Genomic DNA, 72,089 nt, shown 5'->3' on the forward strand with positions numbered 1-72,089 from the left:
CTCCGGCTAATGTTCTGTTAAAAGATAAACTGACTCTGAGAAACAAACTGAAGGTTTTGGAGCCGAGGAGTGTAGGGGGTTGGGTGAGCCTGGTGGTGGGTATTAGGGAGGGCACGTATTGCACGGAGCACTGGGTGTGGTGCATAAACAATGAATTTTGGAACACTGGAAAAATAAAATTACATTAAAAAAAGATAAACTGAGGCATATTAAACATGCGAAGGATTTATCTGAGCAAAACTGGCTTCCAATCAGGCAGCAGCAATCTAGAAGTGGTTGGGAGTTCCCCACCACCAGGAGACCAGGCAGACAAAGAGAGGAGGCAGCAGCATGATCGGGAGATTATTGATTGGTTAGAGTTTAGAGCCTCACTGGCTGTGTGGGATTGGTTATCTTAGTGTTTCAATTTCATAACCTTGAAGCATTTACAGGCTTAGATTTGGGTTTCCTCAGGTAGACCACTTGGCATGAGAGCGACATCCACCTAATGGCCTCCTTGATTAATTAATCTAACAGGTCCTGAGCACAAGAAGGCTGTGATGTGCCTTGTGTAGAAAATATGTGTGTTCGTTTCGCTTCCTTCAGGCATGAGTTACAGGGCTGCTGGCCTCAAGTTCAATGTTGATGAATTGACAGTTATCTACTGAACAGCAGAGTCCTGGAGAAACTGTCAGCAGGCTGCTGAGTTTCTCCCTTTTTCAACTATGTATCTGTGTGGCACTCATTCCTCTTCACGTATTTAAAGTGAAATAGTTTATTGCAACAGATTGATTCCAAAAACAGTTATAAGAATCTGTCTTGTATTAAACCATTAAAAAGGCATTAAAAAAGATTCATAAAAATGTAAACCAGTTCCATCTTCACCAAGTTATATTTGTTTGTTTGTTTGTTTGTTTGGGTAAACACAGATAATTTTGTTAAAATTGTGCATATGTTTCAGTTTATTTGTTATATGATTCATGTTAACATCCACTGGACTGTTATATTTAAATGTTATAAGAATTGTTCCCCTACACTGAACATTGATAAATATAACCAATGGTATGCTAGCAATCTGGTTCACTGGAAAAAACAAACAAACAAACAAACAAACAAAATGAGGAGATGCTGATTGAGGTTTGCCAATTTCCTCGTGGTAAATACTCCAGTGCTATGATGGTAAACATCTAGTAACTATTTCTCTGAGAGAAGGTCCATCATAAATATCTACATTTATGAGTGAAATGACAAATCCCTGAATTGGAACTTCAGTCCTTCTTAAGAAAGTCTTTTAAGCTGAATAATATCTTATTAATATTAGAAGATTATTTCCTCAACTTTTTTACACAGACTGGATACACAAAAACTTAATCTTCTTTATGAATACGTTCTTAAGTCAACAAAGCAACAAACCAAGCCTTCCTTTGTAGCATTCACCAATTGCTGTGGTATAAATATTCCTGCCTCAGCCAATTTCAAGTGACCTAGCATTGCCCAATAAGGAGTCATGAAGAGGTGCCTAATAGAGCACAACAGGACATAATATTTCTACTTTACAGAGAGCCTAGACATAACCTCAAAAGAATAGGTAATAGAAAAATGTAGTGAAATTTATTAATTTTGTTTGTCATGTAAATGATTTATAAGTTTATGGATTTTAATTTTTAATCATGAATTTTTTGAAAACTGGCTTGCAATTTTTTTTGAAAATTTATCTAATGTTCTGGCCAGCTGGCTCTACAGCATTACTGAAAGTCTCCCTCTATGGGCATTTTCAAGCCACTGAGGGAGCTTATCAAATGCAAAGTTGGGAGCAAATGTTCAAAATTAGTTCTGGAGGGTCTTCTGTCAGTTCCAGCACATCACTGGACATGACCCTCCTACACAGCAACTCTTTGAGGGTCTCCCATATTTTTAAGAGGGTTAGAGGTTCCGAGAACAAACTTTGAGAACTGTGGAGTTAGTGCTTAGTGGTTTTGAGGCCTGGAGCCAGTGTGAGGATTGATAATGATCCTGGAGAGAGTCTCAGGGTTTCAGAATGTGATTTCATTAAACACCGACGTCATACTTCTAGGATAACAGGCACAGCAGTATTTGACAGAGGAGGTGAGAACTCAAGGAAAAAAGTGATGAGACGTTGAAATAAAAGGTTCTGAGTGAGAACAGGAGTAGAACTAAGTTTGTTAAAAAAAGAAGAGATGAGTTCTATTAATCTCAGTAATGTTACTCTAGTCCTTCATTTCTATACGGAAATGTTTGCTTCTTAGAATGACTTTAACTTGTGTGGAAGACAAATACAAATGCAGCGTATAATCTATAATTGCAATGTGTAATTACAACCGCGTTCTAACATCTTGTTACAAGAGAGGGGTTTTGATCTGCTAAACATTTTGAGAAGATTGAAAGGCAAAAAGGTCTAAACTAAACCCAAAGACTAGAGGGACCCAAGTTCGTCTGCATAATAGACATTGGAGTTCTGAGGGTCATATCCAGTAGGAAGAGCCTCAAAGAAGAAAGGCGGGAGGGCAGAGGAGAGGGGCTCCGGAGGACTTGGGTCTGCGTGAAATGAGGCATAAGGTTAGGACATGTTCAGTATGAAGTCGCCTTGTTCATGTCCCCATCCGCTGCTCCCATCTCACTCCACAGCGCTTGCGCGCTGGTGTGCGTGTGTGCGCGTGCGCCTGTCCTCTCACGTGCAGGTGTATGTGTAGGGTTGAGTGTAGAGACGCTGCAGGAAGCTGCATTGCCCGAGGCTGGTAACTCAGATAACGGCAGGGAGATGACTCGTAATTGAAACAAGTCCACAGAGGCAAGAATTTGGGATAAGCAAAAAAAAAAAAAAAAAAAAAAAGGAAAAAAGAAGGAATTTGGAACAAGCTTCTAAAGAACTCACACAAGTTTTAGGAAGAGCTTCGAACTTCCAGTGAATATGAAATGGATTTTTGGAGGGAATTCATTTTTTGATTTCCAGAAGCAGAGCGACTCTCGTTTAAATCAAACTTTTGACATCTCTTATGTCTTAATCTGTTGAGGCTGCTACGTACAATACCATAGACTGGCTTATACACAATACACATTTATTTCTCACAGTTCTAGAAACTGCAAGTCCAGGATCCGGGTGCTGGAATGTTCTATGTCCAGTGAGGGCTTTGGGATTTTTAGATGGTGCCTTCCCACTGTGTCTTCACAGGGCACCAGGGGCTAGGGAGCTCTGTAGGGTCTCTTCTTTAAAGCACTAACCCCACTGGTGAGGCCTCACCTCTGAATGCCATCAGGGGGCATTAGCATTTCAACGTATGAACTGAGTGGGGACACTAATATTCAGGCCATAGCACTTCTATTTAGGGGCATTTTCTGTTCATCTATCCGGGCTTATAAAAATATGCAAATATTAATGCTTCATTAAATTGGTCTGGTTTGGTGAAATTAACCATTCAATAGATTCTTTTTAATTTAATTGTGAAAATTTGATCTGCGCCTATTGTACTTTTAGATTTGCCTTTTTGTAATGTAAATCCGGATTTACTCAATTGTAATTTAAAATATGGGTTCCCTGTACCTGTTTATTACTTTCTAAAGCCACATATAGGAACGTGTATGTTCCTGTAGATATGGGTCTATGTATGTTCCTAAATCTGTGCACTTGTAAGAATGCTGATTTTAATGTGAGTTTTCCCTAAATATTAAGACAATGGGATGACTTCCGCGATTTGTGCACCATTTGCCAAAATAGAAAAGGAATTCTAAGTTCAATGTCCTAGAAGCAACTTGCTTTCAATTTCCTGTAGTTTAAAACTAGCAACTGCCAGCAGGTATCGCCAAGCGCATTTCAACTGTCAGACAGTATCAGAGAGATAAATAAAATCACTAAGGTAACCAGCTCCTAAAAACCCTGTGACTCATGAAGGCTTTTTCTCATAATGTCAAACCTAAATTATGCTTGGAAGACTGAAATCTTAAACTGCTTCCTTAAAAGTAGGATTCATTTTCCACTATTGTCTGTGTCCAAAGGTTCTAAACACGCATTCAGCGTTTGTGCTATATTGGTTTCTTTTAAAACTCAAAATAAAAGCAAAACAAAATAGATATTTTTTTTTTTGTTTCCTCCTTATTTTTGTATCAAACCTAGTGAGAGAGAGGTACCTTAACACGTGAGTCAAATTAGGTCACGTGCATTCCTGCCACGTTAATAAAACAAGTGATACACTGAGAAATTGTGATGAAATGGGAAATTTGGACCCAGGCGGAACCAACATTGTACCCAATCTCCAATGTTTTCTTTTTCTGACTACAGCGTCGTATTCCTAAGCCTGAGATGTACTCCATTCCCCCTCTGCAACCATTTCTCAATTATATTTGGCCTCTGCATCTCCTACATTGCCGGCTTCTCTCCTAGCCAGGCTACTTACACACAATATCAATCCTCACCTCTCAGACCCATACACTCAATTTATCTGATACATAGCTGGCTTCAGATAGCTGTCATCTGTTGTCAATGAAGTCCCAGACGTGTGCACTGCTGACTACTCCCTAAAGGGTAGTAGCGGACACATAAAACAAGTAAGGCACTTGTAGGTACAGTGCTGTGAGGGACTTCTGCTTGTAATCGGTTATCACAGGCCATATCCCCGACGATTGTGTAACCTGACAATGGTCCTGTGTCTCAGCACCGCAGACCGCCTGCCAAAGTTTGCAAAAATACTGCTAAGACACCTTTTATTTTCCCCAAACTGACATACAATGCTAGTTCATATGGGCCTCCAGAACATTGTAAGATTAATGTCTATGTACTTTTTAAGCGTTTGCGCGAATGCACAAGTTAACTGTTGCATGGACAGAGGGGACATTATGAATTATACTTGCCATCTCCGACTGACAGAAAAGGAGGTTCCTTTTTAATGTTTTTATCTGTCACGGACTGCTGAGAGGTAATACACACAATGGTGGCGGTCTGATCGTTTTCTGCAGCTTTCTGAAACTTGCCAATTGCAAAATTACTCCTGATGCAAGTTAATAAATAATGTATGCACTGTTAATAGATCCGAAGTCTTAAGTTCCTGTTAGAGAGAGAAATTGTGCCAAATCATCAGAGAAGTGCTCTATTAAATTGGAGCGGGAAGGAAGCAGAGAGAGAAAGAGAGAGAGAGAGAGAAACAAAACCAAAGATGTGTTTACATCATGAATGCTACTTTCACTTTAAGAATTAAAAGTAATAAATTTTAAGTTATCAGAAAATTTTGTTCCAAGCCTTGAATATTTTTGTATAATATTGCCTTTTATTTCCCTTCTGGTTTGAAAATTAACTTTCCATATTCTCCGTAACTTTATGAAGGTTAATTTCAAATATCGGGGGTTTGGCTCTCTTTGTTTGTTTCCTGGGAGTGACTTCTACTTTACTGTATTTTTAACCACCATTATATATATATGTTACAATTAATTTATATCGTGTATATACATATATCTCTAAGTGTCTTTCATCTCAATAGCACTTACACATCTCGCAATGCTATCTGCAATAACTATTTTATTTTTTAAGCTCTCACAGGATCGACCTTCATGTATGCATACATTTCTACATAAAGGGATCAGCAAACATCTCCTATAAAGGACTCAGTAGTAAATATTCCAGGCTTTGTAGTCTTATTGCCTCTGTCACAACACTCAACTTGGCTGCCATGATAAAATCCGAGCGCGATTCACAAATGGATCAGGGCAACTGTGTTTGGGTCTCTGGGTCGTAGTCCGCCATCTCCTATCCTTAGGAAAACTTAATCCAAAACAAGCATATTCCAATGTTTTCCTATAATTCCCCAGGCCATTGTAACAATTTTTTTTAAGGCGTTGGGAATTCTCCTTTGGCTGAAAAAGGGTGTAACATGTTATACTGTAGAGGTATGAAGACAGCCCCGTTTTCTTCATGGATTCAGGTGGATTGCTCATGTACCAGGAGACCAGATGGAGTCCCTTATCCACCTGCACCGGTGGTCGAACTCCACGGTAGACATTTATCCGAGTCCAGGAGGGGACCGAGCCACCCACCATCTAACCTCTTTAAGGCAGGAAGGGCAAGCAGAAGGGCAGCTGGATGCGTGTGCCCAAAGCCTTTCTTGCTTCTGGAGAGCAATAGTTCTGTGAGGTCCTGCCAGTGAGCAGCATATAGAACAGCAAACAATGGGAGCCAGGTAGAATACGCACCCTTCTCTGCCCGTTTCCTGTTCAATGAGCTCCTTCCTGAGTTCAGAGTGAAGAGTTGACACTATTATCTCCGTGGAGAAAAGGATCAAAATGATAGATATTTGATCAATGAGTCTATAAAAAATTAACAAATGTCAGTGAGGAGCATGCCTTTGACCGGCCACAAAATGAAGTGCTTTGTATCTTTCTTTTAAACACTTTTCAATGCACTTTGTTTGATTTCAGCAACCCCAAGGGACTGCATTTCAAAATGGCTTTTTATCTCCTGTACCATATGAAACGCCCTTTGAAAGTCTAAACAAAATAATGTCACCTGTGTCTGTGTCACCTAGCTTTGCATTATCCTCGGAAAAGTCAAATGGATCTACTCCCATTGGATGCCATTTTGATTCCAGGCTGGTGGCCAGTAATAAAAGGCGTTTTCTCCAAATCACTTTTCTAACACACACCCAACCCCACATTGATCAACACGTTTTATCTACTTATCTTTCATGTTATCCTCTGCTGTGATCACCAACGAATGATTTGCTTATTTGAATATTCAATGGAATTATGTTTTATATTAAAATGAAAGCAAACCATAAACACATGAACACTATCAAATCCAAAACGTCATCCCCCGGATCTGTGGTCTGAGCAAGTCTCTCTCTGTTTCTCCAACTTGTCGAATGCTCATTTCACCCAGGGCCATCAGGCTGCAGGGAAATCACTCTTTTAAGCTGTGAAGAATGGACTTGCAAACGGCCAAGAGCATTGGTTATTGTCTTATGGCAGATTGTGTTGCAGATTAGACAAAATGTCTGCTGCATAGCCGTGTGGACACCCAGCGCCATCACATCAAAGACAATCACCTTTGCCAGCTCAGGGGGTACGGGTGCGCTATGTTGTGACACATTGCTTCGGACCGTGCTTTCTATATTTTTTTTAAATTTCTGATGATGTTTTCAAACTTCATATGTATATACAAAAACATGAGAAAATATTTATAAGGTTACCTATCAACTGAATTCTGATTCCAGAGTACCCCCTGGTTTTCACATCTGTTCTTTGTCCCAGTGCATGCCTCTCCTCTCCCGACCCTCCAGATGGCTCTCTGGTCCCAATGTAGGAGTAGGAAAGCGGTATCATGGGCTGTTCGTGTAAGAGGGGCAGAATCTTCCCACGTTCTTCCTTAAAAACATGTGTGAATTTGGAAAGGGCTCAAGGTCACCCTCAGGTTCAATGATTCAGCAGAAGGACTCACAGAGCTTGGTAAAGCTTTTGTATTCATAGCTACAGTTCAGGGATACCGATTACAATCAGCAGATGGAAAAAGTGAATAGGGCGGGGTCAGGAGAAACCAGTTGTGGAGATCCCAGCTGTGCTTATGTGTCCTCGCAAGGATGTGTGCCAACACTCCTGGGGTATTGCCAACTGGGAACACTCACCACCCTGTGGTGTCCAGAGATTTTATTGGGACTTTGTCCCATGGACATGACTGACCACCTGCGTGACTAACCTGTGTCTCCTGTCCCTCCAGAGGTCAAGCTGCTACCACATGGCCCGAGGCTCCTACCGTGCAGCACACTGTTGGCATAGATCTTCTCCATGAGGGTTCTGCAAGTTGTAGGCATCTGACAGTCCTTAGGGAAGTCCCAGGTATCAACGTCTTTGTCACTCTGCTCATCAAGGTACTTTTCACTGACATATGTCATACAACCTCTTCCTTTTTGTCATCCCTTAGCTCTGGAACAGACAATCAGCCTGACTATTCTTCTTACATTCTGACTCTTGTTCTTACTTGTTCCATCATTTTCATTCAAGTTGAATTTATTTTATGAGAAAAATCAAAGGTGTTACATTTAAAGATCAAATTAAAATTAGGGCAAAATAAATTGGCATGCACTATGTTTACCATATTTTTATATGTTTACACTTTTAACAAGGACAAGTGCTGCCTTGGAAATGCTGCCGGAGAAAAAGCCTGTAGTAGATTTCAAAGCACTGAAATGTGGAGGGACAGAAAATAGTGAATTTTCCTTCTTCAGTAACTCTTTAGAGGTCAATTTCAGGAGGACAAAAACATTTTCAGTCTCCATGAGTGTGGTTTGAAAACATGCATCTGGGGACGCCTGGGTGGCTCAGTTGGTTAAGCAGCTGCCTTCGGCTCAGGTCATGATCCCAGTGTCCTGGGATCGAGTCCCACATCGGGCTCCTTGCGTGGCAGGGAGCCTGCTTCTCCCTCTGCCTCTGCTCGCTCACTCTCTCTCCCACTCTCTCTCTGACAAATAAATAAAATTAAAAAAAAAAAAAAAAAAAGAAAACATGCATCTGTGTATAATTTCGCTCTTTTCTCTCATGTCCTTAACTATCGCTTTGCTGCAAAGGTGCCATTCTGACCCTGCTTTAGTCCACGTCCTTCACCCTGGCTCTGTTTCTTTAGCTCGTGGGCATCACAGACACGCAGAATCTTGTCTATCTGCCATTTGCTTCCAGTTGGTTTATTTTTCACTTTTCTCTTTCTTTTTCAAGATAGTCTAAAGGAAAGCCTAAATTTCCCTTCAGCGTTACAAGCAGGCAGTCTCAATAGTAATGTCTTTTCTGTCATTCTACAGCTGGCCCAACAGAAATGGAGGGTGACAAGGGCTGTTTTCACTGCTGAGGGCTTCCTGCCTCTTCCTCGCACCACACCCCAGTCACAGCAAATGGACCTTTAAATCAGGCACGCAGAATGTTCTTTTTTTTTTTCTTTTTTTCTTTTTTTTAAAGATAATAATGAATAGTAATGATTATGAATTGAAACTCACGTGTGGTAGAACATTCACAGACGTACAACTGGAACATAGATGCTAGGAAAGCTGGGTTTGGAATTCCAGATCTGGCATCTGCTAGTTAGAGAGGTTAGTCTCTCTAAATGTTTTCTTTTCCCTTTTTGTCTGCATCATTACAATGGGCATTAACAATTCCACACGTGGGGGTGCCTGGCTCAGTGGGTTAATTGTCCAACGCTTGATTTCAGCTGAGGTCGTGATCCCAGGGTCGTGAGATTGAGCCTCCCATCGGGCTCCCTGCTCAGCGGGGAGTCTGCTTGAGAGTCTCTCTCCCCCCTCAGCCCCTCCCCCAGCTCACATGCACGCTCTCTCAAATAAATAAATAAGTAAATCTTTTTTTAGAAATTCCACCTTGATTACCTTATTGAAAAGAGCAAACTGGGCATCACATGTGTCCCAGCCTGTGGGTCCTGGGCTGCACTGCAGTAAGGCACAACCCCAAACAGTTGTAACTTAGAAAATGAAGGCTTCTTTCCTTCAATGGCTGCTCAAAAGTGCCCATGATAAAGTAAATAGAAATGTAAAATGCGGTTCCAGATTTTGTAAAATATTATATTTATATATGATATTATCTACATATACATCCAGTATATTTATATCTCCGGCATTATGACCCACACCTGTGCGCACCCACACACACTCATGATGTTTGTGCCTGACATTCGTAAATAATAGAGTTCATTTTTTTCTGGAAATAGCTAGGTTCCTTCAACGGCACATGTGAACCGACAACACATTAAAAGTTTGGGGATAGACCGGGAAGTGGTCGTGGGGTGTCTGTGGTGGCCTCCAACAGGACATCTTCCCTGTTTTAAACACAGCATTTTCCTACTTAATAATGGAGGGTTGAGGGATGTAAATGTCCATTTTTCCTTTAATGTTTTCTTCTTTGAACCAAAATTGAGGATGAGAGATGAGCCCTTGTACATTTCCCCTTTTATAATTTAACTTTTTTCTTGGTGCTTTGCCTGGTATTTCAGCTCAGGAAAATTCAGATATCATATTTCACATTTTGTCACTCAATTCTCTATTATTTTCTCTTTGAAGGCATTTAATTTTCTTAGTTGATGAGTTATCTAAGCTCAAAAGTCCTTAATGGCAATCTTGTAACACACTCAGTTACTAACAGGAACAACTTTTTAATACAAACCCCTTCTAAGAAGTCATTCTAAATTCCGTCACTCAATTCCATCACTTGAAACTTGGAAGGAAAGGGAAAAATGTCCCCAGTTAAAGGAACTTCAGAAATCATTATCCTAAAACTCTCTTTTTTTTCATATTCTTTATTGCTTTAGTTTTGGCAGAAATCCAAAAGGCTCTCAAAAGAGTTTATTTTGCTCTTCAAAATTATTCTTGTCACTTTCTTTTGAATATCCGCTAGGTAAATCAGGCGTAATAGATTTCAAATTTTATAATACATTTCAAACTGATGGCTTTCATCACAGTCAAACCAAAATACGAAGGGTGTAATGAAAACAACAAATATTAATAGTCTCATGATTTTCACTTCCTTTACATTATTAGTGCTGTTATACTCCAAGGATTATGAAGAAATAAATTATAGAAGAGATTATGTGATTAGTTATTAATTCTTTCCCTGCAGGATTGAGAACCAAAGGATGCTGTAATATTTCTTCATTACAGAGATAGGCGCTTCCCCAGTGACATAATCGGTTGGCACTGAGGCATGGTAATGAGGGAGAGGCAGAAAGCTGAAAAGTGGATCTGACAGTTGTCTTCAAATCTCGTTTTAGCCAAGTGTTTCAAATTTCTCCCAGTCCAGACCTTTTATTAGAGTTTATAACATCAATCAGAATTAATAGTGTGATTTTGGGGGGAGGGTCAATTTACATATTTTTGCTTGGCTTTCTGGGCTTGAATTATGGGCTGCAGCCCTATTCCATCGGCACATTTCCACTGTAACTCAAATCCCATGTCCTAGATTAGGTAGTTTTCACGAAGCTGGATCATATATCCACCAGGTGGTAAATTGGCTGTTGTTACTGAAATTATCTGAACATAAAGATTTATCTGAGCTTTATATTTCTAAAATATATGTTCCTTTCATTTATCTATTAAATTTACATTGTATTGTTTGAATCTCCCCTAAAACACACACACAGTATTGGAAATCGGTAGTCCATTTACAATGGCTTGTCTCTTCCTATCCCTTATTATTTTTTTCCTGGGCTAGATTTTTTATTTGCCCTTTATGCCTATAAAAGGAAGTGTGTAGCTTCTTCTGTCACTTGCTTGTTTCAATTTGGAACCCCTTTAGGGAAGTGGGGGACCCCCTACGCTGGCCCTGACACCTATGCAGTTTTGTTTTGTTTTGTTTTGTTTTTCCCAAGCAAAAATATCAATTAGAGAGAACAAGCACCAGGATACACTTCCCCTTCTCTGGCTCTCTGAATGAGTGCCCCCTTTCTGCTCCTGTAGACAGGATCTCTACAATCCAGTCTGTTCTCCCCACCGTCCCTTTGCACTTAGGTCAGAAAATAATACATTAAGAAAATGTATTTCATGCCTTTTAATTAAAATGATCCAAAGTAATGCAGTCACATGGGATATAAATTAGAACATACAGAAGGATTACATAAAATGAATACCAGCTTCTTGTCTATGTCATCCTAATGTCTATAGTAATTTTTTAAAACAATTTGTCTTCCCCCTCCTTCCTCCTACTATTTCTCAAGGTCTCAATAATATGATTTTATGTCTATTTATTTCCTGGCTTAAAGATGGGGATTTAGCTCAAGGACACAAGCCTCTTTTATTTAGAAAAGATTATTTTTATTTACTTATTTTTTGAAGTTTTTATCATTCATTAGAGAGGCAGAGAGAGCGAGCACGTGCATTAGTGATCATGAGCAGGTGGGGAGGGGCAGAGGGAGAGGGAGAAGTAGACTCCCCACTGAGCAGAGAGCCTGATGTGGGGCTCGCTCTCAGGACCTCAGGATTATGACCTGAGCAGGAGGCAGACGCTTAGGGATTGAGCCGCCCAGGTATCCCGAAAGATATTATTTTCTATCATATTATCATTTTTCTTTCTACTTGCACTTTTTTTCTACTTTTCCTGTAATTTCAGTGAGCATCACAGCATCTTTCATGAAGACTGAGAACAGAGAGTCACTGGCTCTCCCCCCAACATCCTATGAGTGTTCCCTCTCGTTTCTCCATTGCCAAATGGTTACCGTTGTATCATAGAAAAAATTGTTTCAAACCATGCTTTTAAGCAAGGAGTATGCTAAATTTTTAATACAATTTTGAAAAGAAATATAAAATTTTAGATTATTATATGATGATCTAATATACATCTTTTTCTTCCGTTAAAAAAAAAATCCTTCTCTCTGATGGACATGTTAAGAAGCAGTGAAATTCAGAAAACATTGAAAGAACATGAAACACAAAGGGCATTCAAGGTTATAAGAATACAGGGACTGGATAACAAGCTTAAAAAAAAAAGGAATCCAAAACCAATAGCTGACTTTCCATGAAAGCTCTGCCCAACTGCACAATCACAACAACATAAGAGAGAAAGTTGTTGTACTTCTAAGTTTAAAGTTTCGGTTGAACTTTCATGTTGTTGAAGATGAGTAGTCCAGGGTAGGACAATTTATTTATTTAAGGAAGTAAACAGCTGCACTAGTTAATACCAATCTTTGTGATTAACAAGTGTTCTATGTACACAACGCTCCTCACATAATGTCTTGCTATGTATGTATCTGGAAAACCTCAGTATCGTTGCACTATCAGTTGATCAATACTTCTTTCCTGTTTCTATGGAAGCCATACTACATAGATATATGGGGATAGAGACCCACACATCAGTCCTGCTCTGCGAAGATGGATAGAGGTTAGTGATGCTGTGCACTTGAAGGGCACACGAAGGACAGACGTTCCAGTTCTGAAGGCTTTGTAAAAATTTTGGTCTGCCCATTCTGCTGTCTTGTACTTGATTCTATTTCAGACCTCTCAGAAATGCAAATACTAACAAATGCAAGCATGACAGTAAAGCTTGCTTCCATCTTCCGTTTCCACAGGAATGCCTCCTGGACCAGGCTACACAAATTTGAAACCTCTTTAAACCAAAACCAAACCAACCAACCAACCAACCAAACAAAAAACCCCACACCACTGCTAACAAAATAGTTATCTCTTCAATCTAATTTTCCTGCATGAGTTCGTAAATATTGCCAGAATTCTGAATTTTTTTAATTTATTAAGTCATTTTGCCCCTCAGGAATTCCTAAAAGTACACATGAAGACATATGATAAAATTACCTAAAACTGCTATGTAATGAGCAGCTGAATTCATTTATTAATATATAACTATAAGCAGAACTCCCAACAGGTAAAGGTGTGGGTTAGGTGTGTTGATAGCAAGACAAAAAAACTCATGGTACCTGTTTGCAAAGAATTAACAATCTGTGGGTGGGCAATATTTTATACAAGTAATCGTAATGTAAGACTCACTATAAACACCGTAAGAGAAATGTGAACAAGATGATACGAATGCAACCATATATCATTTTAGGGAGTTATTTAATATATAGAAACAAATCAGGGAATATATTAGTATCTGTGCAACATTTCAAAACCATTCTGTGCAGAACAACTTAAATAACATTATGAATTAAACCAAAACTTAATCTAATTCCTAATATTCACTGAAAGCTTCCTAAAGGCATATAGAGGATTTAAAAAAATTAAAAACAAAAACAAAAACAAACCCTCAAATCCTCTCTGTCAAGTAAGGCAATTCGTGTTCTACTATTTTTCATAATACAAACTTTTTGTTTCAGTGTTTTTGAAAGCCAGGTTAAAAATGTACATACTTGTTTAAGGTTCAGAGTCTAGGTCATTCACTATGTGTATCCCTTCACGAATGAGAGTACCTGCCTCTTTTTTCAAAGCCCACCTTCCCCAAGATCCCATACAACAGCGCCAGCTCTCCAATCTTTCTCCATCCTCTGACTCCTCAGCACTGACAGGAAGTCAGCACTTTCCTGAATTTTTGCCTCTGGACTCACTAATGTGTCTTCCTTACCCCCCTACGTGGTTAGAGTTTTCTCTGGAGAAACGATAATACAATATAGCCTGTGCCTCCGCTATATTAGAAATTTAACAAATGCTTACGCTTATTGGAAATGATGAGGTTCCTGAAGGGAAATCCATATACCTCCTTATAGATTATCATGAAAAATCAGAACGAGGATTTATCAAGCATAAATCTTAGTCAACCCGGCAAGGGATGAATTTTGTTTTACATTTTGCTTATTTTAAAGTTAATTTTAACTTGCGAGTACTCTGATAGTGAGTAAATAAAACCCAAGCTTCCCACAAAGAGGAAAAGTCTGATGTCACAACCAAGGAATGCTTGCTTTTGCTCACGTCTGTAGGGTTTCTATGTCTACCAGTTCTTAACGGATCCAGACACTGGTCTCACTGCCCCTCTGCCTTTGGTGCTCGGAACCAAGACCTTTTGACTCAGGAGACAAAGGGCTACTACACATTTCCCAAAAACACCCTGTAAAATTTTCAGCCCTGGGTAAGAATTTACTTGGTGATAAGCGCACGAACTGAAGCCCCATCATGACATTTATGGAGTAGTAACTCCTGATGGAGCGGTCTTACACTGGATGATAAACTGTGTCTTGGTGTCAATTAAAAATGCATTTAGAGAGCTGTTTCTCCTGTTTCCTCAATTGTCCTTAATTTGTCTTGCCAAAATTGAGCTTTCAGAAAAGCGGAAAATAGAGTTTTGTGTAAGATTTTAACACACAGTGATTTCTTTCTGAAACAATGTGTATGGAATATAGCGGGACAAACTTGAGAAAACGGCTTCCTCGGGCGATAATGAGCCAGACCCAGTATTGGCTGCCATGTGCATTGTATGACCACCAACCCATTTTCTGATGTGACTTTAACTTCTTTTATTTAGGCTTATTCTCCTCATCAATGTCCTAATGCTAGACCTTTAGAATGTTCTTCAGGTGTTGATTAAGTCCTGGTAAGAATTAGGGCAGATCTTTGCTATCCACAGTGGATAGCAAAGCAGATAGAAAGCAGCCCTTCAGCATTGTCCCCAGCTGTGAGCTTGTTAGAGGCACAGGATTTCAGGTCCCACCCCAACCTTACTGATTCAGAACCTACATTTTATTTTATTTTAAATATTTTATTTATTTATTTGACAGAGACCACAAGCAGGCAGAGAGGCAGGCAGAGAAAGAGGAGGAAGCAGGCTCCCCGCTGAGCAGAGAGCCCAATGCGGGGCTCGATCCAAGGACCCTGGGATCATGACCTGAACTGAAGGCAGAGGCTTAACCCAATGAGCCACCCAGGCACCCCCAGAACTTACATTTTAAACAAGATTTCCAGGTGTTTCGTTTGCTCATTACAGTCTGGGAATCATGGGCATGTATGATCATCTCCTTCAATGTTACTGCCCTCCTTTCTTAAATGAATCTTGTATTAATATACATCTCCATAGTCTGGGTGAGTTACAGTGAAGAAAGCAAATGAAGGGAGTGAGCAGTGGGCAGGCCTGGGACACAGGTGCTGTGTGTACATGACCAGAAACAGAACCCAGCAGTCGGCGGCTCAGTGCTTGCTCAAACAACCAGGTAGCAGCACATCATTCACTTTCAGGTGGAGAATTATCTCTTAACTACATGAGTTCCTGCCCTCTGATTGCTGTGCAGACGATAACCAGATTTCCCTTAAAAACTTCTGATCAGCGTAAAATAGTTTTTGTAGTGGGTGACATCAGAAGAATGGCCCCTAAGAGATAACCAGCTTGGGCAAGGCGTGATTCTATGAAACACGAGTCTTCAAGTGCTCAGTATTAAAACATAACAATTCCATGAATGTCTTCTTAATATTCAGTTAGGACGGTCTATTTCCAAAGAGTAATCTCAAGGTCAGCAGTTAATATCAAACATGAAATAATTTTGTTACCCTTACCCGATAACTTTTGAAGCCACAACAAAAGAGGCTATATTCAGATCTAGGCAATGTCTGGGTTACATTGATTTTATGTTGGACTGAAATAGTCCCATCCATAGTCCAGTGTGTTGCGGTGACATAATAAGAATATATTCTGATTCCCTGGTCCCTAGGGTGATGTCGGGTAGCCTAGCTGGACAGGGCTGGGAGAGGCCAACGAGGAGTTCATCAGGATGTCTGCTGACTTCCCCCAGGCTGGACAGGCCACCGTACTCTGGGTTTTGCCTGGATGCACAGACACATTATTAAAACCATTACTAACCCAGCCAACCTTCCAAATTTAAAACAATGATGGACATGTTCTGTGTCTCACTGATGTCTCATTGGTATGACCACCGAGCATCCACTTTTGTTCCCTCTTTGAGACTGGAGGGTGTTGTTTGGCATATGGAAGTTCTTTTTTTTTTTTTTTTTGGAAGGTCTTAGTAAGTACATGGTCAAAGCCCTAAATGACATGCGAAGTAGCATTTCTCTATTAAATGCTAAAGTAATACAAATGTGTGAAGAACCTTTACAAAATAGATTAGGTGTTTTAACTGTGGCACAAGGTAGAATTTGCATTATCATAAAAACAGAATGCTGTGTATACATTCCAGGCGACTGCAGAAATATTTCTGGGTTTCTAACTGCCATGAATATTCATATTGGCGCTTTAAATGATCTCTCTTTCCTTTAGTGATTGCTTTAAATTCCTGGACTGGAGAAAAATGATCAAAAGTCAACTACCAACGTTCTTTTACTCAGGTCTTTTTCTTTCTCATTACAATATTAACCTCATTTTGTCATTTCCGGTGCCTCCCTACCTAGTGCCAAGTCTCCTTCACTGCCCTAACTTCCAGCTGACAGATGACTCCTTCCAGTAAAGGGGGGTCGTGTATGTTGACCACGTTGGATTCAGCTGCCTCTCCTTTCACAACGCTCCTGTAAGTTTCCCAGCTGACCAATACTGACCCATAGGTAGAGACATCTCTAGGTCCCTCCTCAGCAGGAAGATATTACAGAAGATGAGACCTTCCACCTTCAACAACATTAAAGATTGAAGGGTCAGGGATGTCCAGGGGGGGATGATGGGGGAGCAGAAAGCCAGCTGAAGACAAAACAGAAGCTGACACCCTGCAACTGCCCCCACCACTCCCCACTCCTTGGTGGAACATGTGTAATATTGTTCCAGGAAGCTCCCAATTGTCTTAATGTTAATGCCTTGCTAGAGGGAAAAACAACCTTAACTTGACAAGGCAAGGCCTCCAGTATCTTGTAGGTCCTCTGTAACATATGAAAATCTTTTTGAAAACCTCCCTTTTCCTTTACCTCTCCCAACTCCACAGTATATAATCAGCTACGCCTCACAACCCTGGTGCCCCAGCTCTTTCTGCCCAAGGGTCCTGTCCCTGTGCTTTAATAAAACTACCATTTTGCACTTAAAAAAAAAAAAAAGTATCTGCTAACTCCAGATCACCAACTCCAAAGACTGCCCCCATATTCAAGTCTCACACCTTCAAACACAGAAGGTACCAGAGAGTTCCTCCCTAAACTACCAAGTCTTAGCTCCTTTATTATTATTATTTTTTTAAGATCTTATTTATTTATTTGACAGACAGAGATCACAAGTAGGCAGAGAGGCAGGCAGAGAGAGAGGGGGAAGCAGGCTCCCCGCGGAGCAGAGAGCCTGATGTGGGGCTCGATCCCAGGACCCTGGGATCATGACCTGAGCCAAAGGCAGAGGCTTTAACCCACTGAGCCACCCAGGCACCCTGAGTTTTAGCTTCTTTATTTCTGTCATATTCTGTGCCCTGTTGCTTTCTGAAGATGTAGGCATGTCCTCTGAGAAGAACAAAGGCTCTGCATTAAATGAAAATTTGAAAATAAAATTTGTTTCGGAAAACCAAAATGGTTACATGCCTTACATTCTTAGAAGTGTTTACAATGTTTTCGGGCTTAAAGCATTATTGAACACCTACCAATACAGCATGGCTATATAATTTATTCTTATGGGGGACATGTGAGAGAGAAATACACATCGACTAGTAACCTCATAGACTATTTCTGAAAGTATAAGAGCAAACAATTTTTGTTTTTTTCTTAAATCATTTGTGTTTCTAGTAAAAATATAAGATTCATGTTTAGTACATGCACTCATAATATTCTGAATATAGAGAGCCTTGAAGTCATACACGTAGCTCACTCCAAAAAAGAAAGTTCTGTAATTACGCTACAAGAAAGAGTGCTCGCATTCAACTTTAGGAAGTGCATTTAGGATTCTCTATACCTTCTGGGCCACTTGATATATATATATATATTTTTTTGGATTTAACAAGAGTTTGCCAAAGAACGTTTCCTCTAGTAATACTTTCTTGTATTGAGAAATAAGAGTTGACAAATGGCATCCTTGTTTAGAAGGAATTTTGTTTTGATAGGATTAAAATGACTAACATGAGGCACTTGACCCAATTTGGTAAAGCAATAGAGACATTTCCTATCATAAAATAGAAAAAAATTAAATCTTAGGATTGTGTAAGACAATGAGACATAGCTGAAAAAAGACTGACTTCTAACCAATAGTTTCTGTCTCTGCTGATATGCCTTATTTCAAATACTGGAAGTCCATCAAGTTGCTAATTTGCCTTAGAGTTGATTTTAAGCTTTGTCTTATTAAGAATCAAGTCGCATGTGACATAGGCGTGACAAGAGACTAGATCACTTTGTATGTTTTCAGTACTCTTGCCTCATAAAGCCTCAAACCCTCTAATATTTACCCCCAAATAGATGTCTAGACTTATTGTTCAAGCTTAAAAGTCTTTGTAAAGTGAAAAAAGGATTACTTTATAATGTGATGTGTTTGTTTTGTAATGTTGTAGAAATAGGATGTGGGGCCAGAGGTGGTTCCATATTTTATCAGCCTGTTAATAAAAACAAATTAAAAATCATATTTTAAAGACTATTTATCGAGTGTTGAAATGTATATCAGAAAAAATAGTTGCTGTACGGTTTTTGAAAACAGTTAAGCATGTTCTTTAATGGCAGATGTAGTGGGTTTAGTTCACGATGACTGCATAACGCACAGTCTTAATGCACTTGAAGTTAGCTAATCTGGAATTTTTAACTGTCAACAAATTCTTAGCTAATTTGACTGGATCATTATGATTATTTACTAATTCCAGCCAACAATTACAAACCAGTTGCTTCTTTGACAATTCTTGGTCTTTCTGTTAAACTGAATGAGAACTGGTTTCAATTTTTAAAGTTTTTTTTTTTTTTTAATTTTGCTAATTCTGTCAAAGTGCCCACATAGCATGGAGTATTTATACTTTTTCATTGCTGTTATACATGTTGGAGTTAAGACATATTCCAATACTGTGTATAGTTACACTGATAAATACAAACTTGGGTATTTAAACAATTTGGCACATAAAACTTAAAGGAATGCAACATTCAGAATTAGTAATTATTTTCCACATCTTAGTAACTGGTCAGAATAACATTATACCACATTGGAAATATATTTACAAAAAATTTTAGGAATTTATATTTTCACTGAAGTAAACATAGAATGACCTGTGAGGCAGCAAACCCACTCTTGGGTATATATCTATCTGAAAGAGAGGAAATCAGTATCTCCAGGAGATACTCATATTCTCATGTTCACTGCAATGTTATTCTCTATAACGAAGGTATGGAAACAGTCTATGTGTCTGTCAACGGATAAATAGAAAAAGTGTGGTATATATACATAATGGAATAGCACGCAGCATAAAAAAGGAGGAAATCCTGCCATTTGTGACAAAAATGAATGAATCTAGAGGGCATTATCTTAAGTGAAATAAGTCACACAGAAAAAGGCAACAGTGCATGATATCACTTGTATGTGGAATCCAGAAATAGAAAATAGGATGGCTGTTGCCAGGGACTGAGGGGAGGGTGGGGAGGAGGTGATGTAAGTCAAAGGGTATCCAATTTCTGTAAGAAGAATAATTTCGAGGCGCTAAAGTATAGCATGGACTATAATGAATGACATAGTTTGCATACTTGAAAGTTGCTGCAAGTAGATCCTAACCATCATCATCACATAAATAAAAAAAGAATGAACTGTCTTAACTATGTGAGGTGACGAATGTGTTAATTATCTTGATCTTGGTAATCATTCTACAATGTATATGTATATCCAATCATCACAAAGTACACTTTAAATATATACAATTATATTTGTCAGTTATTCTTAAATAGAGTTAAGAAGAAAACTAATTTTTGCTTATTAATGCTTGCATGTTTATTTTTTAAAGGATGTACACAGCATTGACATTCAAGAGTATGAAATACATAGCAGATCATATTTTTCACCTGCCTAGAATACAATCATGAATATTATGTATTAGTTTTAAAAAGCAAGAAAAGACTATAATGCATACTAAAGATGTATTTCAGTGATGGATTCTATCCAAAGAAATCAATTTTAAGCTCTATTAGAGATAAATATTTAGGACAAATGAAAGGAAGGGAGCTTGAATTGTCCTAGCCCTCCTCCCCCCCCCTTTTTTTTAACATTAGAATACTTTTCTCTTAAGCTCTATGTGGCCACTTGTCTACCATGGGGTGATCTGGGTGTTAAACCGTATTCTAGATCATAGATAAAGGACAAGGCGCCATTTCTGAGATATAACAGATGTTCAGTAAATGCCATCGATGGCACCCTTAGGGTGGATGGGAATATCCTTACACTTAAAGAGAACAGAAGAGAAAAGACTCTACCACTGTTCTAGTAATGATGGCAGCAAGTTCTAGGACCATGGAAAAAACGGAACAGAAGTAATTCCTGCAATAACCAGACGACACATGGACTTTGCATCTAGGTTATAGTCTGAAACGCTTTCCAAGCATGTTTATAAGCTACAACTCCATCAAAACCTAGAGGGAGACAATCTAAATGTCTCCTTATAGATAGAATAATCAATCAGTGAATAAATAACCTTCCATTTCTCTATCAATCTGCTGCTTTTCACAATGACTTTCTCTTAAAAAAAGAGCGCCAAGCCTACATTTAAGCCTAACCTATTTCCCCCCCTTATATAAGAATACTTCCTGCTCTAAGTCCATGATTTAGCTCACTACGTATTAAAGGTTTCTTGATTTATAGGATTTAAATAGTTTTGTTGCCACATGGAAAAGAGCTTTGGTTTTATTCCCCCCAAAGGTGATGATAACTATTTGGTTCATGCATGCTTGCATTTGCATTAGTCAAAAGAAATGCTTTGGCACAACAGTTAAGGCAGTTGCTTAATAGAGCTCTTATTTAAAGATTTATAGATGTGTGAGAGGTATTGCTACTTAATTAGCATCCCCAAATTGGTCTAATTATCAGTCTGTGTCTCACATTTCTTCATAGATCTAGTGTCGTTTGCTATTTATTATTTCACACAAATCAATGTTCTCAATGATGGGATGGCCGGGGTGTGTTTATTCTGACAATAAGAAATTGTCAAATCAGTGCAATAGTGAAACGAAGTAATACCTGAAAGTAACAATTAACAATTTACACTGTTAAAACAAAATAAAAAAAGGCAGCAAAATATGACAATGTTGAAAAAGTTTCCTAGCAAAGTCCAGTACAGCTGGCTCACATATTAAAAAAAAAAAAATGTTTAAATTAAGTACTTAATTTTCAGCTAATATCCTTAGGAGGCTGACAGGCTTGGGGACCGTTTTATATTTTTACTATGTTGCTAGTACAGTTAGAAAACATTTGTCTCAGAAGTTCTTTCCATCACATTTTTACAACCATACTAAATATTTTGTCTCATGTAGTCATCTGCAATTCTGTTTTACTTTGCCCTGTCTTCCCACATATCCATTTCAGTTAAACTGATTGGAAATGAATTTAATCTTATTGCTCAGATAGGAGGCCTTGTCAAATCTAAAGAGGGAGAAAAGCCACGCGAGGGCCTCTGGAAAATAAAGCTTTGAAAACCCCCTACCTGAAAAGACCCAGCTTATAGAGTGGAACCAAAACACCGGCTGAAACCTTCAAACAAAAGAGGGCCAGGGGCGAAGTCTGGGGGAATAAGAAATACTTTTGCTCTGTTCTTATGAACAGCACCGGCAGACTTACAGTTGATTTTTCATCAGTCTGTCGGCAAGGTACCCTATGCAAGTCGAAAGGGCTACGAATGTTTTTTTTTAAACAACTTTTTTTTTTTTTTTTCTTAAAGTCAGGTCGTCAGAGAGTGTGTTGTAAATATTGTTTCAGGGGGGCGCAGACCATGCAGCTCAGTGCTCTGTGCAAAGGTTTTGCGGACGGCGGTGGCCAATGACGAACGGACTGCAGCACACATCATCCCGGCGGAGTCTCCCGTTGGAGGAGCGCAGATCCACAAAATCCAGGGCCGCCGCGAGCTCTCAGAGCGAGGGGGCTGAAGGAGGCCGGAAAGACCGTTTCTTGGTGCTAGATTTTTGCAGAGGACAGGACTGCTCTCTGGGGTCTCAGAAGACCGTCCGCAAACCTCCTCCTGTCCCTTGGACTCGGCCGCGCTGGGGCCGCTCGCTCGCCCGCAGCCTGCCGCAGGGAGGCCCCGGCGCCCGCAGGTGGCGCCCCACGTCCGTGCTTGCGCTTCTCGCCCGCGCTCCGGGCGCAGCTGGGAAACCGGCGCGTCCCCCCAGGTCGTTAGAGCTCAGAGTAGGCATTTTAATAAATAAGCGCGTGTGCCAATGCGCTCCAGGAGCCCCGAGGTTCAGAGGAGCAGAAACATAAACCCAGGCGGAGGCGCCTCTTTTAATCCCTGCCAAAATCTGATATTTCCCAAACTGGAGATTCCGGAACCACAGCCTTGAAGCCATTAAAATCCCAAGCTTTTTCTCTCCATTTCAGTCCTTTTATTTTTATTTTTTTTTTTAATTTTTTTAAAGAAAAACTGCTTTATTACCCCTTAATTATGAAAGTAGTCACGCTATTCAGGATTAAGACTTGGAGGGAATTTGGAAAAGAAAAGAAAGAATCGAAAAGAAGAGCGACCGGTGCTTTGAGGGTGCCTAATTATTAAAAGCGAGGCATCTGGGAGGAATTCGCTCTGGGTGTTTGGGTGAGAGCCGGACCTGGGCGGTGCAGGGCGCGGCGGGGGTGAGGAGAGCGGGTGCCGAGCCCGGGAGGGGGCAGTGCGCGGAGTCCTCCGGGCGATCGCGATGGCTGTGCCGTCTGGAGACGAGAGGAGAGGCCGGGACTGAGGGGCCCGGCAGAAAGAGGCACGCTGCGGGCGCGCTGTGCGCGAAGGGCCCTCCTAGACCGTGGGCCCGGGTGCGGTGCAGAATCGGTGCGGTGCCTGGAACATAACCGGTGCGAAGCGCGGGGCGCTGCGCGGCGCTGGGCGCGGGGTGTGCGGGCGCCGGGCGCTTGGCGGTGCAGGGCGCGAGGGTCCGAGCCGCTGTGCGGTGCGGGACGCTGGGCGAGCGGACGCCGGGCGACGCGCGCGGCGATGCCGGGCGCGGGACGTGCGGATCCGAGGCGCGGCGCGGTGAGGGCCACCCGGCGTGCGGGTTCTGGGCGCCGCGCGAGGCACTGGGGTGCGCGGCACGGGGCGTACCCGGAGCGGGCGCCGGCCGTCGCGGGAAAGGGGCAGGGCGGGGCGGCGCGGTTATTGGCCAGGCGCGGGGAGAAGGGCTGCGCTCCGAGTCTCCTCCCGCCAGCTCCCGCTCATCTTCTTTAAGCAGAACAACTTCGCGGACAGCGCTGCTCGCTCATCATGGATGTTCCAGGTAACCAAAACCCAAGCCTGTCCTCCACGATCGGCACGCTAATTGCATTCATGCATATATTTTAATGAGGACCTTGGAGAATCTGCGATCTGGAGAGGGCGAAAGAGAGAGAATATCGAAATCATTGTGTCCGGGGCTGGGGGGAGGCTGGCTACTCCCGGAACAACAACTTCTCTTGTTGGATAGACTGTTGGAGGAGTTGTGCGGAGGCTGTGGGCGGTGAGGGGAGCGGCTTCTCTGCTTTCCCTTTCTCCGACTGGGTATTGAGATGACCTGTCTAGTTTGGTGGCAGAAGAGAGGGTCTGGGAAAGTGCGAACGCGCGCTCAAGTTAGCGCAAAGCTACAGGGATGCCTCCAGGCCGGGAAGGGCCGGGGGTCCAGGGACCAAAGCAGCCCAACGGGCCAAGCTGGGGGCGCTCGTATCCGTGCAGTCCTCGGGTCCTGCGCCAGAGAGAGCGATCCGAGCGGCTTCTCCGAAGGAGCTCGCTGCGGGCTGCGGGGACGGGGGAAGTGGGTGTTTGGTCTTAGAGTCTGTCTTCTTTATCTTGTCCTCTTAACCTTATTCACCCTAAGGAGCTTCCTTGGGATTTGTTTTTGGGCGGAAAATGGATACGATCTTTATTAAGTGGACTGCTTAGAAATACATATCTATATCCAGGACGGATAAACAGAGGATGCGAGGGAAAGCGGAGAAAGAAAAAAGCTTTCTTGGTGTGGCTTTCAAGTAAATGCCGCTAAAATGAAGGCGGTGAACCTTTCGTACTCTCTCTTTGCCTGCACCTTAGCCCCTCTCCGCCTTTGCAGAATGGGCCGTGGGGGGGGGGGGGCGTTGACGGCGTCTCTGAGGTCACCGACCATGTCTTAGGGCCGAGGCCCTGCAGAACCTCGGGCCCCTTACCGGATCGCACCCCTGGCGCGCGCCGCCCAGGAGCCCTGAGGGACGCACTGCCCCCAGGGCGCCGGGGCGTTCCTCGGACCTGTTGTGCCCATCCGGGAAGGGGTGGCTGTGTGCGGTCCTAAGAGGGCGGCCTCCATGGAAAGGGGCCCTTGCGCCGCAGGCACCTGCTCCCTGTGCCCCTCTCCCCCGCCTCCAGGTTCACCTCCCAGTCTAAGGGTTCGGGTTCTTTGCCCTGACAGGTCCGCTGGCGCCTTTCTTCTGAGGACGAGCCTGGCCTTGACCATCAGAGCAGGGGACCGAGGCCAAAGGAGGCTTCCCCAGGCCCCGCGCAGTCCTGCGCGCCCTCCCGGGCTCCTCCGGCCCCTGTCCAACGTCGCCCTCGCGCGCCGCCCCCCCCCCCCCAGCTCGGATGCCGGCGCCCGGCCGGGGCCCCCGCGGGCCGCCGCTGACCATGCCCGGGCGCCGGGGGGCGCTGCGCGAGCCGGCCGGCTGCGGCTCCTGCCTGGGGGCGGCGCTGGCCCTGCTGCTGCTGCTGCTGCCTGCCGGCTGCCCGGTGCGGGCGCAGAACGACACGGAGCCCATTGTGCTGGAGGGCAAGTGCCTGGTGGTGTGCGATTCGAGCCCGTCGGCGGACGGCGCGGTCACCTCCTCCCTGGGCATCTCCGTGCGCTCCGGCAGCGCCAAGGTGGCCTTCTCCGCCACGCGGAGCACCAACCACGAGCCGTCCGAGATGAGCAACCGCACCATGACCATCTACTTCGACCAGGTCAGCCGGCCGGCCTGCCGCCTCGCCTCCCGCCCGGGGTGGAGAGGGCGGGGGCCTGGGCGCGTGGGCTGGGGACTTCCAGGCGCTCCCGCCTCCCTGCTCCGCCCTGCCCTTCTCCTTTCTCCCTTTCCGAGTAAGCGCTCCTTACCATTTCCCCTTTCTCACATTGTAGCTTTTTTCTCACTAGCAGCTCGGTTGGCACTTGGATGACTGACAGTCCTTGAAAACGAAGGGATCTGAAATGAATTCCCCGAAAGGAGCCCGCGCATCTTACTTTTCGCTGGGACGGGGGCTGTCGTTTGTGGTGGCTAGGCTCCGGTCATCCAGGTGGCCAACTTGGGGACTGAGTGCGTGGAAAACACACCCCAAAAGGGGAGTCTCCAATGGTCTCAGCCAAGGATCAGAAAACACGTGCCTACTGCTTAGTTTGGAAGGGACTGGGGAGAGGATGCTTATCTTCAAGAAAAATAAGTCGCGAAGAGTGTGAGGGCAGTAGCAGGGATGGTTATGTAAATTCAAAACAAAATAGAGCGCGGTCATTTAGATGGAATAGATAGTAAATACAACATATATACCGTAATGTACAAATATATACAACACATAAATATTATATTTAGTGTGGCCATATAAATTAAAAAATATATATAAGGATCAATGACTTAAGTTAACCCAGACCACTTAACTTCTCTCCCGTGGCTCAAAGCAGAGGGTTCAGTAAATGATCAGACCTTGGCAATCTCTTCTCTGGGTTTTTGGGCTCAGAATTGGAGGTTGTGACTTTCCTCTTGTGCCCTCCTGTCTTGGTTTCTGTTGTTTTTCAGAAACAAGTTGAAAACATTATAGTGGTTCCCAGACTTTACCTGCTCAGTCCCTTCCTTTTGCCAACATGCTTCCCACTAAAACAGAGTCCTGGGCTCTCTGGCCACACTTAACTGATTTCCCTCCTGTTAACCAATCCTTACACCTCAGTGTAAGTGTGAACCTACACACACCATTGCCCGTGTGTAGGCCAGAGGATTGATTTAATTTAATCCTTGCTAAGGATTATCTACTTGAAGTTTTTAGGGTTTGGAGGTGATCTCTCTTTCATCTGTTTTTAAACAGTTTTTGTTTTTTTTAAACAAAACTAGTGGTTATAATTATTGCCAGATAAAGCAGGCACCCATCAATGGGCATTTGCTAAGTTCTTCATGTGTTATCATTAGTTACGTCCCATCATTTCACTTTGGTACCAGGAGAACCCTGTGATGTGGGGGCAACATAAGCTGTACGGCAAGATAAGATTCTAATTTTATAGATGAGCTAACCGTGGCAGGGAGGGTAAAATGCTGTTCCCTGCTTCCCGAGTTAGGGAGTCAGTGAAACCTGCTCTTCTGGGCTCCTTGGGTGTTCTTTCATTGAGAGCAGGGCCCTGCATTTGCCAGTTTCCGGCATTTAAAACCGGTGGAAAAGAGTTGAGGTAGTTGAGTTGGAAGAAACAGTTCCGAGGGCTTGGCTGGAGAATGCTTTATTCTTCTTTAAAGCGTCGTAAGGCAGACTGAGAGCCCAGGCTGGAAGAGACGGAGAGCAGGCATTGTGCAGCTCACGGTCTGGAACAATAGAGCCCCAAGTGTCTGTGTGAGCCCTGCCAGCGAGGGGGACTGCAGTGGTGCCCTGAGCTCCTCCAAGAAGCCGGTGAGCGCTTATTTCCCGAGTGGCGACCATGGTTGTCACGGGCGGATCACACAGCGCTGTGGGGACCGCGTGTCATTCATCCGCGATGAGTGTGTGAGGAGTAAACAGCGAGAGTCATTCTGTTGAAATTCATTTTCTGAGCTGAAGACGGGATTCCTAACCCAGGGTTCTGTGGTTGCTGGCTGTTTGCTTTAAAAGCCCAGAACACCAAGCAGGCCATTTGATTATTGTAACTGAGTTGTGCATTTGTGTGTGAGTGGAGGTGGGGACACGATCCAGACGGTGTGACCAAATTCTGTCTTCCACTCCTGACAGGGAACCGGGTCTTCACGAGGGGTCGCTCGCTCTGCAGATTCTGCTTGTGACGCGAATGCTCTGATCCCCTCTCATTTGAGAAAAGTCATCTGCAGGATCATGTGACCTCACATCCTCTGGCTAATTTGTCATTAGTCTTCGCAAGCTCCTGTAGTTTGAGCTCAGGGTATCCAACGGCTGTCTCCACACCCTTCATTTAATCAAGCTTCTTTGCATGACATCAGAGCTCAGCCAAGGGAGCAAACACATTACTCAGAGGGAAGTGAAGGAAACAGGTGCAGCCAGTGCTTATCCACCGGGGTCTTCCCCTCACCCCTGAGCTGGGGCACCTCCTGTGTGCTCCCAGGGAGGGTGCCAAGGGCCAGGGACACAGGGGACAAGCTTGAGCTGATGTAAGTGATTTCCCTGAATTGGCCCCTTAGCTGTGGTCTCCCTCTCCCCATTCAGCCTGGCGTGGCACCCTCTTTGTGAAAGTAAACTTCACGTGGAGACCTCCGGCATCCTATAAACCTCTGAACAGACTCGATTCCATTTGTTTACCGGGACCTCATTGTCTTCTATTCCTTTTTCTCTGCCTTGCCCCCGACATGCACAATCTGCACCCATTTTTTTCAATGCCGACATAGAATGTACTTTTCACCACCTTTATTAATTACAGTCCATTAGGATTCTTCTCAGATCCCTTCCAGGTGTAGGCTATTTTACCACCAGCCTCCCCCCTCCTCCTTCCCCTCTGCCCTCCACCCTCCCCTCCCACTCACCCCCCTTCCTCTATATGCCCCCTCCCAGTGGGGGGCAGACTTGGCGCGCTGCCTGGGGTGCCCCGTGGCGGTGGTTTTGCCCGTCTAAGTCAGAGACGCGGAGGAGGGGTTTGCTCTGTTTGTGCTGTATCCCCTCTTCTTTTTCAGGTATTAGTAAATATTGGCAACCATTTCGACCTTGCCTCCAGTATATTTGTGGCACCGAGGAAGGGGATTTATAGCTTCAGCTTCCACGTGGTCAAAGTGTACAACAGACAGACCATCCAGGTGGGTAGCTCTGCGGCTGTGTGGACCCTTTGGGCTTCGGAGGACTGCCGCCCCATGGCCGCAGGTCCTCCGTGTCCTCTGGGCATCCGGGCCCAGCAGGGAGCCCGCTGACCTTGGGGCCTCCAGCCCAGAAGCCGCCGCATCTTCCGGGCCAGGCCCTTGGGGCGGCTCCGTGGAAAGGGCAAGGGGGCGTGGGGGGATCAGAGAACGAACGTGTGCCGGTGGGGTCCTGCGGGTCCGCTGAGCTCTACCCTCTGCACCGCAGGTCAGTTTAATGCAGAACGGCTACCCGGTGATCTCAGCCTTTGCAGGAGACCAGGACGTGACCAGAGAAGCTGCCAGCAACGGCGTCCTACTGCTGATGGAAAGGGAGGACAAAGTGCATCTCAAACTGGAGAGGGGGAACCTCATGGGAGGCTGGAAGTACTCCACGTTCTCGGGCTTCTTGGTTTTTCCTCTATAAGCACAGAGTCCCCAGTCGGTGTGGAAGTTGCGATCTGGACCCAGGACTCCGCCCTTCCTCAACACCCCGAACTTGCCAGAATAGGAGCACTTATTTCCCACCTCCATCAGACGGCTGAAGTAGAAGAATGACTTCCTTCCAAATCTCCAGTATTTTCTTTGACTATAGACCATTCCTTGGGAACCTGGCTTCTAATTAGTTTTAGACGACAAGGTCTGAAGGAGAAATGAAATTATCGATTTGAGCAATTTGTACCTGTGATTGTAAAGTCAATATTGGATCTTATTGTGGGGACCATTGGCTTTTCTTCTTTTGTTTGTCCCTTGTATCGTTGCCCCCACACGAGGAGGGCCGCTGACCCCAGGATGGACGGCAGGTCGCAGGCAGAGCTCAGAGCAGGAGCCCACAAATCACCACCCGCTGGAGAGTCCTTGAAATGTGTTCTTTGTGTGTCTGTTCAGCCTTAAGAAAAAGAATGGCTTCACTTTCATTCTGTATTTTCCCCTGGGTGGACGGGAGGCCTCGGGAGGGGGAAGGGGACGTTGTGAATCTGTCAAGAAGTGCTTTATCCGGAGAAGCAAATTTTGCACGATTGGACTGCAACTTTTGCTTTGTGGTGTGTGTGTGTGTGTGTGTGTGTGTGTTTGTTTGTTTGTTTTTTTTTTTTTTTTTTTTTCCTGGAAAAGCTTTATTTTTCTTTCCACATTCAGCTCTCCCTCCTTACCCCAAATCCTATTTTTTTGTTGTTGTTGTTTGTGCTGGGATGGGGGAGAGAAATGTATGTTGAATTCTTGAACGAGACCAAACAAAACAACACAAAACATACCTATGTATTTTGTTTTGGTTGAGACCAAACCGAGCAGAAGGTACGTGTATATCAAAGTACAACTAACAGATGGACGATTCTGTTTCTTCTTTCCAAGAGATTCTCTCAGATGCACCTTTAGAACTAACAAGTTGGGATTTTCTTGTTTCTTGTTTCTTTTTCTTTTTTCTTTCTTTCTTTCTTTTTTTTTTTTTTTTTTTTTTTAACGCTCTGGAATACTTTAAAAACTTGATGCTCCTGGGTGGCCTGAATCATGTGAAATGAGGACGGAAGCTGGAATGACCAAGTCTCCTGAACACGTGCTTCCGTGGCCCAGTGTGCCTGGGTCTTCCCAGCAGCCCGTCCGCATCTATCTGCATCTGTGTCTGCGCCGGCACCCCAGCCTCAGGTGCTCCAAAGCCAACAGGATGAGTCAGTTTCCCTCAGGATCCTCCTCTGATCTGCCAAGGAAAGAGGCGTGTTCACACTCCCTGCAAACACCTGGCGAGAAGCCACGTACAAGTCACAGCGCTTACAGGTATTGGCAGAGGCACCCTGGGAGCAGTGGTGCAGATCCTTCTTGTCTTGGCCCCTTGTACGACAATAGGATCGCAATGCAGCTGGGAGCTGATGGGTGCAGGAGTCCTATGCCAAGGAAACGTTACTAAATCCCAAAGCAATCGAAGAAGAGACCTCACAGCGGATGTTAAGTTGTCCTTTGTGTCACAATGTAACCAAAATATTGATGATAAAAAGTCATAATTTAAGATTCAGAATAAATGGGTTTGATGTCTGGCTTGTTCTTCTCCCTTCACATCGTCTCCCAACTCCTGCAAGGTGTGGAAGTAAAGGGCCAAGGACCAAGGACTCGGGGAAACCAGATCCACACCGCGCCTCTTGAAAACATACACTCAGATGCACACTCCTGTTTGCAGACCTAGCGATGGGTCTCGGTGGAAATTGCACACTTAAAAACACTTCGATTTATATATGTATATATATGTATTTTTCACACGAAAAGATTTTGGGGGTAGATATGTGAAAAAGACAGCATTAAAAATGCTTTATGGATAGGCAATCTGCTTTCCTCACATACAATCATTGATGTGGTACAAGTTCCAACCCAATATTTCAATCAGAGAACATGGATATAAAAGAAACTGACATTTCAATATAGCATCAATTTTTTCTAAGACACGTGAGCATGGGGCAGCATTGGTTTCCGTTTTCATATAAGAAACTCAGTAAGGATCATAGAAGTGAAAAAAAAAATCCAGTTTGATGAAGAGTCTAAGTGTTACTGGCCTTAGGTGGACACCGTAATAAGGTACAGAATTTAATTTGACTTAAAATGATGTTATATTTTGTTAAGAAAAGAAAAATCAAGAAACATCAATCAATCAAAATGCATTTGGGTATTTTGCCTCTGTGATTAGGAGACACACTTCTAAGTATGAGCATTGTTCGTTAATGCCGATAATGCCAACAGTAGGATGCTAGCAAATGTTTTTCTTCTGTGTTTTACTGCCCTTAGTGAATTAGTCCTCTGTCCCTCATCTTCTAAACCTTCCGTTCAATTTCAAACAAGCGGCAAGCTTCATTAGGGGACGATATCGCCCCTTCAGAGGTTGAAAAATAGATGCATACGCGTTATTTTTCTCGCTTACTACTATGTAATGCACATACTTGCTTGTATTTACAGCTTTACTACGTACAGGTTGTTATTTGGTTATGCCGTCTAATAAATAAGTTATTAAATTGATCAGTCTAAAAATAAGCAGATTTCAGGAGTTCATTTTGTATGAGGGAAAAAGCTTCATCCTGTTTATTCCACTCCTGCTATTATTTAATTAATTAGCTAATTAATTAATATCTTGAGCTGGATGCCAAAAACGACACTAGGGAGAAGCCACAACAGTAGTTTTTCTGAAGTTGCTTCGCCGCCCATGGCTGTGGCTGCCCGAGTTCTGTCTGGATAAGGATCTTTGAGGGAGAGGACGCTCCTGTGCCTGGTTTACAAAAATATGTAGGGCAGAGCAAAATTTGAAATGTATTTTCCTTTAATTGGGGAATGGAAGTGACGTCTGGGATATGCGCGGTCTGATTTGAGCATCCCGACCTCTCAGCTTCGGTTTTCCCATCTGTGGTGTGAGGGCAGGCGCCCCCGCATCTGCCCAACACCCAAGGCTACTGTGAGATCACACAGATGAGCCAGGCACCGGGATTACAAGAGCCATTATGCGGCAGGGAGGGTGTTTCTGGAAAGTCGAGTTTTTCCACGTGCAGGTCATTAAAATGAACATCTGACAGAGGATACTTTTATGCGACGCTAAATTTCCGTATTCCCCACTAGCTTATTAAAACTGTAGCACTTGGGAAGTTTAATTTGATTTTTAAGAATGATGGTAATATGAGCATGTCAAAATCTGTGCATTTTCGTAGTAACTCAATTCTTAATTATGTTCTTTGACTGTCCTGTGTGGCTCACGCCTACCTTTCCATTCCAGGATGTGATACCAACATTTTATAAGAATATACAACTGTAATATTTTTAACACAAGGAAAGACTGAGTTATCAATATTTCAGCATTATGACATTGAGTTGATCTAGCTGATAAATGTTAATCCTACTAAACTGTAAATGCTTTTAAGACAACACTATTTTTTAACTTAAAATATATTCTAATTTGAAACACAACCCTGCTTCAACTCTAGGTCCTAAGAAATTGTGCTTACTATCTGTTTCTGAGCCCTTTTTGCATCCTAATATTTTTGATCTATGTACTCATGTATAATTAAATTATTTACATTTTTAAAGTTTGTGATTACTAGGGCTGCTTAGAGCAAGGCGAGAAAGTCTGTGAGATATTGGCACAAACACTCATGGAATCCTGTAGAGGTTTGGAAAAAAACCTTTACTTGTTTGGAAAAAAAATGTTTTTTAGCAAAATCTAGTGATACCAAACTTCAGAAGGGTTAGAAAGGATACATAAAAGCAAACCAAAACCTTTGCTGAATCCTTAATTTTATTCGTACTATTTCATTGATATCTTATCAAGGACCTTGATACCAAGTCACATACATAGCAACTGTTACATGTATATCCTTTGCCTTGTAAATACATGAACATATCCCCTGATCTTTATCAGTGAATAAGACAAAATACATAGATTGGCTGCATTCTCCTGGAATCTGGAAATAGGTAAGAGGAGAATTTGTTGAACCTCTTTATACAAGCAAAACTGAAAGCACGGGCTTTTTTTTAGCCTCATAAAGCAAAAGGAGCAAAGAATGTTCTGTCAATTTACGTCCCCATGATTTTGCAATCTTTTATAAGGAAATAAATATTGCAATAAGATAATGTTGCTGTAAATAAATAGTTAATGTTTATATTTCTACAGCATAGGAAGTATATAATAATCTAGTGCACATGAATGAAAGGCTGTGACATTATATTTAAGGTGGTGTAAATGAATGATGGCACTCCTAGAAGCAGGTTACATTGAATCATTCTGAAGGTTTTCTGTGCACTCTGTAAAAACACTTGTAAAAAAGATAAAACTAGATTAACCATAGAACTACAGTGAGATTTTGCCCTTTTACCTTGCTTATGTAGGAATTCATTTTGTCAATGGGACTCTGTTTCTAAAGTTGACAATTTGCTACTAGAATGGCAGATTATAAACATAATTAACATGTAAGATCAAAGCCTATCTATGCCTTCTCATAAGACTCTTAAAGTTAATTTTCTTGGCATTTAAGAAGCAGGCTCACCAAATATACTGAAGTAAGGTAAAATATAATTTCCATTTTGGTTTTTATCACATTATGATTTTTGTGCTCAGAATCTTTTTTCTTATGAAAACACTATGAAGGTATTAGCTGATGATGGCCATGTTCACTAATCAAGTATGTTTCTGTATTTGGCTAGCCTCTTAAAACTTAATTTTTGCAGTTGGATTTCACCAAAATGTGTATTACTGCCTTTGCAGATGGAAAGCTACAATTCATTCACATTTAGATATTTTAAATGTCTCTATGTTACATAGCTATCAATGATGGGTTTGGTCAGACCCAGTCCTCACCCAACCTTTCAAAAAAAGAAGAAAGGTCTTTTCAAAATTCCTTTAAAGTAGATCCAATGAATATAAACTTTTTAAAATAACGTTCTCTGTGCGAATTTATATAATAATATTACACCAAAATCTGAATTCTAAGTAAATGAGCTTTCTTTCCAATCTCAAACCCAGTAGGGTAACCTGAAATTTGTAAGGGCAAAAGCCGTGTGATTTTACCTCCCACAGATAATAGGAGCTCTGTTTTATCTTCCTAAGTGGATTTTGCTGTGGATTTCCATCACCAGAATCACCTAAGTGTCTATAGCATCATAAATCATCATCTGTATCGGCTCGCCCACATACACTCACTGTGTAGTGTAAATGAGCTCCCTGACAACTTAATTTGGAAAAGAAATCTTCATTCCCTCTTCTTAATGCCCACGGCAGGACTCCCCGGGGTTAGAACGCTGCTGTGCACTGGAGCTATCCTAACGGAATGGAAGCTACTTATTAATGAGCCACTACCACCGCCTGCAACCTGACTAGCTGTGGCTGACTTTTACTATCATGCCATCGTATTTTTCAGGAGTGCTGATTTCTCCTTTTGAATTTGTTTCAGGTGGCCAAACAAAATAACACCAAACAAAAACCCTGCTTGAGTTGGAGAATGTTGGCGATATATTGGGCGGTGGAACTCCCGAGTGTTTTGCTTAAGTCTGTTTGCTCTTGCTTTATTCATCTTCAAATGCTTCCATAAATCTCTTCTGCTCTCAAAGTCCTGTTGGTTATAAAGTATCTTAACATTTCCTTGACTTCATACTATAAATGAGCATTTATTGTGAGTCTGGGTGTTTTTTCTATGAAACTGACTTAAGATAAGAATAGTATTTAAAATACAGCCAAATTAATGGGGAAAATAGGCAAATATTCTAAGCCCTCATTCCCCATGTTTTTTACAGTGTTTTGCATGGATCTTAAAGATTCCTATTAGCTTTAAAATTAACACTAGAACCAAGATTTATCTTTGAGTTGCTAATTTATCTTTTATTTTTTTAATAATCAGGTAACCATTAGGTCATAAATGAAATACTTTTAGAGAGAAGTCTATTGCCGAAAATGAAAGTGTGATCCCTATCTTTTTTTCATATTCCCAAACACCATGTTGGGATGTCATGGCATAGTTTTGTTCTGGAACTGTATGCTACCAGTGGAGAAAGCAATTACATCATTTAAGAAATTCATTCTTTTGAGATCAGGGGTAGATGTTTCCTTCTCATTCCATAACATTCACACATTGCTGCTTGGGGGCCTGATCGTACACTCACGGATGATGATAGAAAATAAAGACACACTTATTATGTACCAAGAGTTTAACCCATTTTTGTCAAAAACATAGCCTGGAGGGTGTCCAGGTAAAGTCATGGTAAACTCGTGGGTGGGCTGGGTGTGTGTAGGAGGAACCTTAGAAATTTGAATGCAAGTTTACTAAAGTGAATAACGTAATTTACATTTTCACACACAAAACAGAGAATGTTATCTGGGTGTTGACATTGAATACCGGACACCCATTAATCTTCCAACTAAAAGGTTCCCGGTGACCTCTCCTCCCACGCTGAGTATGGTTGGGTATTTGGCAGACATATGGCAGACTAGAGCTCATAAACAAACCTTGAAAGTATTAAAGTGGGATGGGACAGATATGGGGAATTTCCATTGTTTTAACATATGAGGGTTAAGATACAATAGCCATTTTTTTACAGTTTTATTTTGGTTTGCTTTGTGCGGTGAATTGCTTGAGAAGACAGAAGGCATGCTAGAATTAGTTGGATCCTTAGAAGACAGATCTAAAGCAAGATAAAAATAAGGCATGATGTGAAGTCCATTCTGAACAGAGCTGGATGAAGGGCCAAACCCAGCATTTTGGTTTATTTTACGAGATATGAACTTAACGAATACAGACTTAACTTAAGACATGCAAAAATAAATAAATAAATGTGAGATCAAATTGCACTGATTGAAAACATGAATTCTGCATGTTTAATTATATAACCACAAACACATGTGTGTTTGGGGGTGTGTGGAAGTTGAATATAAATGAGTATTTAGAGTCAAAACTTACCCCTGTCAAAACGCCTTCCCTGTGCCTCTAGCTTCGCCAGCCCTGAAACCCTGCTTTCCTAAAAGGGGGAGGTGACGGAGCCACGTACCTTTGCTTGGGTACATATCTCAATTCTTTGGTGTGTTCATGTTTTATTTCTCGTATTCAATCTTAGGAATGTATTTCTCCAGAAGGTAGATACTACATCGGGTCTCCCTGACAGAGATTGAGAACTGTTGAGAGTAATGAAGCCATCTGGTGCTACAAACCCAACAGAAAGCTATGATAGGTGGATCATGGCCCAATCTACTCTTCATCCATGGCATCCGAATTACCTTGGCACAAAGGAGTGACAAGGGGCTGGATTTTCGACAAGATTGTCACATCTCCCCAATCATTTAGCAGGCAAAAGGCATGCATGCATCAGACTGTGATAATTAGGGAAGACTGATTCTCCCCTAAGGCCTATTACTTTGGGTACTTAATTTTTCTTTTCTTTTCTTTTTTTTTTTTTTAATGTCTCAAATTGTACTGCACCAGTGGATACCACGCAATATGGTATCTTACCAATTTCTAAGTTTGTTCACTGGAAGAAATTATTTACTATAATAAACTTCCCTTTTTATCTCAGTGAAGACTTGAAATGAACATAAGTTTATTTTGTTATATTTTTTCCCCCAGAATTGTAGAAACATTTGTTTCAGGAAAAAGTCCCCAATAGATGGTGCTGCTGCTGTGACTTAAACCACTGAATAATTAGTATGCAAAAAAGCTCAAGAGAGAGAGGCCTCTGGGAATTCCCTGACATCAAGTTATAGAAAGACAAAAATGTGGCTTTAGTTTTGCTAAATGCAAATTGTCATCATTGTATAATTTGAAAACTAGAAAGATATTTTTTGATGTTTTGAGGTCAAGAAATTACTTTTTATCTCCATTGTTCGTATTGCAAATATCTTGGAAGCATAACCACAAACAAAATTGAGGGTTTCAAAGAAGTGAACTGAATGGCCTTCCAAGTTTCTACGCCCTCCCCCACAATTCTTCAAGGATCTATTAGTTAAAGCGCTAATGTGGAGATTATAGTACAAATGAAAAATGGAGTCCTTTCATATTTATGGAGGAAGATTACAGATGCAGGAATCCTACTGGCAGAATGATGTCATCACAGCCGTTAATGATAAACCTTAATGCATCAACCCTTTGCTCATGCCATGCCCCGAGTGGAGTGCTTTATAGTTAGCTTTCCATGTAATCGTCATGATAGCCTACAAAGTAGGCACTATCATTCCCGCCATTTTACAGGTGATGGAGAATAAGGTTTAAAGCAATTCCATGATGTGGTCAAGACCTCAGAGCAGGTAAGTCACAGAGGTAGGAATCTGACCATGGGCCTTCTAACTTCAGGACCTAGTCCCTATCCATGACGTTACAACGCATCTCAGAGTGAGCTAAAGTAGGAAAAGGATTTCTTGAATAAGATATCTATATATACGATGATGAATCAAAAGTGGTTGCATCATAGTCATCAATAAAACTCTTTGTTTAAAAAAAACAGGACAGTTTAGCTTTGTACTTTGCAAACATAAACACTGCTTGATTATAATCATAAGAGAAAAGTTACCACAGCTGCTGTAAATTTACTGACCCTGTGGTATCAGAGACAGGAAAGTTTGTTCCTTTGCTATTTTCATGCAGAAAAAATAATGTCATCATTTCTTCCCTTTGGTTTTCTTGTCGAAAGTTTCTGCAAAGACAGGACTGAAAATGCACAAACATATTATTACAAAGAGCTCAATTTCCCGATAATATTGTATATTTTACAATGGTCACAGATCACTCTCTAGAGTTCTAGAGTAAAGTGTAAGAAATCAAGTGCACACAGTAAATAAGCTATGCATGAATTGAGTGTCTTGCCTTCAAGCTGCTCATGAAGGTTCCAGCCTGACCTCTGGAGAGAGAGAAATCGCTCAGAACCTAGAGTCAGGGAGTTTAAGCGATTAGATCTCTTGCCCTAAAAGCATAATTAGCTTTAAAATTAGCTTATAAAATTAAAAATAAAACTAATTAGACAGAATTGAAGTAGATTTTAGAAATTTTGTAAATGCGATTTGGTTGGATTAAGTGTTTTTACTATATTCTAATCTGAGGAAAATATATTTTAGGAGGTAGGTAGTAATGAGGCAAAACAAAATATGTCACCAAATGTTTTTCTGAGATTTCGTTTTATTTTTGGTATCTCCCATTTTATCTTTTATACAATTTTATATTATATGAATAGAAAATATTGATTTACATCAAGTACTTATTCACGTATATTATGTATTTTATTGGTTTTGTTTTTAACATTTTATTTTATTATTTTTTAATTAAATTTAATTTCTTTTCCAGTGTCCCAAAATCCATTTTTTATGCACCACACCCAGTGCTCCACGCAATATGTGCCCTCCATAACACCCACCACCAGGCTCACCCATCCCCCGACACCCCTCCCCTCCAAAACCCTCAGTTTGTTTCTCAGAGTCCACAGTCTCTCATGGGTTGTCTCCCCGCCGATTTCCCCCAACTCACTTCTCCTCTCCATCTCCCAATGTCCTCCGTGTTATTCCTTATGCTCCACAAGTAAGGGAAACCATATGATAATTGACTTTCTCTGCTTGACTTATTTCACTCAGCATAATCTCCTCCAGTCCCATCCATGTTGATACAAAAGTTGGGTATTCGTCCCTTCTGATGGAGGCATCATATGCCATTATACATATGGACCACATCTTCTTTATCCATTCGTCCATTGAAGGGCATCTTGGCTTTTTCCAGTTTGGCAACTGTGGCCATTGCTGCTATGACATTGGGGTACAGATGGCCTTTCTTTTCACTACATCTGTATCTTTGGGATAAATACCCCGTAGTGCAATTGCAGGGTCATAGGGAAGCTCTATTTATAATTTCTTAAGGCATCTCCACACCGTTTTCCAAAGTGGCTGCACCAACTTGCATTCCCACCAAATACTAGAAGCGACACATTCCAATTCAAAAAGGTAAGGCGAAATGTACCTTTTAACACCTTTGTATTTGTTTGTAATAAGCCTCTTGGTCTTGGTGACTACCGAAGTGTGTATTTTAAGAGGTGGTTATCTACTGTGTAATAGTATTTGGGTTCTTTTCTGGGCTCTACCACCAGATAGAAAACCTCAAAAGACTCTCCATTACTTAATACAACAGAAAATAAGGTAGATTAGCTAGAAGCATAACAATTACATACAGGAATGTTTTACTTCCCCGTGAGATAAGGAATTTATAAATTCCTGATATATATAAATAAAATTTCAAACAAGCATAAAATATATGTAGATTTTGATAATGTGAGGTTTTAAAATCAAAGATATTGAGAATTTTCTATTGATAAATTGAGATGGTTTCATGCAGATTAAATATTATGAAGTTAGGCTTTTTGGCCTGTAAGATAGTTAATGTGACTTCATAACGGCAGCATGGAAAAACATGGAGTGGTGGTTTATTGATGGTATTTTGGGGTCATAGAAGTTTATCCTGCCAATCCTGGTGGTAATCCCCTTAGTTATAGAACAAGATAAGAGTTCCACTAACATGACGCATCACGTTGGGCTTTAGCCACAGTAGGTGAGGAAACACCCCATGCTGCTACATTCATGTTCTCTAGCGGGTGGTGGCACTTTTCTTCCTGAATCTTTTGGGATGGTGCATCCTCTTCAGAGCACTAGCCTTCACTCCAAGGACATACATTTTGGAATTAAAATAACTCCCATTGGAAATGTATGGAAACAATACCAGGACCTATTGACAGGGATGATTGATGATATGTACATGTGAATAAGATGGATAGATAGATGATAGATAGATAGATAATAGATATATAAATGATATATCTCAAGCATGGTAATAAAACAAACAAAAGAAACCCCATATATTTAACTTTTTCTAGGTTTTTGCTTTTGTGAATCTTGCCTGACGTGCACATGCTATAAAAGGAGTTAACGAAAATAACTTGAGATGACGTCCAGTTTTGTTTACTGTTATCACACGTTTACCTGAAAATATCTCCAACATCTTTTTGGTAACTTACAGCCTTAGAGTTAAGTCCTAGATATCTGTTCCTAATATCTAAGTAAGAGAACCTGCTGAAACATTCATTATGAGGCCTACGTTTAAGTTTTTGTTATTCTTTGGGCTTCTTATTGTCATGAGTCTGTGAATAAACGTGCTCTTTTTGCCACATTGAAAAGTTACAGTACAAGGAAGCATATACCTATACAATTGTGACATGTACATTCCTAAAATTTGGCAGTCTGCTACAGAATTCATAACTGTTTATTCCCTGGATTTCTCTGTAAGGAAGTAAAGGTACTAATAGCTAAACATTATAATCAATATGTGAACATAAAACTACGAGAAATAACAAGGGTGAAGGGGAACAACACTGTACACAAAATATGTACGGTAAGAGGGATGTAGTTCTGGTATGGGGAAAGAGTACTTTTGCTCTAAAGTAAAAGGTGAAAATAAAGGACAAAAACTGAATGTGTAAGAAAGTTACAGGCAGTCTGGGAAAAGGATTCTTGAAAAAGGAATCTTATCTAGTGATAGCAAACCTGGATAAGAATAAGTGGTTTTATTGATAAGGTTTTCTTTTTAACAGTTTTAGTGTAAATAGTACATAAATGCAAAACTAGAGTTTGGCTTTTTCTCTGTTAAAACAACAAAGGATTCTTTGATTATTGATCTCTCAATAAGAAATTATTAATCCTTAGAGTTTTTGTTGTCATTTGTTACCTTTGTAGTAATCCCCCTAGGAAACCGAAATTCTTGTCTTATCCGTGCTTTACGTTGATTTCATTATGTTCTTAATGACTTAAGAGACGTGAATCTTCTCACTTTTTAATGAGTTAAGTTTTTGTCTTGTTTTGTTTTCTTACCATCATATCACTTTGCACGCTTACTTTTGAATCAACTTGTTACTTTAGCTAAATAGGTAGCTTTTTTTTTTTTTTTTAAGGTCCAGGATCTTATTTGTTCAATTAATTTTATTTCTACAAATTTTGACTTTTTTTTTTATATTTTGCCTTCCCAAATCAAATTCTAAATGAAATCTTTATAATCTCAAACTGCCTCTGAGATTTCTCAGAGGGAAAAATCCCAAAAGGATTTGTCTTTTCATCTTTGCAAAAAGAGTAATTAAATTTATTTGATATGTTCAACTGCCTGATGATTCTTATCAAACAGGAAGAGATGCTTAAGCTTCCCTAGGTGACATATGTATGGGTAAGTGTAATTAATATAAATATTTCAGAAACTATATGAAGTTCTGAGAAAGTTGCCCATGCCTTTGCTGTCTGTATGTCCTGGTGTAATGTTATCAGTCATAATTCCGGTTGTTATTTAAAAATGTTATATGCCACAGAAATAACTAAATTATTTGTCAAATGAATTCTCAGCAGATCTTTAACCGTAGTCAGTTTAAGTCTTTTGTCACCCACAGATAAGTTTTAGTTTATTCTGATTCTTTTCCAAAAGTTTTGCCATCAGCTGCAGACCCAAATGCTTTGTCTTCAATAGAAAGGAACTGTTTCAGAGACCTGTGGATAAAACTATGACAGATACTCTGGGGTATAGACTTCTTATGACTTTGCTTAAACATACTTCAGACCATACCACTGGACTGAGTAAGGAATTCCAATGCTCTGATGGAGAAGCAGAAAATTTCATAAATGTGCTAACCCAAGATCAAGCAGAACAAGAATTAATCACATGGGACTGAATTAACTGATGAAGAGTGTATGTGTATATATATATATATATACATATATATATATATATGTATATATATAGTTTTGTGTGGAACAGAGCTGGTTCTTTAATGCTCTGTTTTCTGGATATAAGGAACCCCTTTTGCTTTTCTCTTAAGCTATCTATAACTCGTAACAATTTAATAGATTATACTTTCGAGAGTGAAACATTTGAAATGTACCATTTATTTTTTCTCATTGCTTGATACCTCCAGAATTTGGAAACTTTTATGGGATGTTCTCATTTTCATGGCAATAGAATTATTTGCATAATTTCCATAGGAATCCATTCTCTTTATAACAGGACATAATTAGAAAAAAGTGGTCATATAACCACGGCTTTGACTGACCTGTCATATTTGAGAATGATGTGTATGGAATCAGCTTTGACCAGAAAGCTTAATGGAACTAAGATTGACTTGAAGAAGCCCATGCTTACAAAGTCCTTTTGGAAAAACCATCCTGGTGTCTGGCTTCTGGGGTTCCTCTCCTTACAGGTGAGGAGGGAAATTCACTTCCTGGCAAGCCCAGGAATTGAGGATATCTTGGGGACCTCAAGAAGAGAGGAATTCACTTAAATCTGTAGGTACTGCCAGTGAAGGTGATGTTGGGTTCTTGGCTTGCCTTTCTATCCAAGAGAAGCTTCCAGAAAGAGGCAATCACCCAGCAAAGTTCCAGCAATGCAAATTTGAAAATCCTTATGGGTCATTTGTCATTCTTGTCACACTTATGCAAATCTAATGATACCAGACTTACACGTGTAAACTTTGGTGCTCCTTGGCCAAAAACAGGGGAGAGGGCTGAGGGTGGAGGGTGGACTCGGTGACAGATCAGGGTCAGTTCCGGATGTGGGTGACAAGACATCTAAGGGCATGCATGACAGGATTAGGGAAATCAGGGATGCGACGTGATCTCTATCTTGGTAAAATCTATTCTTCTTAGTGAAAATCTTTTACACTTCAGATATGGTTAAGCCCTGATTTGAAACAGAGGCATCTATAATAGGTGACAAATCTGTTTATAGTGTGACTTGCAGGGAGCTGGGGAGGGGACGCTTTCTCTCTGCTTTCCTCCATAAGGCATTCCAAGTGAACAAATTTTACCTGTCAAGATTAGTCCACTTTAAATTAATATGTATGGTTAGTGGGTTTTGTTATTTTGCATCAAACTAAACAGGATTTTAGGCTCAAACGTAAAACTGAATCCGCTACAATGCCGACTTAATATTCCTTGTCAAATCGAATTTGGTGCTTGAGCCACGGATTCATGGTGCTCATTGTGATTCCCAATCCTGGAACAAGGGAACTGTAAAATATCATGAGCTAGATTTCCAGAAAACCCCTACTAACATATCCAGGAGACATAGGGAGGATACCGTTTACTTACAGCATTCCAATGCTCTTTAAATCTTAATTGTAATAGTCAAGCCTGTGGGTTTCCTTCACCTTTGTTGGATTCCAAAACTTGCTTCAGACTCTACCTAAAAGATGGTAACGTAAAAGCAAAGTGTTAACCCTTAACAGGTTTCTTCCGCTGGTGTCTCTATTAGAACTCTCACTCAGAGGCTAATCGGTATCACGAATGAAAATGAGGAGGGTTTGTTAAAAGCTTGTCAGGGACCAGGTGCCATTCAAAGTGTTTCCCGCATTTTATATCTTATCACGAGCCAGGCTCTGTCACGTTCTCCGGTTTATTGCAGGGAAAACTGAAGCAGGGGTTAGTCAGAGAGCACTGCTGGCCATCCCAGCCAAGGGCAGTCCAGACTCGCTGGCTCAGGATTCACACCATTATGGATCATGGCAGCAGCCCGCGCTGGGAGCTGGCCTCAGACAGTTTCAGTAATGGCTGAGAGCTCCTTTCTCTAATTGATTATTGTGGCCAGATGCCTATGTTGCAGAAGTTTTCCTGTTTGTTCCATCAATCAATTATTCATTACATTTGTAAGTTAAATATATATGAGGTTAACATTTATTTATGAATTTAATAATATTTTTTGGCCAAGTATAAATATAATATAAATTAAATAACAGCACCGAAGTGCTTAATTTGATGGCTTAATATATTTGCCAGTCAGACTCAAAAAGTTTACTTATTTATGTATCAGGGTTCAGTGCTGGGGTAAGATGATGAAATAGTCGCAATGCATGAAGCAAGCGGTTTGGGGGGATTTGGCTAAGCAGAGAGGTAACTACCACTCTGTACAGGGAGTGTTAGGACACTGAGAGGCATAGGGCCCCAGAGCAGGGACAAGCTAGAGGGACAATTGTGAGGTGGGGAGGTGATGTGTGAGCTCCTGTGAGGTTTGAGAGGAATAGGGAAGATTTAATCAGCGCAGCCTCCCTGAGGACGGACGCGGGAGAAGACATAGGAAGTTAGAGGAAAAAGCCCAGGAGACATGAAGAGGAATTTGGAATTGAGCTTAAAGGTGAAAGCTTTACAGTTTTAAGAATGAAAGTGTGATGATCAAATCTAAGTCACTCTCATGAGACTGTGGCAACATGAATATAAAAACTTAGAGTTTGGAGAAACTGAACTATGCAATGTTGACATTTCACATTTACTGAGTCCCTTTGTCCCTTGTAAAAATGCACGCGGCCGTGTCATAGCTGAACATGGCTTACTCGTGCAGGTGTAAAAGACATGCCCAATACCCACTCGCTTGGTTCCAGGCTGTCATAATTTCCCACCTGCAGCATATGTAGCTTTCAAAGAAAAAAACAGCAGCATCACAAAAAATGCAACTTTAGTCCGATTTCTAAGACAATTTGGAGGACAAAGCATCAGCCATGTTTTTCCCAAACAAATACATGGGTTACATTTTTGGTGGTCATATTTTGGTTCATATGTTTGGTTTTTGTTGATTTTTAAAAACTTGGAGAATATTTAACTTTTTTCCGTATTTTTATTAAAACATAATTTATATATAGTAAACTCCTTCTAAGTTACCGTTCTGAGGATCTAGATACAATTACGGAGTCTAAACTCCACCAGCCCCATAGTCAAGACGCAGAACAGTGTCATCACGGCCATGGATTTCCATCTGTCTCTCACATGCAGGCTTTCCTTCCATGCCCAACGTTTAGAACCCACTGATCTTTGCAGCTTTGTTGTTGTGCCTTTTCTAAACCATCATATAAATGGAATCTTATGACGTGTACTTTCCTGGGTCTGGCTTCTTCCACCTCATGTAATATATTTAGGATTTTATATTTTTGTGTCTATCTGTATTCATTCCTTCTAATTGCTGAACAGTGCTCTATTTTTCAGCAATTATCAACAGAGCCACTGTAAACATTCGTGATCAGGTTTTGCTTAAATGCAGGTTTTCCTTACGTTTGGGTAAGTACCTGGGACTGTGATGGCTCATACTTTTGGTATTGTATTTAAGAAATGTTGCCTTCTCCTTTTGATTCTTCTAGGTTGTTTCTAGTTTATATTTTTCATTTAGGAGTAAAAGTTGTGCTCTAGACGGCTAGACCATGTGGGCTCTCAAGAGTCAGTTGTTAAAACCATAAACTTTTGAGAATTTCCTGATGATATTATTAACTGAAGAAAAGCCAGGTCAGTGTTAATTTTACCATGAAAATCAACAAATGCAAAAATTTAAAGCTTTCCCCCCACCCCCCTCAAAGTTGGTTGTTAAACAATTACAAAGAGCACCTTCTATGATCCATGTTAAATTAATTTTTGAACAAGGTGTAGAAAGAGATAGATGCTTATTTTGCTGCATATGAATATCCATAAATTCCTACAGCATTTGTTGAAAAGATCATGTTTTCTCCATTGAATGTTTTTGGTACCGTGTTGAAAACCAGCTGGCTATGTTCCTGTGAGTCTCCTAGAATCATTTCTGTTTCATTCATCTGCATGTCTGAAATGTCTGGATGACTACAGCTTTACACCAGGTGCACAAATGGAGAAGTATGAATCATTACAATTCTTCCTGTCTTCCTTTTCAAAATCCTTTGACTGTTATAAGTCCTATTTTTCCTTTCAGTCCTGGCTTTAGCTTCATGGACCTTAAACCCCATGCATATGCATGTTAAAGATTCGTACGTCATCCTGGATAATCACTCTTTCGTATGTCATGTCTGTCTTTGTCCCAGGCCCTGATCCTTGTTCATAAGACCAGTTTCATATGAGGATAGCTACCCCTGCTCTATTTTTTTTTTTTTAAGATTTGATTTATTTGGCAGAGAGAGAGATCACAAGTAGGCAGAGAGGCAGGCAGAGAGAGAGAGAAGGAAACAGGCGCCCTGCTGAGCAGAGAGCCCGATGCGGGACTCGATTCCAGGACCCTGAGATCATGACCTGAGCCGAAGGCAGAGGCTTTAACCCACTGAGCCACCCAGGTGCCCCACCCCAGCTCTATTTTGATCAGTGTTGGAAGATAGCATATCATTTTCTTTTCTCTTAGTTTTAACCCATTTATGTCTTTACATAAAGTGTATTTTTTTTTGTAGACAGCCTACAATTGACACATTTCCCACTCCCTTCTTGATACACTTACTATTTTTCTCTTAATTAGTGATTTTAGACCATGGGCATTAATGGCTTTATTAATATAATTGATGTAGATCTATCATTTCTCATACTGTATTATATATATTTTATCTTTGTTTCTTTTTTTCATCCATTTCTACTTTTGTTTCGGATTACTTTTATGATATCATTTTATCTTTACTTTTAGGATAATATTCATAACTCTTTTAAAAATCACTTTTATTAGGGCGCCTGGGTAGCTCAATGGGTTAAGCCTCTGCCTTTGGCTAAGGTCATGATCTTAGGGTTCTAGGATCGAGGCCCGCATTAGACTTTCTGTTCAGCAGGAAGCCTGCTTCCCCCTCTCTATCTGCCTGCCTCTCTGGCTTCTTGTGATCTCTCTCTCTGTCACATAAATAAATAAAATCTTTTAAAAAATTGCTTTTAGTGATGTCCCTATGATTTAAAGTATGCACCTTTATTACTCAAGCTACTTTCAAATAATTTACGTGTAATTTAAAGACCTTGCCACACCATACTCACAATTCCTCCCTGCCATTTATTTATTTATTATTATTTTTTGTGTGTGTGATTTGTGTCATATATTTTACTTGTACATACATTACAAACACAAAATATGGTTGCCTTTTTTACTTTGGACAGTTAAATCATCTTTTAGAGTAATCTATAGTAAGAAAGAATACATTTCAAATTCCCTCTAACTTATTCAGTTTCTGGCACTCATTTGTCTGTGTAGATTCATGTTTTCATCTGGTTTTCTATTTCTTCTGCATTCAAATTTTTCTTTAAAAATCCTTTGTGGTGCGGGTCATTGGTAATAAATTCTCTTTTTATATCTTAGGCACAGAGACTTTATTTCTTCTTGATTTGGGAAGGATCCTATCACTGGCTGTAGAATTTGGGTTGTTGGGCTTTTATAATTTCCCAGCACTTCCAACTTGCCTCTCCATTGTTTTTCTGCTTACCTGGGCTTATTATGAGAAGTCTGTACTTGTTGTCTGTGTTCCCTTATTTGCAATATATTTTCATCTTCATTTACCTGTAAAATTTTCCCTTGGCTTTTCTTTTTAGCAATATACCTTTGATAAATCCAGGTGTGCATTTTATTTTTCTTGCCTGACGTTTCCTGGGCTATTTGAATCTGTATTTTTGTGTCTATTAATTTTGGAAAATACTTGGGTATTGTTTTTTCAAAAACTTCTTTGTCCCCATCTCTCTCTCTCTCTCTCATTTCTCTTCAGGGGGATCCAACTTCATATATTTTAGTCATATTTGGTGTTTTCCCACATATGGGTGCATGTGTATGTGTGTGTTCACTTTTTTCCTCTTATGTGTTAACTTTAGGTAATGTTTATCAATCTATTTTCAAATTCCTGATTCTTATCTTGGCTAAGCTGAACCAGATGAGCCTATAGGAAACATTTTTTACTGTTTTATTTCTAGAAATTTCATTTGTTTTCTTTCTTATAGTTTCTGTCTCTCTGATGAAATTGCCCTTAGAATTTTTTGTGTTTTCCCTTATTTCCATTAAAGTTTTTTACATATTAGCTATACATTTTTAAATTTCCTTTCTGATAATTCTAAGATCTCTGTCATACCTGAGCCTGATTGTATTGATTATTTTGTCTATTGACATGGGTTTTTTGTGTTTTTTTTTTTTCTTTTCCTTGACTTTTATTTTTATTTATTTATGTTTTTATTCTTGCTTCATAAATTTTTGGTGAAAGATAGACACCTGTGTAGGATGATAGAAAGTCAGGTAAATATCTTTTAACCCTGGAAATTGGCAGGTCTTTCTTCTGTTAGGGCTTTTTGGCAGAGTATTCAGTTAGCCTTATCAGGAGTTGAGGTTTATTGTTGCTGTGGTTATTCTGAGTAGACTACATACTTCAAATTCCTCCAGCACTAATTGTATTTAGAGTAAGGTATTCTGTCAGAAGATTTGTTTCTCAATATTGACTTCACTTTCAGCTTTAAGTCTTCACTTTTTGCTGTGCTTTGGAAAGAGTCTCTATACTATTAACTTCATTGATAAAATGCTTTAACTTGTAACTTGGTGTCTTCAACTTGGTAAGAGGGAATTGGGGAGATCATGTCCTAATTTTTTTTTTATTCTTTTTTTAAAGATTTTATTTATTTGACAGAGAAAGACACAGAGAGAGAGGGAACAGGAGCAGGGGGAGTGGGAGAGGGAGAAGTAGGCTTCCCACCGAGCAGGGAGCCCGATGTGGGGTTTGATTCCAGGACCCTGGGACTAGAACTGGAGCCAAAGGCAGTCATTTAACAACTGAGCCACCCAGGCACCCCATGACCTGATGTTCTGATTGGGCTGCAGTTTGCAGCAGGCATTGTGTCCCTGAGTCCCATGGGTGATATATGGGGACTCTTTATTGTCCCCTTTCATTATTTAGGTAATGTTATAATGTTTGGCTAAGTGCCAGAATGTGTAGGAATTGAAAGAAAAGTCTAATATGTTCTGCTGAACAGTTTTTGAATGATTTTACTAGGAAAAGGAAATCTGGAGATTTTTTGAAAAGAAAAATGAAAATATGTCAAACAACTTTTGGAGGAAAAGAAGAGAAAATGTGTTCTGGATATACTGCCCAGCAGGAAAGCAAATAAACTATTTAGTATTTATATTATTACCATTGTAATAAGATAAAAGTAACCAGATGTGAGAGCCTTTCTGTTTATATGCTTGGTCAAAGACAAGGTGATTAAATTCTAAAATACTCAATGTTAGTGATTTTTTGACTCAGACTTATATTAATACCATTTTTTCTTTATCCCTATCTTATCATCGTAGGAAGTCCTCAAACTCAAAATATGGCACTGGGGACTGTCATTCTCACTGTTTTCTCATTGTTGTGAGATAGTGGCTTGTTACATAAATGAGCTGAAGATGACCTCTGTATATCGGTTTCCAGGCTTTTTTTGGTAACTTCACAGGAGGCTGACACCCATTAGCTCAAAAGCCCACAGGGTCCAAATCCAAAATTTTACACAATCTGTTGTTTTCATACTAGTCCAAGAAAGCAGATATTTTGCCATTTCATTGCATGTCTGGTCCACACAGCCTGTGAAAATACACTCAGCATCTAGTGGCCACGGATAGAATAATCTTGTGACTTTAAGACGCAAGCAGTGGTCCTTCAGAGTATGTGAGGAGAGACTCCCCACCACACTGCTGAGCGACACCAGCTGGACTCAAACCTGGTCTTTGATTTTCTCCTCCAAGTTCCCTTGCCCCTTCTACCCTGGATGGAGGCCTCCTTCCCATAAGCCCCTGCCCAGTCCCATTCTGTGAGGGACCACCTCTCTCATGCAACCCTGTTCAAGTACCACCTAACAAAATGTGTGTTACTGCCTCTCACCATGTTATCTTCTCCCTTGATCAGCACCCAGAGCCCTCAACGACCCTCACACTGTGGTTGCATTCCTAGCTGAAGGGATCATCTGGACCTGCTATTGTTGGGTTTTGCCTGGCTGCTAATAAGAATTCCAGCTAGGACTGATTGTCAGGACTTTTTTTTTTTTTTTTTTCCTTAAACTTAATGAGGGGGCACCTGGGTGGCTCAGTTGGTTAAGCATCAGATTCTTGGTTGTGGCCCAGGTCTCACAGTTGTGGGATGGATCCCTGCGGGGTGTTGCACTCAGTAAAGTTTGCTTCAGTTTCTCTCTCCTCTCCCTCTGCCCCTCCCTGATGCTCTCTCTCTCTCAAATAAATAAATAAAATCTTAAAATCAAAACAAAACAAAAAAACCTTAATAAGAAAACTTTCTTGGAGTAACTGGTAAACGAGGACCAACAAATTTTTCATCTCAACACCTCTGCAAGACCACCTGATGAAAATAAGATCCTCCCCCCCCCCCTTTTTTTTTAAACTCATGTAGTTAAGAAGGAAACTAGTAATGTCAATGTGCAACTGTCTGCAGGAAATGTTTGGCCACCATGGCAGAGACATGGTGTACTGCCCAGTCTTCAGTGGTTCCTACTCTAGCACTTTGTCCTCCATCAGAACAACCCAGAGTTTTTCCTAGAAGAGCTTAAGCTGTCTGTCTACTAGTCACCTCTGTGGATAAAAAGGGAGTGTACAAAGCATTTCAATAAGCTCCAAAGGCATTTACTAATATTTCCATATCAAATTCTATATTTGGGAGTTGCAGTCAGTTTTTGGACAGATGGTTAGCCATTTTGTTAAAAAACAAATTCCTTGGGACGCCTGGGTGGCTCAGTGGGTTAAGCCACTGCCTTCGGCTCAGGCCATGATCCCAGAGTCCTGGGATTGAGTCCCACATCGGGCTCCTTGCTCAGTGGGGAGCCTGATTCTCTCTCTGCCTCTGTCTGCCACTCTGCTTGCTTGTGCTCTCTCTCTCTCTGACAAATAAATAAACAAAATCTTTAAAAAAAAAACAAAAAACAAATTCCTTGCCAACACTTATCCTGTTGATAATGTCAATTAACAGGGAACACGAGGAACCTTTGCATTTCAAACATCATTTCTATATTAGTTAAATGAGATCAGAAGTCAGAAGAACAGTCTACAGTATAATAAAGAAAAAGATGTACGCGGAATGGCAAGCATGCCGGTTTGTAGCCATCAGGAGGTCAGGAGAACAAACATATGGCATCTATATTCATTAGGTGCCTTTTCATTGAGCTTTTTTTCAGTACCTGAGTGCCCAGGTTATTTTCTACACCCTACTCAGCAACTGAGGATAATTTTAGCATGTGATAATTCTAAAATACTGTCTTATCTTCCTAATATTACTATAGAAGAAAACTGCCCTGATTTTCTTAAATGCATTTAACACTTAGGTAGGTAAGCCTTAGTATCATGAGGTGTTAATGACTCACCTAATTAGATGATAGATCATCAGGGCCCTGAGCTATGTTTTTTCATAAAGAAACCTTCTTTTTTCTGCACTTGACTTTACTTTTTCCCAGATTTGCAAAAGGCATGAGCCAACAATACACTAACAACAAATGCTGCAATTTATTATGTGCTAATGATATGCTAGACATTGTGCCAGTTCTTCTAAATACATTAACTCTAGTGATGGAAAACCATATCAGAGACTATAGTACGCTTCTGTGTATAAGAGTTTGAAATTAATAAAAGACATATTAGATGAAACAAATGATACCAAAGTATGCATCTTGCAAATTGTTTTTCCCAGTGACCTCTTCTTTTTTTAAATTAAAAAGAATTTTTTTCCCAGTGACCTCTCAACTTGCCTTACTATGTGGGTACTCATATGAGAAGACACATATGAGAACTCTGAACACATAAATCTCCTCAGCTACCTGTAGAAGACAATATATTTAAATTATCATTGTATGATCCCAAACTCTATTCTCATTAATGGGGAAAGTACAAGGAAACACATTCTATTTACTCTGTGTACCATACGTAGCTATTTTTGTTCTTAAAAACCATGGATCTGCCATGAATTAGTAAAGAAAAAGGGAGTAGTTACTTCACTTAGTAATTTACTTAGTGTGGGATTTGACATTAGTATGATTTTAAAATATGTTTTCTAGCTCAAAAAATGTCTGAACTGGGGTGCCTGGGTGGCTTAGTGGGTTAAAGCCTCTGCCTATGGCTCAGATCATGATACCAGGGTCCTGGGATTGAGCCCCACATCAGGTTCTCTGCTCGGGGGGAGCCTACTTCCCCCTTTCTCTCTCTGCCTGCCTCTCTGCCTCCTTGTGATCTCTGTCGAATAAATAAATAAAATCTTTTAAAAAAGTGTCTGAACTGACCACTTTTCTCTGTTTCAAAGTTGAATGCTTCTTTTGTTTAACTGTTTGATCTTGACTTTATATATAAAGCACTTTAAATAAAGACCTATCATTCTTCAATTTCTTCTAATTAGATCCATTAAGTAGAATTATTTAATATTGAGAGATACCATGGGAAAATAAAACTTCCCTGACTTTCTCTGGGCTCTTGTAGAATACCCAGCCTTGTAAGGCTCTTCAAATACCAGAAGAATTACATCTGTAGGCATTTGTATAGCTAATTTCTCTGATCCTAAAAGGAAAGGATAATAAAGCTTCTCTTTTGTCCTGGAGAGGGTCAAATAGTTATAGCCTGGACTAAGTACCAGGAGGCTGGAGACCAGCCCATTTTCTTTCTTGGTATTTATGGTTAGAGATGAAGCCCTAGAACTTAGCCCTAGAACTTGGAGACCTCTGTTGGTCTCCAAGAAATGAAGGCCAAGAACACCATGGTGTTCAAAAGCAGAGAATATTTCCTGACTGAAGGGCTTGGGTGGAGGAGCCAACGCCCTCATCTCAGGTGCTGATGGTTGGGCTGGGTCAGAGACAACAATGAATGCCCTGGGGCTGCTCCACAGGGAAAAGCTAGGTACAGGCCGAAAGGTCTCCTGAAACATTCCAGACACCTCACTCCCTAAAGGGAAAATTGGTCATAAGGATTTGTGATGGAGCCATGAGTTCAAGATGCTGCTGCCTTGGAACCTTGCAGACTTGGGGTTGGGACCCCAGGGTTCCACGCCTTGAACTCCATGTCAATGTCTGGCAGTTTGATGGGGACTGTGGGTTTGCTTTTAACTTTCTGGAATGGGATAGATTTGCCTCCTGGGCTTGCTGACAGTTTACTCCTGGGTTCTGGCCTTGGGTGGTCCCGCATCTGCATAGCCTCTGGGAAAGAGCCTGGTCCCCATCACCAGGCTGGGCCTCTAGGGCAACACACCATCCCACTGTGACTTTGAGCAGGGCCATCCATGAGGATTCTGGTTTCTGGATAGGTGGCTGAGCCAGACTCTTTAAAGATGAGTCTGTGGGGTCCCTGGGTGGCTCAGTGGGCTAGGTGACTAGCTCTTGATTTCGGCTCAGGTCATGATCTCAGAGTCCTGGGATTGAGACCTGCATCAGTCTCCATGCTCAATAAGGAGTCTGCTTGAGATCTTCTTCCCTCTCTCTCTGCCCCTCCACCAGCTCCTGCCCCTGTATGTGCGCAGGCGTGTGCGCGCATGCGCGCGCACCCCTCCCGCCCCGCACCGCATGATTTCTCTCTCTTAAAAAAAAAAAAAGAAAGAAAGAAAGAAAGAAAGAACGAAAAGGAAAGAAAAATGAAGATTGGTCTGGGACCAGGGGTCTCTAGCACTGGGTCAGCCAGGCATTTCTTATCCCAATGCCCCCTTGCTGGTTCGTAGGAAAGGAAAACAATGGGATGAAGCTCTAGAACTTGGAGATAGACCTATCTTGCCTTGATAGCTCTTGGAGAGATTTTATTTACATACCAAAGGCCTAGGGTTAGATTTCAGAAGCATTACATTTCCAAGGATGCCCTTTCAGAGAGGAGAAGGACAGCAGTCTCCAACCACTTTAAAAGCAGGGACAAATAATTTCTCCTTGTCCCTTAGCGGTGGGCACCCGGCTCCTACAGGGGACAGTTGACCTGGCTCTCACAGTCACCCCAGCGGCAAGGCAAACGGGTGAGACTCTTATTAATAAAACTGCTTCTGACCCAGAACACCTCATGCATGAACTCAAGATAAAGTTAATAAAGATAAATATCAAAACCCCAATACCTATCTATTTTATACATGATTGTATTGGATAACATGTACTAAAGTAAGAATTTAAAAACTTTTCTAAGATAGTATTTTCTCATCTCTTCCTAAATGTTGACTGTGTCCCAATATAGTAGGTTTTTGACATTAGCCTCTTCTGAAAGTAATATGGTTCATGTGTCTAAATATTATATTCTGATAAAAAATTAAATTTAATAACTGTATTCCTTTAATTCTTTTATTTCATATCGGAGTATGCATAGCATCAATTTTAATAAGACATGCGACTCAATTATAAATCAAGGCATCAATTTTTTACTTAAAACAATACATCGTAAATCGAGTCATGATGTTTATCCTGAGGCACTACAGAAAATAGGAAAGGCCTTTGCCAAAAATATTATCCAATTTAGTGTTATTCTTATAGCATGTGTATTTTAATGGAAAACCGCTTAAAATTTTCTACTACATATTATATAAATGTAGAATTTGTTGATTAGAATAATTTGTTAATCAAAAGACTGTGACCACGCTGTTTTATTGTATTTAAATATTAAAGTGTAAATTAGTAATTTACTATGCTTTCCACTTTAAGCCACTCATTTTGTTATTAGTTTAACAAAGTTCTTTTGCCACCAGAGACAGAATTAAACTGCAGTTAGCTTTAATTTCCTTTTTTTCACATTCAGAGATTCGGTAACGTCGCACTTGTGAAGGCTCTGTCACACTCAGGATAACGTACACTAAATGTCAGACCAATCAGCTGACTATGCATAACTTCCATGTGTATTGCATCATAAAAGGTGATGCATAAGGTGGACCTTCAGAAAACAGGAACTAGCCGATTACCCACGTCTCAGGATGTTCTAGAAATATGTGGGTGCTCTTCATTTTTTTAGTTTTTACTGTGTTTGAGAAAGGAGTGGGAAGTAATGGGAAGGAAATGCATCACAGAATTACTCTAAACGGCAGGTTCCTGGAGGAAGATTATACACTATTAGGCTAAAGCTTCCTCCGTTCATCTCAGTTCATCTCAGCATTTTTGCTAATGCATGGCTTAGAATTTCGGTTGGTGGAGAGGGGACGGGGAGCAGCTCCGGGCGCTGCTGGTGCTCCAGGTCGCCGCGCAATCAGCGTAGCCCCAGGTGAGCGCAGGACACGCTGGAAGGACAGGGAAGTGTTCCCGGTCCAGGGCTCTGGGCGAGCAAGGGTGCGGTGGAATGCCGCGAGCTTCGTCAAACCTAAAACGTGTGGAGCCCGGCTGCTGCTCCTGGGGCGAGACTGGTAAAAGAAAGGAGAGTTAGGTGAACCCCCAGCCAGGACATGTAGAAGCCGAGAAGCAGGACAAGCCGCTGGGTCCTGAAGAGAGGTCAGGAAGAGCTGGAGAAACTTTTTACCAAAACTTTATAAACAAAGTATTCTTTTTTCTGCCCAGTAAAAACACAGCTACACCAGGGGAGGGAGGAAAAAAAAAAAATAGAAAAGAAGATCAACACTAAGCCTGGAAATAGTAACATTGATATATTATAATGGTCTTGTTTTGCAATACTATTTGATTTTTCCCCCTTGGGGTAGGGCAGTGAGCTTTTCCAGTGGAGCTTAGTGCTGAGGAGACCTTCAATAAAAGAGGGTCTGGCAAAAAACAAACAAACAAAAACAAACAAAAACAAACAAAACCCAACCACAAGGCAAACCACTCTCTTGCACATGAGGGACAGGCTAGAGACAAAACCATCTCTGTTCATTTGCTACTTATGGACCCTTCCCCTTCCCAAACAATGCGCTTTAGGACTTTCGCACCTGCTCACAGGGTAGGTGTGCTGGGGTGCAGGGAAAGTGGGAGAGGGGCTGAAGGAGCCCTTTCAATTTATCTTTCCCTTATTCTTATATGATCTGCTAATATGTACTAGCAAGGGGGTTCCTGAAAGTGATTTTGGCCCTCTGAAGAAATTTGAAGAGAAGACAAGGGATGTCTAAAGTCCGACATCACAATAAATAAATAAATAAATAAATAAATAAATAAATAAATGAAAAAACAGAGCAGGGAACTCTATTTTCTTTTCCTTTTTCTATTTCCTTCCCCCGGTGTGACTTCTTTTCACTTGTATCCTAGCCATGTTCTCTGCCCCAGTGGTTTCTAAACACACATATGCGCACATATCACCTAGGAAATTTGATCGTAAGTACTTTCATATATCACTTACGTGGTACAGATGTCAAAAATAAGATATGTCGCCCGAGATGGCTGTAACCTGTGAACATTTTGAACCAAATAACTGAGTCATTGTGGAATTTTTGAACTTCATTTATAGGCTTCCTCTTAGAAGAAAGGGCATGAGATGAGCCTTTCAGAAAGTTTAGAGAAGAGGAACTGTATAGCCCGAAATGGCTAAGGTAGAAGATACATTCTTTAATTCCAAAGGAACTGGGAAAATTGTAGTCACTATCTTTATGACAGTGACATACTGTGCAGGGAAAGGAAAGTGGGCTATATCATAAGGCGGCATGATTTAGACCACAAGGAAAGACTGTGAAATGAATTAGAAAAAAAATCAAATCTTTCCTTTTAAGTAGATTATGCTCAGATTTGAGGAGGTCTTTATTTCTTCTCCTGTTCTTCTCCTCAGCCAGTAGCAATTTTGAAAACTTTCATTCAGTAGTAGCTAGTTCTCTGTTTTAGGTAATAGCTCACTCCTGACGGATTGTTTTTGCTTTGCCTTATCTCTGTTCTTGACGATTGGATAAGTGACTCGATCGGACTTTATGTAACAGTATTGGCTGTAGTGATAAACACGCTTAGAATATTTTTTTTTTTATTGAACAAGTTTGTCTTTGCATATGACAAGAGATTTGAAACTTTCATAAAACCTAATTTAGGACATGATATCATCATCGACAAGAAGAAATGAATCTAACATAAGTCTTTTTCAAGAAAATTGCGTAATAAGTTGAAGGTGAAGGGTTCTCATTCAAAAGCTGAAAGAGAAAGGCATTTGATAAGAGAGAGATTTGATAAAGACAACCAAGAAACTGCAATGATCACCTTCCCTTAAATTATATCTTTAATAAAAATTTATATAAAAATGTAACGGTTGTCAGCTAATACTAAATGTATATCCAGTACCACCAAAACTCTAAAATATTTCGTGGAATATCTCCATACTGAACTTAAAAATGGTGACTATTGAAATGCTGACTTTCGCTGATGTCACACAGCTATCGAATTAGGTCCGCTCACCCGGTAACACAGATTGTCCATTCTTTCTTTTCTCAGAGAAAAAAGAGCTGCACTGCGACAGACACTGGAAATCTGGATGAATTGTTGTGATCTGTCTCTCAAGGAAGGTGGGGGGCAATAAGCCCTAATTTTAACTCTATCTTTAGCTGCCGGCTACACAAATTCATGGGTTACATGTGAAAGTGTTCAATCTTTCTTCCTGTCAGACTTGCTTTCTCTGATTTTATTTATTTATTTGTTTGTTTATTTATTTATCTATGTATCTATTTATTTATTCATTTTTCTGCTTTAGAGGAAAACAAGTTCTCGGTAGAATTGGCAGTGATGTTGAGGAACGCGAGGACATAGTGTAGGATCTGCCGGATGGGCACTCGCCCCTCGTGGACTGATGCTCTGCAGGTGGGTAATTGTTGTCTCGTCACTAAGCTTCATTTGAAAATGAAGAGCATGAAAAAATATTCATAAGGAGTAATGATTAAATAGAGGGAGACAGAATCAATAATTTGTAACAAATATGGCTTCATGAGCTGAAACATACAAATAGGGGTTGTTCCGTTGTGGACACATGAAGGATAAACTTTGTTATTCTTCGGCCCGGGGCTTGCAGATTCCCCACTTTCTCCTCCTCCGTCCCGGCCCACTGCCACCTTGCTCGTGGACTATGTGGTCACCAACATTGCTCTACTCATTCTCATTCTTGAACTCATTCTTGAAACCCTAAAACTCCCCTTCTTAATTCCAATCACTAGCCCTTTGCACACTTCCCATTTCCTCTGCCATCTGTTCTCATGATCCATTTCTCAGCGAAGATGTATCTTCCTAGCTCATCTGCATTTTCTAGCTTCTTTTTTTTTTTAAAGATTTTATTTATTTATTTGACAGACAGAGATCACAAGTAGGCAGAGAGGCAGGTGGAGAGAGGAGGAAGCAGGCTCCCTGCCGAGCAGAGAGCCCGATGCGGGGCTCGATCCCAGGACCCAGAGATCATGACCTGAGCCGAAGGCAGAGGCTTTAACCCACTGAGCCACCCAGGCGCCCCTGCGTTTTCTAGCTTCTTTTGTCTCCCCCGGCATCTTGCCTTTCCTTCTGTGTGGACTCTTTCACACTTCCCCTTTCAATTCCTGTCTTTTCAGCGATCAGCCCTGGGTAAGCTCTGTTCCCTTGTCCATTATTGAGTGTAGCAACCAGCCCTGAATGGGCACCACAGTCTGTAGAAGGGAAATACCTAGAGACAGGCTGACTGTCTTCAGAGGAGTGAGTAGGAATCATACTGTACACACATTTCCTCCATCAGCAGAACAGTCTGTGAGAAGGTTAAGTACCTTGAATAAATTTACAGTCAATAACCAATGAGTCCAGAATTCAACAGAAGTGTTCTTAATGAGTTCCAGTGTTCTGTGACCATATATTGCTGTGGTGGTGGGGTCATGAAGGGTTCACATGAACTAAGCTCTGACAAGCCTCAGCTGGACTGTTGTACAGTCTGTATGGAACTTTTCCATCATCGCTGTTCCAAACCTCAAAATCGTCCAATGCATGATCCCAGTCAACTCTCACTCCGTAGTTGACCTAATTTCTGTACTTTTCTTAGCCCAAGAAAATTCAAGTGACTTAATTACCCATCTCCTAATGGAAAATTTCTCTGTATGTTTATTTTTCCCAGTTTTTGCCCCTAACCCTCTTCTCCACGTGTTTTCTAAGAGTTCCACTTTAATTTCTTTTGGTGGAAACTAGCCCTTAATTTACTAATTCGTTATTCTTTTTCTCAGTTCTTCACTCAGATTTATACATTCTGCCTACCAATATGTCCCTCATCCTTAAAAATAACCACTCAAACTTCATATCATTATAGCCTGTTCCTTCCCTCTGACCCTGACTTCTCAAAGGATGAACTCAATACCTTCTCTGCCAGATGCTCACTGTTCTATTTTTCCTCTATCGGTAAGTAGCACTGCATTCCCTCTGTGCAACTCCTTTATAAGGGGAAGAACATTAATTCATTTCTGCATTACTTGGAGTGGAGGATTGAACTTTGTGCCAAAGAAAGGCAAATGAATACAATTTCAAGTAAGTTTTTAATTTTGAGTTGACTTAATCATTGTGACATTAAATTTCAAAACATATTTTGGAATACTTGCACAAAGTATTTTGAAGATGATGTAATACTGACATATTTTCTAACTAAATATATTTAGATTTACAGTAATATTTTCCACATGCGTAGGGCACCTTGGTGTTTCTCAGTGCTCTGATACAGGTTCCAAAGTCGTCAATAATTATTTCCTACACCTCTCATCATTATTTTACTTAACACACACACACACACACACACATAGGAACACGCATAGGCACACACATGCACACAAGCTGGCGTGAATGTCAGAATTCTTTAGATAAACTTACCACTGTTTTAATGTAGATATATCTTTTAATACAAATGAAGCATGCATTATTATTCTAGGAATTGAGATAAACTGGATAGCCATGAATATACTCTGCAGGATATCTCACTTTCCTGGTATAATAAACTCTGTGTCTCCTGAAATAGTCATAATGGTTAATGAGTCATAGCATCCATAACTTGGAAAGCCCGTGTACCATAGAGGTCAAGAGCACAGACTCTTGACTTGAGTTGAGATCCCAGCTTTGCCACCACATAGCTCTGTGACTAGGTAAATTTTATAATCTCTTTGTGCAGTAGATAGTGATAGTACCTACCTTCTAAGGCTGTTGGGAGGACAGTGTAAAGCACTTAGTGCCCAGTCCATAGTAAGCGTCAGGTGAGCATTTGCCCTTGTTATTTAGAAAAAGCTACACTGAATAAATATCGATGTTACTCATTCATCTGTTAGTCCATGGCTTTGATTAGAAAAGGCGTATTTATAGAGTGATATTTCCTGATTAAAATAAGGGAAACTTACTCTTTTCAGGGAGCCATTAAAAAAAAAGATTTTTTTATCCATTTTAAAGAGAGCAAGACAGAGAGAGAGAGAGAAAAGGAATGAGCAAGCAGGGGAAGGACAGAGGGAGAGGGAGAGAGAGAATCCTCAAGCCGACTCCCTACTGAATGCAGAGCCCAATGTGGGGCTCGATCCCAGGATCCTGAGATCATGACCTGAGTCGAAATCAAGAGATGGAAGCTCAATCGACTGAACGACCCAGGTGCCCCCAGAAACCCCAAAATTCATGAGTGCATATATATTCAAGATTTTATTTTTTTATTTGAGAGAATGAGAGCACAAGCAGGGAGAGGCAGAAGGGCTGAGGGAGAGGGAGAAGTAGACTCTTAGCTGATTAGGGAGCCCAACATTAGTCTCAAACCCAGGTCCCTGGGTTCATGACCTGAGCCGAAGGCAGATGCTTAACTGACTGAGCCACCCAGGCGCCCCATGACTGTATATTTTAAAGAACCAAAAATATAAACCAAAAAATATGGATCTCAAACTTTTAAAAAATAGTTTATCTTCTGATACAAATCATACATTTTTTATAGAAAATTCATATTAAATGATAGCATGGTAAATGTTGATGTATTTTTTGGTATATGTTGTGTACTAACATAATAGAGACTCAGCTCTTCTCATTTATTTTTTTTCTTGATTTTTAGATCAATTTCTACAAATAAAGTTGCCTGTTGTGATTTTGTCCAAAAAATTAATAAATACAAGATGTGTGACCTATAATCCACATACACACAGCTTTGTGAAAATTTTAGTAAACGTCTCTTCCAGTGTTTTCAATAACAATAAAATAATCTGATGAACATAATCATCATGAATCACTGATTCATTCACTACATTACCGATTTTTAGATGCTTCTACGTTCAATTTATGTTGCTATGCCGCTTGGAGACAATCAGCTCATGTTTCCTCATGGCAGTCCAGCTAGCTTGGTATTAGTATCTTTATTTTATAAGTAAAGAAACTAAAGATCGGGAAGCTTCAATAACTCGCCCAAGTTCACCCATTCAATGTGTGGCAGAACTGGGATTCTGTCCAAGAACTGACTGACTCCAAACTCCTTGTATTTTCAAATAAAAAATATTTTTACAAAGCTAAAATTGTAGATTTCCTCCAAATGTGTAAATCATGACAAACCTACATTTTATAAAGGGATTATTGGAGGCAGTCTGTAACATTAAGATATGTGCCACATTCTCCTGTTCTTGTTCATTTTAGTAATGTAGGGGAATGTGTTTTACTAAATGAAATACTCCAGAAATTGCACACTTTGCCATGCAGTTGTCAAGAATCCTAAGAAAAAGCTAATACTGCTTTAAAGTTCATGATACATGCAGTGCTTAAGATAATTTATTTTTTCTTATGGGAGAGTACTAATATGATTATAGATGGCCAGCAAAAAATTTGGAGAAAACAATCCTGTCTATTCTGAAGTTTATCACCACCTCTATGTACTTACATATATAAAATTCCATGTTTCAGTGTATATGTAGGTTTTTGTAGCTGTTTTGCTGTTTTGTTCTAGCTCAGAGCTGAAGAGTTTTCTATTCTTAAAGTCTGTTATTTTGCGATAGATGTTTCTAAATGCAATATGTGTTGCAAATTGTCATCGGAGAGATCCCTTTGAGTAGTTTTCATATCTTCATAATAACCCAACATGGAGCATTTGGTCACTCTAAGTAGAAAACGGAGGTGAGAGGGTGGCTAATATGATTGTTCTGGAAATAAGTTGTGAATCGAGGAGATGTGAAGAAGAGAATGTACATAGTGTTGATTGACAGACCATTTCTTAAGTTATTAGAATGGCGTTATATTTGGGGAAGAGAATTTCATAAACCCAAAGTAGAGTGTTGATGTTTATAAATTCTTTTTTTGATTTCTTATGAAATCGTATGAATCCGGGATCCTGCTTCCATGACGACCATTTTTATACATATTAGATTACTTTATATTGTAATTTACAACCCAAATGTGCACAACTCAACAGCAGTAGCAGAGTTGGAATCTAGCAGGTTTATAGCTTTGCTTGGCCCTCGGCACAAGTAATAAAATCCCAGCTTTAAGTACCATTGGGGTTTTTAGAATGAAAACATCTGCATTATTATATTAAAATGTTCCTTCGTGTAATAAATATAACTGACAGTAGTGCATGACTTTCTTTATGAAAAATATGTTGATGGCAATATAGTCTTAAATACTGAAGAAACTGCCGATTAAAATTTTATGTGCCTAGTTACGATCTAAATGCTCCACAGATGTCCTTATTAACAGTTTACTGTAGGATATTCCTGATAAAAGTCTTAGTTAAGATTATTTTAAAAATACCCATGAAAACACTGTATTAACCTACTATTTATTTTAATAGTGTTTCCTGTTTATTATTCTAATACGTTCTTTGGGGTTATGTGGGTGTTTGGATGGATACAACTTTAAGTAAGTTTTCCGTGATAATGTCCTAGAAATTTGAGTGTCTCCTAAATAGTGTCTGATGGTTTTCCCTGAATCTGTGGGAGTGTTTGGAGGAGGCACAGACATACACTGCCTTCAGACTCTCAGCTTTATACCCTAATCTTGGGATGATTGGCCCTTGGGGTCTGCCAGGGTCTGAGGGTTTTCCTTGTGGAGGAGACAGTTTGGCTAACACTGGGCAAATCCCAGCAAACCAGGTTTTTTTTCTCCTTGCTGTGGCCAGAAGAATTGTTTCCAACTAATATTCTGCCCATCTAGATCTTCTCAAACCAATCCTATACACAATCAACCTTCCAAAACTGTTGAGGACAGGGCAGAATGTCTACCCATTTACTTTTCGCAAGAAAAATGAAAATTACACAGAGTTACAAATTGATTACCAGCATATATCATTTTAACTTCCGTCAGCAGGGAATACATGAAATGTCACCTACCAAATGAGGTGTACTGTATATATGATTTGTTAATATTTTGTCTTCAAATTCAGTCCTTCAAATAATCACAGAGACATGTATATAATTAATGGGTAACACGCTATTTTATCGTGGACTATGTTTTGCACTAAGTGGAAGGAAGTTATTTGCCATCTATGAATAGTCCCTCAATTATCGTTATACAAGTACCTATTTTTTGGATGTGAAGCAGATGGCATTTTTGAATTTTAAGTTTAAAGATTTATTGATTTATTTGAGAGAGAGAGAGAGCATGAACGGGAGGGGCAGAGGGAGAAGGAAAGAGAATCTCAAACCGACCCTGAGTTGAGCACAAATGTGAAGTTCAATCTTCTGACCCTGATATCATGACCTGAGCAGAATCAAGAGCCAAATGCTTAACTGACTGTGCCACCCAGGTGCCCCAGATTGCATTTTTTTTTTTAAACCAAAACACTCCAGACATTGCTACCCACACATCTTTGATTTTGCATGACTGAGAGTTGTAGTATCTATCTTGAGGTCATTAAGATCAATATTTGTGTTTTGGATGATGATGATGTGATAATCACAATCAATTATAATCATATCTCAAACAGTGCCTAGAAAGAGACATGTCAGAATTTGTGTAGTTAGAATTAATATGTATTTTCTAACCTTAATTTATTCTTTCTCAATCTAGAGTCATTTTATTTTTTGAAAAAGAATCTGTTGTCCTTTGGATATTAAACATAGTAGTAAATTTCTCAGTTTCTCTGCAAGACACAGCACAGGGAGTGTCTCCTCTTTGAGACTTTGCAAGGTAAATTTCTCCTTTCTGTGGCTTTTGCATATTTCAGACTATTTACACACTGAGTTACAATCATTGATGAATTGCTAGCTGTTTGGCTTCTTGAGAAGAGGGAATTGATAATTAAAGATAAATCCTTATAAGTACTACTTTTATATTTAAATTTTATTGAGAAAAATAAGTGCATTTGCAATTAGTATCTTGAATGTTTTTCTATGATTAAAATATACAAGTCAAATCCATGTGCCTCTTATCTAAAAGAAAGGAAACAAAATGTACCCAACTTTATCCATATTAATCATTTACCAGACATCAAAAATCACTGACATATAAAACAGAACTCAAGAGTAAAGACTTGTTCTTAAATTAGGTAATAAAAAAGCTACAATTATGCAATTCAAGCAGAGAGTAAAAAGTTTTTGATCAATTTTTATCCCTCATAAAAGAATAAAATTAACTTTCTAAACCATCCTTTTTTGTGTTTTTAATGATTATTTCACACAGACAGACCAAAGGCAATGGCCAGAAATGCACCAAACCATGGTCAAGAATGATGGGTCTGCATCCATATCTCATTACACAGCCTATCCTATTAACTCGAGAAACCAGGAGACAACCCCAGGCACACAGGTTTTCACTCGTGTTGGGTAGCCACTTCTCAAGGCCGTTTATCTTGTTACTAGAACAATGAGTCTACCCTGATCTTGCTTGGTATCATCCAATAACATGCCTTGTTGTCTTCCTGACACCTGGAGCTGAGCACATAGTTTTCGCTGGCACCATGGGTTATTATAAAAGGAGTTGTGAAGTCCAGGAGAACACCTGCATAATACAAAGAATTTTTTTTTTTTACAGATTTTATTTATTCATTTAATAGAGAGAGAGAACACAAGTAGACAGAGAGGCAGGGAGAGGGAGAGGGAGAAGAAGGCTCTCCACTGAGCTGGGAGCCCAATGTGGAGCTCGATCCCAGGACCCTGGGATCATGCCCAGGCCAAAGGCAACTGCTTAACTGACTGAGCCACCCAGGTGCCCTAATACGAAGAATTTTTCAACATAGAACGTCATTTTTTTGTAAGGTAATCTCATAATTTAAATAGTCCCAGGATCACAATATTGGCTTAAGCTGAGTCTGAATGATTTGCTCAAATCTATCAGCCTAGGAGTAGCTTCGATTTTTTTTTTAAAGATTTATTTATTTATTTATATGAGAGAGAGTGCACAAGTGGGAGGGGCAATGGGAGAGGGAGAGAGAATTTCAAGTAGACTCTGCACTGAGCGCAGAGCTCCACATGGGTCTGATCTCAGCATCCCAAGATCACGACTCCAGCTGAAAAATGAGTTGGATGCTCAACCAACTGTACCACCCAAGAGCCCTGGGAATGCCTTCAATTTTTAAAATCAAGCTAACTGATTTTATGTAGTGATCTATAAACCACGGACCCAGAGTCAGCTGTCTTGGGGATAGGATGGTGGCATTCTGTTCGCTATTCTTCTAGTTAATTATCCTGTAAATGAGAGAAGGATCCGTGGTTGACATGTTTTTCCATTTCCCTGTGTAACAGCTGACTTTATGTCTTCCTGCTTAGGCTAGGGGACCCAGTTGCTTGGTCAAACACAGGCTTAGATGTCCTGAAGGTACTGACATTTCCAAGCACTTAGTTGGAAGTGAAGCAGATCCTTCGGTTATGTGGGTAAACCCCATTCAATCAGCGGAAAGCCGTAAGAGCAAAGACCAAAGTTTCCTGAGGAAGCAGTTTTGCAAACTAGAAATTCTGCCCGAGTTTCCTACCAGGTTGCAAGACTCAAGATCAACTCTCACCTGAATTTCCAGCCTCCAAATTTACAAGGCCCCTCAGTCAAGTGAGTCAAATTCTGTGAAATATATCTTTTCCCACCACACTCCATCTTTCTCTTTCTTTCTTCTAAGGACACCAGTCATATTGGATTGCAGCCTACCCATGTTGACTGACTTAACTTTAATTTCCATTTAATGGCTCTATCTCTAAAAACAGTCATATTCAGAGGTCCTGGGGATTAGGACTTCAACATATGAATGTTAGGGGAACACAATTCTGTCCATACATTCATTCTTCAAGTCACAATACTGAGGCATGGTATTCTTTAATAATGTACCCAAAATCACCTCCAAGGAATTTCAAGAAATAGAGTACAAATCCAAGGACGCTCTCACCAATGTACCCTCAGCATGTCTAAGAATATAATGATTGGAAATGGTATTTTACGATAACGAAATTTGAATTGTGCTTGATGTTTGGAAATCCACAGAAACCAATTTCAAGTAACTAGTTTGTTTGTTTGTCTGTTTTCAAAATCTGAAATGTGGTATGTTCTCAAAGTAGATACAGTCTTTTTTTTTTTTTTTAAGATTTTATTTATTTATTTGTCAGACAGAGATCACAAGTAGGCAGAGAGGCAGGTAGAGAAAGAGGGGGAAGCAGGCTCCCCGCTGAGCAGAGAGCCCGATGGAGGGCTCGATCCCAGCACCCTGAGACCATGATCTGAGCTGAAGGCAGAGGCTTAACCCACTGAGCCACCCAGGTGCCCCAAAGTAGATAAATTCTTAAGATTTAATTTGATATATAGCATTTCTTAAGATTAGATCCTGTCAGAAATCATATCCTATCTCCTACATATTGGGAGAGTGAAGATCCCAAGCCCACAGTGTAATTTAGCTCCTAGAGTCAATGCTAATAATTGGACCAGTTCTCTTTGTTAGTGACTTTCCCCCTCCTGTTTCTTTGGTTTCTAAGAGATTCAGGTGTCCAGTGTGGTCTGAGAGTCAGCTCCTTTCAGTTGAAAATCGAAGAAACAACATGCTGTAGGAAGAGTATGTGTGTGCATTTGTCTGACTGGATCGTGGGTGAACTGGGCTTGGATCTCTGATTTCCAATCTTCCAGTTATTTCTGCTTTGTGAAATCCAAAAAGGAATTTGAAAAAAAAAAAAAAAACAAAAAAAAAACCTTATTTTTACACTCTGTTCATTCTAGAGAAATAAAGCCCAAGAATCTCTTTTCATTTCATGGTCTCAAGACCATTACCACTACTACTTACTTTCTTTTCTTGGAATAATAATGGATGGGAACAATGATCCTAGCAGGGACTATATTAGAGTACTAGAATCAAAATTAATCTGGTAGATAAGTAAATAGAGCATGCATCTGAAATTTGAGAACCACAAAACCCTTGTCTGGTTATCCCTACAATTCTGCAAACTTTCTTCTAAATAAAATGAGATGCAAAACTAAGCTAATAAACCAATAAAATGCTGTTGCATGTGAATATATCCACTGGTAGTTCCCCCGACCACATAACTGCATTATCAGAGAAATATATAAGAACATTATTAGACATAATCATGTAGAATAGCTATAATAAAAAGACCAAAATATGCTTTATGCTGTCAGCAGATATAGTTGCTACACCCTTAATATCTTTTGATAATAAATGTTCTAATTTTCAAACCAAGATACGTGCATAATTTCTTAATGATTGCATAGATTCTACATTGATTACAAGTGATGTAGGTGAGAAAACGAGGCAACTATTTTCCGAATTTCTGATGTTGAAAATATAAATGTCTATATTCTAATTATAGTTACATCTCTGCCCACAGATGTATGTGTGTGTGTGTGTGTGTGTGTGTGTGAGAGAGAGATGCAGGTCTGCAGAAATGGAAGGAGGAGGATCAGAAAATGTCACCGTGTAGAAAACCAAGAGGAGTATAAGAAATGCTACCAGAAGTTTGCTGTAAGTGTCTACGCTTTTCTAATGTTACTACTGGGAGTCACTAAGTACAAATTTCTTCGTTACTGCTGGCAATAACTAGCGCTCTCTGACATACTGGTCACTGCGTGCTCAATTTATTAAAAATTAAGCTATGCAACCATCATGTAGGATTTTTAAATGCCTTGTTCTGAGTAAGTTATTTCACAAAAAAGACTTTTCTACTATGTGCGGGAGAATAGGCAGCAGGCTCTCTGGGAAGCTCGGGGCTGACATAAGCCGCAGCTTCTGGTGGAGAAGTTAAATAAATAGGAACCTGTAGTGTACCAACATACACAAGGTACTAACTCGTCAGCAAGCTGAGACCTTGACAGAATGTATAGTAATTTGTTTATTAATTAATTCTAGAAACCATAGCTCCTTGGCGTGACATTTCATGCACCTCTTACCTAGAAGAGAGATTTTTGGTCCAGGCTTTGCAGATCTTAGCTATATGAATAAGAACTTACTCTGCACAGATGTTATAAGGATTAAATGAGATTATACATGAAAATTGCTCAGCTGTGGGTTGCAAATGTAAAAAAAAAATGTTAGCTGTTACACATTTACATATGGTATCTATGGACCATTATTAAAATGCTTTTTGGACTTTATGACTTGCTAACGTGTAGAGAGTATATCATGTATTCAACCAGCAGACTTTTATTGAACACCTGTTATGTAGAAGGTGCTGTGCTATTTGTGGGGAAGAACATAGAGCTTTGCAATGTGCAGCTTTTAATAGGCTCTGCCAAACATAAGGCTGACCTGACCATGACAGTTATCACTGAAGGATCATCATTCCGGCCCATGTAGTCTGGAAACAAATAATCCTCCTGGTGTGGCACTGGAAGGTCAACCAACGGTAGCCCAGCGCCATGCCTCATTGCCTGTATCTGTCCTTCACGTCACTGCATCTCATCACACAGGCATTTCATCACCTCACATCATCCCAAGAAGGAAGATGAGGGCACTACAAGTTGTTTAAGAGAGAGAGGGTCGACATCCACAGAACTTTTATTACAGTTGATTATAACTGTTCTGATGACTTACTGTGGTTAATCTCTTCCTGTTCCTAATTTATACAGTAAGCTTTATCATTGGTATGTATGTAGGTATAGGAAGAAACATAGTAGATAGAGGGTTTGGTGTTATCTGGGTTTCAGGCCTCCCCTGGGGGTGTTCCAAGACCCATGGTTAAAGGAGGATTTCTGTAGCGAGATGGGGCCCTGGCTGGTCTGGTCAATGAGATGTAGATGGGAGGATGGGAATAGAAACGAGCCCCCCAGCTCTGGATTTAAAATCTGCTCGCTCACAGGACCATTTGGATTCTTGCCCCAGGGACCCTAGAAGCCATGTTCCTGGGAAAGCAGCTCCAGTATGAAGACGACACTTCCTGATATGCACTGAGCTTACATGAGTGAGAAATAAACCTACAGTTCTGAGGCCATTGAAATCCATGTGTTTGGGTGTTACCCAGGGGCCTGTGATTCCCAGCTGATTCCCAGACCAGCAGTACGGACATCATCTGGGTTCTTGTTAAAATGTAAAGTCTAGTTCTCCTCCCCAGACTCAGTGAATCACAAACTAGTATCTATACCTTCTTTTTTTTTTCTTATTCCATGTGCTTGCTACTTGAAGCACTTTTTGGTTATAAATAAAACTTTACTTGTTTGATATGAAGAAAAAGATTTAAGAAATGCAGAACACTAGGGTATTAATTATCTGTTACAAAGAAAATTGATACCATAATCACACTAAATATATCCTAATTACCTATCAAATAGAAAAAAAAATACTTTATGTGGATGATTAACTTCACATCCCGAAGAGCACTCTAGCATCCTTCTTCTCCTACTAATTACAGACTCAGTACATTTTTCATCAGTTTTTAGAAATGGACTGTCAGCCTGGTTCAATAACAAATCAATGCCATGGTCCTTCTCATGTTATTATATGCCCAAACAGAAAGGTGATTATTAGTCTAGCTATTAGAAGCTGCATGTTATTTAAACAATTTTTAAAATTTATTTGAAAGAGAGAGAAAGAGCCAGCGAGAAGAGCACAAACTCGGGGGGAGGGGGCAGACTCCCGACTGAGCCGGAGCCAGATGCGGTACTCAAATCCCAGGACCCCAGAATCATGCCCTGAACTGAAAGCAGACATTTAACGGACTGAGCCACCCAGGCACCCCATTATTTAAACAATTTTATCAGGGAAAGCTAATAGATTTGGGCATGATGCTAAGCATGAACTCAACTGGGTTATCTGAGGTCAAACCCAGAATGTGATACTTTCCTATGAAAGGTATTAAACTTCTCCTTTTTCATTCTCTTTATGGATAAAATAGGTATAGTAATAACACTCATGTCATAACTCAGTTATTGGATTAAATGCTAGTATATATGAAGTACCAAGAACAATGCCTGGTGCTTACTTAGCTCTTTATAATATTGAAATTAGGGGATCTGATGAACTCTTTTGAAACAACCTCATAGATTCCAAAGAATGCATTTTTTTAAAATATCAGAATTTTATATAAATAAATATATAAATATATTTATTTATATAAAACTCATTTATAGACAGTGTGTGCGCCTCACAGACATGCACCATGATGTCACTGATACATTTAAAGCACCTCAGAGTCTTATTTTATAAAGATGTAGGAAAAAATGTGTTGTGTCTCAAATTATGCTAACATGTATAAAACAAATAGTTTAGCCTTTAAAATTATTAGAATTCTTTTATATGAGTCAAACCTTATTCCCGGGATGGAATCAGCGTGTACTCCATGTTCCTGTGTAGGAACCCTATTTATAAATCACATTTAAAAAGACTCTGAGTCTTTTGGAGGTTGATTTTTATATCTTTACTTGTTTAAAAAGAATGTGAACATTGTAGTAGATGCAAATTTAGGCACCTCTGTTGGTCCTGTTGGCTGGCTTTGGTCTGAAGCTGGGGTTGAAGCTGAACTCCATGGCCATGTTGTTCATCTTCAGAGAGACGAATTTTATTGCTTATCACTCACTGGGAAATACTGCCGTTCTGTTAGCAGCTGGCTCTGCCCAGGACTTTGCCGGCAAAGAGCACACTCAGGTCAATGTATTAGGCAGTTTCTTTCTGGAGGACATTTCCACAGGACTGGCTAATGCTTGGCAGCTGCCGGGTCAACTCCAGTGAAAACCATCTCATTCGCTTTTAAGCCTTGACTATTTTGTTCTTTGTAAAATGTGCAAACAATTTCATGAAATGGTTATTCATGAAAAAATATGTCTCATGAATATCATTTTATGCATGGTTTAACATAAGACATTTAGAAGCGAAATGTCTCATAAATTAGATGCCTTAAAAACCCTGAGTTAGACGACAGCACAAGTTAGGTTTTCAGTTAGTCTCTTCAGTTCTACTTTAGTCTCGTATGACATTGAACAAGACTCTTCATCCTGGGTTGTTTCTCTCTTCTTTCTGTCATGACCACCAGACAGTATTTTCTTAGTATTTTCAGGAAAAAAAATTACTATTAAGCACCTACTGTGTATGCAGTACTGCGTCTGTACTTAAAGGAACTATCTCCTCTTGGGAGTATAGCAAAAGTCTCTTTCAGACCCTAAATAGATCTGCCCATCTTCCTGGAAACAGAGCTCTCTTTCTGCATGGTGGTCACTCCTCTTATGCAACTCACAGGACGAGGGTTTCTTTCTGGCTCTAGAGTTCATTTGTCATTGTTCTAATCCATTACTAGCAAGGCCCTTTTCTTTCTTGTTCAGTGATAGGTTCAGAAATATAGAAGGGTCCTAGTTCCTCTCAAGGAATGTGAAATGAAGGATCCTGGGAATGGCCTTCTGAGTAGCAAATGCTGGGAGAAGGACTTCTTAGCCTCCGGATGTTGGTGTATCTGCCTGCAATGCACGGAACCACCTCCAGGGGGCCGCTGAGCCAAGAAGTGGGAAACACTTGGCTCCTTGATGTCACAGAGCAGTCCCTACCCAGAGACTTCTATTTATGAAATAACACATTTCCTTCTTGTATAAGCAGTTTGATGTGGGATTCTTGATTATTCTAACTCATCTAAGAGTGACTTCCACTGATGGTGTGCGCGTTTGTGGGTTGTTGCGTGTATATAGCGTCATTCTTTTTGTGTGTGTGTGTGTGTGTGTGAGTTAATTTTTTTAAATTTTTTATTTATTTTCAGCGTAACAGTATTCATTGTTTTTTCACCACACCCAGTGCTCCATGCAATCTGTGCCCTCCCTAATACCCACCACCTGGTTCCCCCAACCTCCCACCCCTCCCCCCTTCAAAACCTTCAGGTTGTTTTTCAGAGTCCATAGTCTCTCATGGTTCACCTCCCCTTCCTATTTCCCTCAACTCCCTTCTCCTCTCCATCTACCCTTGTCCTCTATATATTTGTTATGCTCCACAAATAAGTGAAACCATATGATACTTGACTCTCTCTGCTTGACTTATTTCACTCAGCATAATCTCTTCCAGTCCTGTCCATGTTGCTACAAAGTTGGGTATTCATCCTTTCTGATGGAGGCATAATACTCCATAGTGTATATGGACCACATCTTCCTTATCCATTCATCCGTTGAAGGGCATCTTGGTTCTTTCCACAGTTTGGCGACCGTGGCCATGGCTGCTATAAACATTGGGGTACAGATGGCCCTTCTTTTCACTACATCTGTATCTTTGGGGTAAATACCCAGT

General features: G+C 40.4%; 1 protein-coding gene across 1 annotated transcript; it reads left to right on the forward strand.

The window, feature by feature from the left end:
- Positions 1-25,036: 25,036 nt before the first annotated feature.
- CBLN2 (cerebellin 2 precursor) lies at positions 25,037-28,873 on the forward strand (the record flags this gene model as incomplete). Its single annotated transcript, XM_080821492.1, has 3 exons — positions 25,037-25,393; positions 28,291-28,410; positions 28,676-28,873. The coding sequence occupies 3 exons, from the start codon at positions 25,037-25,039 to the stop codon at positions 28,871-28,873; spliced, it is 675 nt and encodes a 224-aa protein (XP_080677618.1).
- Positions 28,874-72,089: the final 43,216 nt, after the last annotated feature.

Source organism: Martes martes, assembly GCF_963455335.1.
Source record: "Martes martes genome assembly, chromosome: 13".
Taxonomy (NCBI): domain Eukaryota; kingdom Metazoa; phylum Chordata; class Mammalia; order Carnivora; family Mustelidae; genus Martes; species Martes martes.